This window comes from Leptidea sinapis, chromosome 5 (assembly GCF_905404315.1).
Source record: "Leptidea sinapis chromosome 5, ilLepSina1.1, whole genome shotgun sequence".
NCBI classification, from domain to species: domain Eukaryota; kingdom Metazoa; phylum Arthropoda; class Insecta; order Lepidoptera; family Pieridae; genus Leptidea; species Leptidea sinapis.
In genome coordinates, this window is record NC_066269.1 from 1,015,614 (window position 1) to 1,087,702 (window position 72,089).

General features: G+C 37.0%; 2 protein-coding genes across 2 annotated transcripts; both read left to right on the forward strand.

The window, feature by feature from the left end:
• Positions 1–31,881: 31,881 nt before the first annotated feature.
• Positions 31,882–47,571, forward strand: LOC126964681 (uncharacterized). Its single transcript, XM_050807946.1, has 6 exons — positions 31,882–32,075; positions 33,970–34,067; positions 40,407–40,614; positions 42,178–42,329; positions 43,087–43,280; positions 45,610–47,571. The coding sequence occupies exons 1-6, from the start codon at positions 31,995–31,997 to the stop codon at positions 45,747–45,749; spliced, it is 873 nt and encodes a 290-aa protein (XP_050663903.1). The 5' UTR covers positions 31,882–31,994; the 3' UTR covers positions 45,750–47,571.
• A 2,322-nt stretch (positions 47,572–49,893) lies between these two features.
• On the forward strand, positions 49,894–57,351 carry LOC126964661 (apical junction component 1 homolog). The gene is made up of 3 exons (XM_050807912.1): positions 49,894–50,043; positions 53,466–53,605; positions 53,895–57,351. The coding sequence occupies exons 2-3, from the start codon at positions 53,545–53,547 to the stop codon at positions 55,100–55,102; spliced, it is 1,269 nt and encodes a 422-aa protein (XP_050663869.1). The 5' UTR covers positions 49,894–50,043; positions 53,466–53,544; the 3' UTR covers positions 55,103–57,351.
• Positions 57,352–72,089: the final 14,738 nt, after the last annotated feature.

Sequence of the window (72,089 nt, forward strand, 5' to 3'; positions counted from 1 at the left end):
GTCGGGTAACTGGAAAGCTGCTCGCCGATTTTGACGACGTGCTTAGACTTCGCACGGGCGATTTGCCGCTTAAAAAATTTGGAGGCACGGTTATATTTCCTCTTAAGAACTTTGCAGTTCGGATCCTTTGTGCCCAGCGCCGCAACCCAAGTTCGATACGCCTGTTTTTTGCAGTCAGATGCTGCTTTAACTGACGCATCGAACCAGGGCTGTGATCTGCCACCGATCGGTACTTCAGAGCTTGGTATAAAAATATCCATGCCCTGCAGTATCACATCGGCAACTGCAATGGCGCAGGCACTAGGATCATCCGAAGGGAAACAAACCTTGCCCCAAGGGTAGGATGCAAAAAAGGAACGCATCCTATCCCAATCTGCTGACTTGTAGTGCCAAACGCGGCGGGTCGCTGGTGGTCTGCGACGTTGGCGTCGGATAGACACTACACTCCTGACCAGGCAATGGTCGGACGTTCCGAGAGGGGCGTCGACAAAGACCTGGCAACTATCAGGATGTGTAGTCAGCAGAAGATCTAATAAGGACGGCATGTGGCTATCCACATCCGGGAGCCGCGTTGGCGACTCAACCAATTGGGACAGACCATACGCCAATGCAAAATTATGCACAGATCGCCCTGCGTAGTCTGTGGTACGTGATCCAAGCCATTCGGCATTGTGCCCGTTGAAATCACCCAAGACTACGATTTCAGCGGAGGGGATCTGGCAAGCACGTCGTCAATTGCCGCTTGAACGCAGCCCATGAGATGATCGGTTTCTTCGTTACCACTATGGGACCTGTAGACACACGCATAGATACGGACGCGGTCGTCTAAATCTACGCGGAGCCAGAGAGTAGACAGGTCCCTACCCTCAAAATTGCCGAGACGGCGACAGCAGATATCCTCCCTAACGTACACACATACCCCGGCATGAGGCAAAAAGTTGTGCTCAATTTTGTACCCGGGGTACGTTAAATATGACGTATCGCTAGGTTGAGATATCTGCGTCTCCGTAAGGAAACACAAGGCCGGCTGCGCCGTCTCAAGGTGGTGGTGGACGGCGTTTAAATTGGAGTGAATTCCCCTGATATTGCAAAAGTCCTTTCTCCGGCTACCTACGTACCTACCGAGCCGGTACCCTCCTGGGGTAATATGTTTTTGTGGACCGCTCTCATACTTTCTTTGGGGGGGGGGGGGGGGGGGGTATGGCCTCCGGTCCTCGACACTAACCTATGCGAAACATAGCGGCACCAGGCCGCTACTTCACGCCGGTATTCTGTGCGAGTGTGGTAATTAACCCGGACGAGTCTGGCCCGATTGTGCTGACGTCATAAGACGGCAGCGTGACTCTCCACTTCTAAAAAGCCCTTAGTCGCCTCTTACGACACCCATGGGCCTGGGACTCCCCTATTCTTTTTACGCCCCGGGGAAAGTACAGGGCAAATCGTTTACGTGATAACCTCACTAATTCTGAATCTTTGCGTAAAAGCCACATATATACGCTATTTCTAGTAAAAGCTACTCCAGATACCGGTGTAGCCGTTTTGGAGATTGGGACCCTGACAACGATCATCAGTTAAATGAGATAACATCGTAATATGTCTCAGGAACGTTTAGAGAATATAGGGTTCAATCAGGAATCCTAATCCGATCTGTATTGGAAAGGGCAGGGCGTAACTCATCTCTTTCTTATAAAGAATAATCAGGGCACCCCTCTATATCCGTTTGTTCTATTACGTAAGAAATAGAATAGAGAAAATCTTTAACCAGTTGAACTAAGTTGAGCGTTTAATTTAATGTACTCACCACTCGACTCTCCTAATCATCTAACTGTAGATGACTCCATAACTTTGATGATGCGCCAAAGCCTGGATCGATCTTCCTTCTTCAGTGTTACCAGCTGGATGTTTCACATTTTTGAAGTGAATGCTAATTTACGTAAATGGGCACTTTATTGGGAAAACGTAGATATAGGTTATAATATATACTATACATGTTTCTTATTTTAGTTACCATACGCCTATATAGTCTTTGAATAAGTTGATAAAAAATAAGAAAATTGTTTAAATTCTGGACGAAAATAATTGTGATTATACAATTTTATAAAATTGTTTATATTTTAATCAATAATGAGGATGATTTTTCATATAAAACAGCGTAATTAATGTAAATTTTATGCATAAATGTTAAAAGTACACTTTGAGAGGGCCGACAGTACGGTTACTGTGTAATATAATTTCCAGCGAGATGAGAGCGGAAGTGGCCTACCAAATGAGATTTCCGTTCGTCGCAGACCGCCTAGCGACTAGCGACCACATGTTGTACATCAACTAATTCAGTCCTGCAACTTTGCCATGCATCTCTCTCTCTCTTTACTATAACACTAAAAAATAAGGAATTCCTTGTAACTAATTCTAGTAGGCTTCATAAGATACTTAATAGCTTTAAGGGTTAATGTATACACTTCTATAATATGGCAGTACAATATTGTATATTTTATTAAGAAGAGCGCAAAAAAGAATGCTGGGAGAATTTCTTGCGCCGATTCTTCTCTCTCAGAGCGCCATTTGTTTACGAAGTGGCGGTAGTGTTTGAAGTGACAACAAAGAGAATTCTATAGAAATTATTTTTGAGAAAATAAAGGCGATTTATGCCTTTTTACTATAAACTAATAATCATCTTGAACGGTGAGCGAAACTAACACAAAGGTCACTAACCTATTATTGATATTACGATGTATTATTATTAACGGCTCAAGAAACTCTCCCTCTCTTACACTTTTTTAGCGCTATTTATATTCAAATATACAATATTGTACTGTTATTGCTATTGCTATAAAACAATCATAATCTAATCTCAGGCTGTGCGATCTCTTAGATATTCAGCTGTTGAGTAATAGGATTTACGACAGAGCCAGAGTGGCTGGGACTTTATTATAAAAGTGTATACATTTACCCTTAAAGCTTAAATATGTATCTTATGAAGCCTACTAGAATTAGTTACAAGCAATCCCTCGTTTCTAGTGTTATAATAATGAAAATCACTATAAAGAGCAAAAAGGTGACGATTTTTATGATGTTCCAACAATAATATTACATAACACTTATTTACGAGCTTATCATATAAATGTACAAAACAAACATCGCTGCTATAGTAATATTCTGTCAACGTGTTTAGTATTCATAAAGTTCACTGAGTATGAGTAGGAGGCCGACCAATATGACTCTATATATTACTACACACTTATATGACGCATTCATTAATAATTAACTATAATACTGCACTTAAACTCATCGTAAATAGTTTTGAACTTTATCTGTGAACTTTCAAGCTTTTTATTAGAAGAGACTCAATTATCTGAGCCTCACACACGACTGACTTTTTTATTTAAACGTATTTCCTACTTTTTGGTATTTCAATAACCAATCTATAGGCCTTTTAACAATATACTAATAATATAATATATGTCAATGTTAGGATTCTTTCTATCAAAGTTAAGTAGATCCTATAGATGAAGCCACAAACTGAGAGTTGAACAAGAATACCAAGATTTACAAATCTTGCGTCAAGAGAGCTCGTACGGAACCCGAGACGCGTTTTGTATAATTAATCCCAGAAGAGAGGGCTATGACTTTAAAATTACAAATTGTTGAGATCCTTTATCTGAAAATAATTTATGTGAAAACGATCCACTCAAGTCTACAGTCTATTATAATAATGTCCATTTATAATAAAAGTTTTTTCTTTGGTTTGAATTATATGTACAGAGATTTTTAATTTGTATACCTATCCATTGTATTTGGATATTTACAATAACTTATCACGCGACGACGTAATAAAAATCATGACAATGCTATTTAATTGCCTTATGACCAATGTATTTTACACCGTCATGAACATTGTAATGTATAAATCTAAAATCTAAAAAATATAAAAGAGTAAATTTTTTCCATACTCGGGAATGATGGGGAACTTAAAAATTTGATTTATGTTCTTAAATTCTAAAAATTAAATACATTCAATTTCTCAACGACCACGTTCACAGCAGTGTTAATAGTTGCTATTTCACGAAAAACATTATTAACTTACATTTTCTGAACTACAAAGGTTTAAGTTTAATCCGCCTTCTTTTTAACAAGTACCCTCTGTACGCACGTCAGCCTCGTTTCAGTTCTTAGTAGCTTCAGAATGTAGAGTCACTTAGTAAATATCGTCCTAGTTGTGATGTAGGGCGATGCTCATCTCTGTGCCAGCTGCCTGATCAGCCTCGCGCCGCACCTGTATTGATTTACTCTCAACTAGTTTACGTCTCGTCTTTGCACGAATTTTTGCTAAATTTTCTCCCTTTTCCGTTATGTTTGATGGTTTTCTTTAATACAGCGTGCACTCTCGCCTGATAGGCCAACTTACTCGTAATTGTTTAAAGATTTACTTATTATAATTTATTTATTTTTGTGACTCTTACTACTAAGCTAGAGGTCCCGGGTTCGAATCCCGGTAGGTGCAATCATTTATATAATGAGTATGGATGTTTGTTTCCGAGTCATGAATGTTTATATGTATTTATGTATGTTTAACTAAGTATATTCTAGGTATTACATACAATAAGTACAGGCTATACCTAGTTTGGGGCAATATAATTTGTGTAAAAGTGTGTCAATATTATAATTATTTCATGGGTTACTATGCCTTTACCTTTTGACTTTTCTCCCATCTGAAAAAAAAACATTGGACCCAATTAAGTTACCCTCGTCCTCACCCGCCATGTACCAATGTGTTCTCAGTTTTCCAATTCGTTCGTTTCTTTCGGCAAAGGTCTTGTGATTCCTCTGGTGTTACAAGGAAGTATGGAGGGTGATCACCTACCATCAGATGACATTTATATTTACTCATATCTCCTCCTTATCTTTTTTAAAAATACGCTAATCGCTATCGATGGCTAGATCAAGAATGCCGAATTGACTGACTACACATTATTAGTCCGCATCACGTTATACACGAAATTACTGGGCAAATGAGACTTGACATATTATTTATCAAGGTGACGAGCGCCCTTGGAGGGCCCCTCAAAATTTTTGGGTTTTTCAATAATCATGAGTGACACTGCATTGTAATAGACGGGGCGTATGAATAATCATCAGCTGAACGTCCTGCTCGTCTCGTCCCTTACTGACATAAAAAAAAACTTAAACTTGATTGTGTTGACGTTGGACGAAAGCGAGACGTTGGTTATAACCTCTATCTCATTGAATTGTCTGCTTCAATGTAAAAAAATATTCAGATTCAAAACTTGTACAAAATTTTTGGTGAAAATTTCGTACTTAATTTAATATAAAAGTCGAAAGTCTTCAAACAGTAGCAGATAATGTGAGAGATATGATTTCAGTTCACGATTACAAACTCAAAAACTCGTTTTGATATATGATTATAGAATTATGATATAAATATAAATAAAACAATAAAGTATAGACATTATTATTGTAGTGCACCAAACAATTATTTATCTATTGTATCAAAAAAAGAATGCCATTCGTTTTTAAACGTTTTATTTTTCACATAAACAATAATTTATTTCTCGCGAAACAAGTAAATACGAAATATTCCACAAGTATGCCAAGGCTCTCGATAACTTCTAATTTCGTCGATAAAGGCATATTCACACGATATATTGTTTACGTAACGCAATAAATAAAGCCTTAGACAAACTTATCTATAAGTTTTTCATTTTTAATCATCATCAGGTTTTCCTCCAGTAGTTACTAGATGTTTGAAACAATATCGATATAAATGTAAAAGTCATTAGTTTTTTAAAATTGACTCCTTGAGATTTTTTTTTGTCGTCGAATAAACCATGTGACTTCTTTGCTGAAACAAAATAGCACTAAGAGATGTAAATATCGTTTGATTATTAATGGTAATAGCTTTTCTCACTTGCTTACTTACCAGTGGGTGGCTCCTTTGCACAGGATGCCGACTAGATTATGGGTACCACAACGGCGCCTTTTTTTGCCGTGAAGCAGTACAATAAATTATAAATCTAAATTTTCCTATTTAAGTCAAAAACTAAAATCAACAAGACGGAATAGCCAATCCAAATATGTATTATGTTTTCAGAGCACTATTGACGTGGTTTTCGCATCGACTCGTGCGTAGGCGGTCTACTCAATACAAACAATTTGATAGCTTTGCACTTAAAGCGCGTTGCCTCTCCACCGTATATCTATTGGACGTATTAAAGGTATTGGAATGCGTTATTTTTAGCAGAACTCAATGTACACCTTTAAGAGGCACTCTGCTCTCTCTTGAGGCGACTTTCGGGTTATTATTGCATTGAGGGAATTATAAGTATATTAATTGAAAGATTTTATTCAAAATAGGATTTAAAATCACTTATTGAACGTGAAAAACTACCACCCATTCGAAATAGTATGCCTCAGACCTGAGAAGAACGGGCGCGAGAAATTCTGCGGGCCTTTTTTAATATGGTTACAATATTCTATACAATAAGATTTATAATTTAATAGCCTGAGGGCGTTCGAGCCATTCCCTGTCGGTGGTATGATTAAGAAAGTCATAGTAACCTTTACCACACAAATGCTTTCAACATTTTTTTTAATTTCGGAATACATTTGTCTTGTAAATTTCAAGATTATAAGTCTCCTTAGGCTAAAATCAATTTATTAATTAATTTCACATGCACATTACCTACTGCACAGAGTAGCACAGAGCCTGGGGGCTGGCCAGCATTCTGTGACAAGAAGTCTTTCACTGGTGGCGTTGCGTGGAGACGTCGCTTCATTGTGTGTCTTCTATCGCATTTATCACGGGGAATATTCCAAAGAGCTGTTTCACCTGATTCCTGCCCCCAAAATTAGGATATCATCCCCACCATCTGGATGTATGGCGGTCCTCCACAGTGCGGTTTTCTTCCAAGTCCTACTACAAAGCTGTGGAATGAGCTTCCTTGTGCGGTGTTTCAGGGGCGATACGACATGGGTACCTTCAAAAAAGCGCGTACATCTCTGATATTCTATGGTACTCTGGTATTGCAAGAGAATGTGGGTCGTGGTGATCACTTAACACCAGGTGACCCGTACACTCGTTTGTCCTCCTTTTCCATAAAAAACGCTTATAAAACCAACTACTTTTTATTCCTCATAAAATTTATTGAATGTTCAGAAAAAGTAGATCCCGTAGTGAGAAGAATATACTTGAAACCCACAAACTACTCTTTCGAGCTAATGTCCCAATGCAATATACCTGCACTGATAAATGTAATTAAAATCAAAGATATACAAACGCGATTCAATTTAATGTTCACTTTATAACGGAACATGGCCATATTGGAAACATTAGATAACTTCTACGACGGAAATGTGTTGACGAACTGTATTTGAATGCTAATTCTATTACGTGTGGTAACTTTGGATAGCTTCGAGTGCGGGCCTCACTAGATAATGGAGGTATCTGCTACTAAAGTTTACGTAAATAGGTATTCGATAAACTCCAAACATCTCTTCAGGTGAGAGTACTTCTTTGCACAAGATACCGGCTAGATCATGGGTACCTCAACGGCGCCTTTTTCTGCCGTAAAGCAGTAATGTGTAAGCATTACTGTGTTTCGGTCCGAAGAGCGTCGTAAACAATTTTTCTCTTTTCGAAGACATCTTCAGGGTCAAGGATATTAACAAATATGTAAAACGGATATTTAAAATAACCCTAATAATTCCATGACAATATATTTTCGTAAATTTCTAATAATAAAATCGAATGATATAAAATTATAGATAATGTAATTTTATCTCATTTTGTTTTTAGCATTTACCACCCAAGTATCTATGGATATACGAATATATGTAACCATTATATCAGTAAACCAGCTTCACAAGTATTATAAGCAATTGTTTGTACCGCAATGCAGATTAAACGTGCGAGACTCTTCACACATGGACATGTCTTCCATTATCCAATTTACTCATCCGACCACAGTAGGGGCAGCATGCATTACAACTTTCTAGAATAAATATTCTAGAAATTTAAAGTTAACATAGAATTGATATATGTAGCGAATTTAATCAGAAATATTGAAACAACTGGATGTGTATTTAGACTATTGCTTGTTTAACATAATAGATAAGATAATAAGATAACTTGATAGATTCTGTTAATTTTCTCGTTCTTGGGGCCAGAAATATGTGAGGTCCAAATGTTTGGTTTCGTGAAAAGTAAATTATATTTACAGTTAATACTAAAGCTATTTTTTTAACAAATTTTTACCGTGAAGTTTTTTCAATGACAGTAAGGGACGAGACGAGCAGCACGTTCAGCTAATGGTAATTGATACGCCCTGTCCATTAAAATGCAGTGCCGTTCAGGATTCTTGTAAAACCCAAAAATTCTGAGGGACACTACAATAGCGCTCGTCACCTTGAGACAGGATGTTTAGTCTCATTTGCACAGTACTTTCACTAGCTACGGCGTCCTTCAGACGGAAACACAGTAATACTTACACATTACTGCTTCACGGCAGAAATAAGAATCTAGCCAGCATCCTTTGCACAGGAGCCTCCACTGGTGGTGGTCGCAGTCAGCGTGAGGCGCTAGCTATTTATTGTACAAACTAATAAGTTACTAAATGTCGAACACGTTGATCAATTAATTGTTTTATTATGATGCCAGAATATGACTCACTCATAATTTATTAGAATGATAGCGATATTAGTCATTTAAGTGATATTTATTTAATGTCGTAGTCAATATTTCATTTTTGAAGCCACAAATATCTGAAAAAGTAGTTTTTTTTAAATGAAAATAAGTTACCAGTAGGAGGAAGTGTACCAACATTACCGGCGGCATTTACGAGTAAGATAACTTGGCTTGCTTGGTTTCTAATTTGGTTTTTGAAAATTGAGTCTCAGAAAAAAAAACCCGGTCTGTAATATAGAAATTTCGCTAATAAAAAGTTTGGATTTCAAAAAATTTAAATCAAAGCCGTAGAAAATAAAACCTTAGATAATGAAAATATACGTCTAGAAAGACCGAGAAAACGTCGAGGTTGACAGTAAACCAAAGACAGTGAAATACAAATCGCGATTGTAAGACGTAGCTTGTCACGGACACTAAAGTTGTTAAAGTTAAAACCTGACCTGTTTTCATCGATTGTCTAGCAGCAAATTCAATCTTGATACATAGTAAATTATCTGAGATTACAACCTGAAAATCGTCTAAAACAGAGTTATTTATACGTCAACAATTGTTCCCTGTACAACGAACAGCATTTACCTGTTATTAGAATAAAAAAAAGTCAGAACTGAATAAATGAGGAATACGCGCACTCGCCAGGACCCTTAGCTCTGAGATTAAGGTGGCCATCATGCTTTCAGACCTTAAAACAAAAAATTATAATATTAAGCTTAATCATAACTGTTTCATATAAAATACATGCGCGAGGAGATGTCCGCTATGTAGAGTTTTCACAAATTTGAGATCTAGATTCGAAAAGTGTACGTTTAGATGGTTCACATCTTCGGTTTAAGGAATTATTTATACCCATTAAGACAAAAAGTCACTTACATGAGAGATAAGCTAAATAAAAAAAAGGTTGGTATTAATTGCTTATCCGGTATGAATATGTGGTTAGTATAAAGAATTAGTGGTTAATAATAGGTACAATAATATAGTGTGATGACTCAGTGATATATCACAATCAAATGACGGATATAACAAATATACTAAATATCACACCTTAGTGAAGTAAATTTTTAAGAAACAATTTGTCTACTTTATTTACAATATAAATTATTTATCGTACATTTAGTAGTCTTTTTCATATGATTTTTAAAATTCGCATAACTTAATGACCCATCCTGTACCATACGAATGAAAATTTTAAAATTTTCATAAAGTATTGATACCCTAGTAATGTATAAAATATACATTGGGGTGTATAAGCATCATGTTACGTTTATCATGGCCGGTCGCCGGTTTACAGAGAAATTTTCTCCGCGCAGGTCGACGAGTGTATTGCGTTTCTAATAGAAATATGTTATTGCTAACTTACCAGCGCGTGTTACTGACTCAACATCGATATATTGATAGCTAGGCTGGCTGATTTTTATATGTAAATACGCCCTGCCCATAGCAGTAACATTGTGTCCGACTTGTAAGTCGAAACCCACAACAGCTAAACGAACTAAGAACCAGGTCGCATCTCAGTAAACTACTGAGCTTACTGAGATGCGACCTGGGTAAAACAATGATATTTATGCAGCACTTGGATATTTAGATTAACATACTTACGTACTTGTCAATGTGTAATCAAATTGAAATCTAAATTAACTACTTCGACAGTATTTATCGCCTTTTGTGTTTCGCTAAGCGTCCAAGCGCTCTTGTCATTCAGGTAATCATTTATAGTGTAATAACACAATACAGTAATAGAACAGTACTTCAACTTCGTACTAGAGCGCCCGAATCGACGCACGCACACATACTCACGATTTATACGGCCCCTAAGTAATCTTGGGAAGACAAAGCTATTATGTGCCACGCCTACGCCTCCGAGACTGGCCGCTGTCCGAGTTAAATTAGCTGCACCGTCCCGTCCACATCGTCAATCTTCTTGTATGTACCAACCCTAGCGATCTGCTCAGACATAGGCATAAATTTCAAGGTGACCGCTGAGTTACGCTTCTGATGTATTACAGTATTGTGATAGTGGCTTACTGCGATGCGAACTAGATCTCAAGGCACACTGATAGGACTAGCGCGCACAAAAAATATAACTACTTACGATTTCGAGTAGCAGGATTACGAGAGCTTCTTCTAATCTCCGATGGCAGTGGGCATAAATGTGAGGTCTTTCTGCATCTATCATGACAGTGTTTGAAGGGTGTGTTCAGGTTATTACCAGCAGCCGAATTCGAAAACAGTACATTACAACAAAATGCGTAAAATATCTCTACGACGATTGTTCCTGCGCTGCTCTTATCCAACCTCTTCCTGTGATCTTCACCAGTTCATCGGTCTATTTTTTGGGGACCTACCAACACTGCGTCTTCCGGTACGTGGTCGCTACTCGAGGACTTTACTGCCCCAACGGTTATCAGTCCTTTGAGCTATGTGCCCTGCTCACTGCCACAGTCAGTTTCGCAATCCTCCATGCTATGTGCGTGACATTCTCCTACGTATCCCCTCATTTCTTCGACCTCGCAGGTAAACTCCGAGCATACCCCTCTCTATTGCCCTCTGAGCGACCATGGGCTTTAATAAGGCACATAGTTAGCGACCATAGGCATGGTCATAATATGTTGCTAATATCATCGATCTGCGTTTTCGTAATGTGAACTCAGCCTTATGCCGGGATAATCAAGCTCCATGTTGGAATTCTGCCAAATTCGTTGTTGCGAGCAATAATATTACTTCAGCCGTCTCTTGTGCGAAACTCGATGCAATTGACATCGTTTTTTCCACATGGAAATTCAGTTTAATTAAACTTTATTCTCTGTTGGTAATTAAATTCCGAGACGTTGATAATTAACTTTTTTTTTGTTGAATTTCATTTACCGCTGACTCGGTGCCACCAGTATGTCGGTAATGCTCTTATGATTCCTCTGGTGTTACTAGAGAAGATGGGCCGCGGTGATCATTACCTTCAGGTGGCGCGTATGTTTGTTAGTTTGTCCTCCTCTTCATTATAAATGTGTGTGTACTTATGTAGGTACCCAAGAAGTTATACTTCTTTGGGTAAAGAAAACAAAAACTTAATTTTTTTATTCCTCGTACTGTTTTACGTTTGTAGAAGGAACAAAATTGTTATAAAGAAGGAATAAATATAAAATATATATATAACGGCGGAAGAGGATCACCGTCCTTAGCAGGGTCCATAGTCCTAGACTCCTAGCATTGGGCGTCGATGGGTAAAGTCAGTGCACGGAACAAACTTATTCACACAATCAAATTATAATGTAGAATCACTTTAAATAAACACACTATGGGATATATGGAACGCGCGATGGTTCAAGTTCGACCGCTCTGGCCGACCGCTGCACAAGAAGTGAAGTGCGCTCCTCTCGGCCGGGGGAACGTTGACTCACAACCAAATGAAACACCCACGAGAATACCTGTTCACTCGGTCATTCCTGACTACAATTTACAGTTTACGGGCAAAGTAAAAAAAGTCAACTATTTTAACATGTTGACCAAACCCCACAGAAGATACAAAATTCACTATACAACAGACAGAGCCACATACCACAGTCGTTCGTCAAACCTCATATTTACTCAGTTTAACCATGCACGGCTTACTGGAATTACGATCAGATCACATAAAACTCCCGAGTAAGACATCTAACGCCACGGCTCTCCAGCCGAACAGCAATCATATTGCTCATACACAACCAGCGCGTGGTTCCAAATCAGTTCGCATATCCATCAAGTGGATCGCCCGTGTGTCACCCAGTGACCACACGATACGGTCTCTGCAGACCACGACCTCCGCCAGAACCAAACGCGCACCGCGCACCCACGGACTACCTGAGTTGCCTCAAGAGATACCGATTTCTACCGGGCTACGACTGCGAAATGGCTTCTGGTACGGTCGAACACAATACGGCGTTAGAGTCCCCTTACTCGAGTTTCCGCCACAACTTAAGCTTGATCTTCATTATTATCAACATGATCAACATTATTAACATCAACCTTGACTGGTATGTGACCTGCTGGCATTTTTCTTAGTCTATCGTGTGCGTATTTGTAAGTAGGCTTTGAATTTTAGGATTTCAACGTATAACGGTCACCATTCAACACTTCAACTACTTTAAACGGTCCTTTAAACTTCGGATCTAATTTCGTTAGATTACTCTCTTCATTCGCTAACAACACTAAGTCACCAACCGAAAATTTAATAATTTTAGCATTTGTTTTGTCAAAACGAGACTTATTATAAGCCACACACGCTTTGACATTTTCAGACGCGCTTTCGCGAATCTCTTCAATGTCATCTACGTTACTGCACATCATCGACAAAGGCCTTGCCACTTAACCTATCAAAAGCTCTAGAGGAGAAGCTTTTGTTACTCGGTTCATAGTACAATTTATCGCTAATTGAATGTCGTCTAAAGAGTCTTGCCACGATTTACTATCAATAGTCTCATTTGCGGTTAACATCGATTTTAAGACGGACATAACGCGCTCTACCGGCCCCATAGCGAGACACGAACCCGTCGCTATGAGATGCAAGTTTATGTTCTTACTCACACAAAAATCTTGAAATTCTTTACTGGTAAAACAACGACCTTGATCAGCTATTATCCGAGTAGGGGCTCCAAAAAGAGCCACGCTTTTAGTCACCGTGTGAATACTACTTTTGGAGAAGTAATTAGCACAGTGAAGCCGTGAGATTTGATCGTAGATCAAAGGAAGTGGATAACGATCAGGAACAGTGTTACTGTTAAGCTCGCGGTAATCAATACACATACGGTCTGAACCATCGTGCTTTTTGACAAGTAAAGCTGGGCTTGCAAAAGGGGAGCAGCTAGGTCTGATAATATTCGCATCTAAAAGTTCTTTTACCCGGTCACCAATAACACTACGTTCGTCAGTCGACATCCTATAAGGTCGACGCTGTACCGTGCGAGTGCTATCTATCAACCTAATTTTAAGCTCGCCTGTATTTACACGAGTCGTAGGCAGACATGTGATAAAAAATCAGAGAACCGATGTAACGTTTGCAAAAGTCTCGACTTGTCACTACCTACAACATCCGTCTCAATAGCGGTTAAATCTGGTTTACGCGCGTTATCGTTATTCACCGAATTGACAGAAACAATTTTGGACAAACGAAGATTCGTAGCCGTCATGTTCATAGCAAAACCCTGATTTAAAATCTGGCGACCTATCATGACGTCACTCTGTAGGTAATTATCGGGCAAAACGTGCAAAAAAACTTCGAGATGGTGATCTTTAATTTCTACACAAGACAAAATCTGTTCTGTACTGAACACTCGCGCTTGACCCATACCAGTCATAGAAACAACATTAGTAAAACGCTTGCCACTAAATTTGGCTGCAAAACTTTCTTTGACTAACGAGCATTCAGCACCCGAATCATAAGTTAAGCAAATCAGTGCACCTTTATGTTGTAACGTGCCCGACGGTGGTTGCACGACGCAGACATCTACGCGTCGCTCGCCTCGTGACGCGCTGGCGCCACCGTCGCTCGGCCCGCCCGCGCTGCCGCCGCCGGTACACCGAAGGGCGATGTGGCCCGGTTTGCCACATTTAAAACACACACATTGTTAACATCTTTCCAACGATTCGTCAAAGAGGCTATTAATCGACTTGCATACGCTGGTAGCGATTCTTTTTCACTTGGTTTTTGTTCATTTAATTTAATGAGGGTACCTGCCAATGTTTCCGTCGAAATAAATCTGGCGGTGAAAAGTACCTTGAATTCGGTCCACGTCATTCCTTCGTATGCAATTTGAGATAGCCACGTGGATGCTTCACCTTTGAGCGCCTTGCTGACGGCTAGCACGAGTTGACCGCCACTTGGTGGATTTTCGGAGAAACACAATTCAGATGTTGCGCACCACGACCTTGCATCCGTATCTTGCTTGTCAGGGTCGAATGTGGGTAGATTGTCACGGAAGACAGGTTTCAGCGCTTGCAGGGCTTCGATCAGCGCTCGCATGTTTTGGTTTTGTTGTTCGAACATGGCACGCCAAATACTCGCTTCGTTATTTTTCTCATTTTGCACCAACATTGATCCCACTTTTGATAAAGGCAGAAGAGGATCACCGTCCTTAGCAGGGTCCATAGTCCTAGACTCCTAGCATTGGGCGTCGATGTGTAAAGTCAGTGCACGGAACAAACTTATTCACACAATCAAATTATAATGTAGAATCACTTTAAATAAACACACTATGGGATATATGGAACGCGCGATGGTTCAAGTTCGACCGCTCTGGCCGACCGCTGCACAAGAAGTGAAGTGCGCTCCTCTCGGCCGGGGGAACGTTGACTCCATCGAACGCCAACAGATGGCGCTGGCGTTCCGTGTTACGACATATATATATATATAAACTAGCTGACCCAGCAAACGTTGTATTGCCGATATTAAAATCGCAATACAAAAGTAAAGTAAAAAGTAAGTTGAAGTTGTATGTATTTTTTAATGCTGACTCATAATCAAACAAATTAAAAAGAAAATGTCAAAAAAAATAAAAAAAAAATTGGCGTGGACCACCCTTAACATTTAGGGGGATGAAAAATAGATGTTGTCCGATTCTCAGACCTACCCAATATGCACTTAAAATTTCATGACAATCGGTCGAGCCGTTTGGAAGGAGTTTAACTACAAACACCGCAACATGAGAATTTTATATATTAGATAAATATAATTAATGAAAATTATAATATCATACCGCATAATTTAATTGAATAACGTTTATTTTAAATATCATTAAATATTTTTTTACACTTAGAAAAATGTAAATTTTTCTTACAACTTATACATATTGATATTCATTGATGTCTCGTCCATTGGTTGTGGTTCAGTAGACATATGAGTTACAAGAGGCTTGGTAGCTGAAGTTTGATACAAATGGTCTAGTTGACCAGCTAAGGTCAGGGTGTCGTATTCACGCGACGGTGTGCGCGCGCATCGTACAAATTCACTCTGATAAATCGTTAACGCGCCAAAAAAAGTATAACTTCGAAAACTATGAAATGGAACTTATTTAATTTAATGGGCGGCTTACTAAAAGTACCAGGGAAACATGAGGGCACAGCTGGCTTAAGAATATGACGCAGAGTAAATAAAATTACTAACGTCTACATATCTATGCCCAAATAAGAATCGAGAACACACGCCGTATTGGCACACAAGCTATTAGACGCATACGGTTCACATTATTCGAGTTCTAGTTTTATTTATTTATTAAAGTTCCACATCTTATTTGTAACGTTAACAATAAATTTACTTGTCCGCTAAAATACGATAATTTTGCCTTCATTTTAATTTATTCAAGTAAGTTTAAATATTTTTGTTACATGTTTTTGCGTATATATTGTATAAGTATTATGATTTGAAGGAATGGTTATATGTTTTTGCCTCTTCTTCTCATTAAAGCTAGGGCATGGGTACCTTCAAAAAAGCGCCATCACTTTCTAAAAGACTGCAACGCTCCTGTTATTCACACTATGAATAAAAAGTTGACCCTTAGCGTCTAATTCTTAAATACTACGTGGAGCAAGTTTCATAAGTAAGGAGTAAGTAACCTTCTAAAACATATGGAAAAAGAGAACAGCTATCGGCCGATGTAGTTATGTAACACCAATGTGCATTGTTAAAGTTATCTGTATTCAGATAGTTCCCAATAATCCCCTGAGGCGCATTACTTCGATATGTTTGGTTCCGTGTTCCATAAATAGTTCCACGGACTGGAACACATACAGAATTCGCTCAACAACCGCCGATGCGCGTTCCGATATCACGATATAGATATCCAAATGTTATAAGTTTTCTTCAGTGTTAATCCGCTAAGATTTGTCTTTTAACCAACTCGACACAATATGCTTCGCCTCGAACGAGGCATCCTCAGATTTCCGCAATATAACAACGAATAACTCAATTAATATTCTATGATATAGATATCCCAACAATTATCATAAAGGCTTCCATCTGAGTTGTGAACTAATACATAAACAAAAACGCATCACATACCGTCTATAAGATACCAACAATTTGTTGTGAAGATCAATTCTTCAACCGTTTGGGATTCATCAGCGCACTGTGAAAATTAACGTTAAGTTTAACGCAAAAATACAGAGTTTCGTTATAAGTGGGGACTTAGACTCCCCTAATACTGGTTCACTCCGTAGAACCTGAAGGTATAAATGAGATTCATGAAAGGAATCAATCTTAGCAGTGAGCTATAGTTAATAGTGGCCATCATAATAGATCTTATTAGTCTGAATTCAGCCAAACCAAAACTATATTTATGCAGCGTTCGATTGGGGTGGTATTACCAGTTAGGCTTAGATCTGGTTTTATTTATAGAAGAACAGGATAAACGAGCGTTAAGGATACCAGATGTTGAGTGATCACCGCCGTCCGCATTCTCTTGCAACATCTGAGGAATCACAGCATTTCCGGCCCTTTAGAAAAATGTAAATCTTGTAAATAGACTAAAGCAAAAAAGTAGGACACATAGAATTTATTTATTTATTTATTCATAAAGGCTTACCAACTAAATACAATTTATTAACTTATGCACTAAGAATTAAACAAATATAATAAAATAGTTTAAATGTACTTAAATTATAGGTAGGCACAACATTACCATAAGAAATACATGTGATACATAGAAAAAACCAAAGTAATGAAAAACGTGGAAGAAAACAATATGAAGTTAAAGATAGATGATAATATATTAGAAGAAGTAAATAAATACACATAGGTGACCGAGGTCATACAGTAGCATTCCAGGGTTGACAAGACATAGAAATAGAAAAGAGGATATAACTAGGTTGGAAAAAATTTTGGATACTGAAACATATACTCAAATACAAAGACGTTCCTATCAGCTTAAAATCAAAAACATTTAACAACTGTATCATTCCCTCGCTAACATAATTATGGCTGCCAAACATGGGCCCTCCTAAATACCAGGCCAAGAGACTAAAATTGACGAAAAGGAATATGGAAAGAATCTTATTAAATACCAGACAAAACAACTAAGAATGAAATACGGAAAAAAGCAAACTAAAAGCATACGAATTGCAGTAAGTACAAAATGGAATTGGGCAGGCTAACATAGTTCACACATCTAGGGCAAGTATCAAGAGATGGAATTTAGAGCCCATTAGATGCTCAAAGACGAAGAGGAAGACCTGGTACGAGATGGAAAGAAACGAACTATGATTACGAAGGAGTGCTATGGTCCCGCACAGCAAATAATAAGGAAGAATATCAGCATTCAGCATTCTTCTTGGTTGAAATAATAATTGTGCCAAATCTCACGCCTCTATGCGCGGTTTCAGCTTTTCGGCGCGGTCTATTTATATATAGGAATTAGCAATCAAACCAACAATTATAACATATCTAACCATATCTATTAATTACTAAAACCGAGTTTATAATAAATGGTCCGCACGTTCTTCATGACTGCCTCACTGCACTTTGAAAGCTTTCCCGCACTTTTGAACCCTTTGATCTTAATGTCTCTGACGTAAATGCCCGCATTTAATTTTGTATCCAGCAGGCTTTTGTGTTTTGTTTTCTTTCTTATAACTACGTAGGTTTAAGAGAATTATTTATACCTTTAGCAATGCATCTTTAATTGAGGCCCTCTCATCCTTGGTATTTTAACCCTTTTCAGAAATCTACCTCTGAGTCGATTTTCCAACGAAATTAGGTAAAAAAAACTAATCTGAACATCCCCTCGACCTAAGTGCCCTGCCTAATGCTACTTCAGTTTCGCAAGCATCTAGGCTATGTCGGTGACTTTGGTTCTCCACAGATCTTTTCATTTCTGATTCGATCTCGCAGGGACACTCGACGGACAGATGGCCGTTGGGGCAGCAAAATCCTCGAATGGCGACCACGTACCGGAAGACGTAGTGTTGGTAGGCCTGCCCCAGGAGGACCAACGATCGTATATCGAGGGTAGCATAGCACCGATCATCGAGGAGATCTTTGAGCTTTTAAAAACCTAAAAAATAAAAACACTATTCCGATGGTTCTTCACAATACACAAATGACTTGCTTAGGTGAAAGTAAACATGATAATGAAACGACCAGCAATTTGTCGAGTGACCACTTCGATCGGCGTCTTTGTGCTACTTAGCTGCAAGTGCAATTACATTTAATTGTATAACGGCACAACATCTGAACCTGGCCTTAATGTCCATTGATTGGATGGAACCATGAACCGACCGGCTTTCAACGCGGAATTGACTTTGTCTATTAGATTTGCAATAAAATACCAGACAGTAGGTATATATACTAGGACAAATTCAAGAAATATATTAAAGCTTCTTTGACAAAGCTTACTTATAGTAGATTTTAAAGATGATAATGATGTATAGTTCTTGTCTAGTTCTGCGCAGGCCATCTTAAATTTTATAATATATTAAATAGCCTAAGTTGTTATATGATTCAAAAGATAGGTGAATAAATCCTATGCGAATTGATCGAAACCTATTTATGTCTTTCAAAAATCCTGAGCGGCACTGCATTGTGATTGGCAGGGCGTATCACTTACTATCAGTAAAAAGTCTCGTTCATCTCACCACTTCTTTCCTTTAAAAAAACGTACTTTCAATACAACGAACGTGGTAAAACGTCTGTACGCTCGTTTATCCTCCTCTTCCAAAAGGCATAGTATTTTCGCTGTTTAATAGCGTTGACGCGAACGACGTAGCGGGCAGTAGCTATTGTATAAAATGTAAATAAGGAACTGTTCTAACTGAGAAGATCAATAATTAATATTCACAGATCGTGAGTCGCAACATGGCCACAGCACATTATCACGTTGCATACACACTACATAACATTTAAAACAATAATAAATACATTAGGTATATACCTACCACTAGAGGTACACTAAAGGCGCCCGTATGTAGAAATAAGTCGTATATAATTATTATCACGACTTTATTTATGACGGGGAGCGCTCAGCGGGTTGTTAATTGTTATGTTAACGTCTGGCAATCTACAACTTCTTGCCTCGCACACTCTGACGTACTATCAGGCCTGTCTCACTCTCCGTGTAGGTATCGAAATCGTAAGTTCTTGCGGCGGCCTCTACACAGTAGCTCAGCCAGTAGGGACTCAGGAGCGAGCGGTGACGCACGCGCGATATTTTAAAAATGGAGAAACATTTTTTTTAATGGAATAGGAGGACAAACGAGCGTACGGGTCACCTGTTGTTAAGTGATCACCGCCGCCCACAATCTCTTGCTACACCAGAGGAATCACAGGAGCGTTGCCGGCCTTAAAGGGAGGTGTACGCGCTTTTTTTGAAGGTACCCATGTCATAACATAAATAAAGCAAAGGTCATTGCGATCCAAAATTATTTTTTAAGCTTCCTAAAGACGCAGATATTATATGATCTTATTTAATGCGATTATTATTATAATGAAATTACAGTTCATGATAGCTATTTACTTATTTCCTATACTAATTAGGTTTGACTATGTCGTGGTCTTTCAACGCATTCATTACTATTTGCAACTAATGTAGGTTTTACAACGAAAGAATATTTATATAGAATATACATACCTATTTATATTATAGAAAAAACTGAGTTATTTTTATAAAATGACCCTATACTAGGAAGGTGCAGTTTTAGTCATAGAAGTCAACCCTAATGTCGACAGAAGAGGTATGAGTCACGCGATAGAAAGGGAGGCAACTTCTAGGTGTATAAAAGTCTAGATTACTAGCGCTGTGCGATCTGAATTACACCTTATTATATGACCGCGAGAGTCCCTATTTCTTTAATTGATTTTTGCGGAGTTAGACTTCCGTACTTGTACTATTATACATAATATATTCTTTAGTACTATAAACAACTAGACTCACAAACGCAGAGGTATACGTATTAACTTTTAACAATAACAAATATACAGATAACATTAAAGCATTCATTCAAATTAACACCTTAAGTTGCGGCAGTAATGTTCAAAGTCTATTGTACACGCTCATAAAAGCTCATTGATGATTTGAAAGTGATTCGAAATCGTCCGCCTATTTCACACATTTCGAAACACATTCCTCGGCGATGTATTTTGAATGTAATTATTTAGCAAAATGATTAAAAACATGAAGTTACTTTTATAATTTTGTTAATGTAAAGTGTCACTTACTTGAAATACGACACTCCATCCTTTTTTAATTTGAATATTATGCTGTTATTTGGACAGTTTTTCACAGAATAATGTCATTGCGTGGCATTGTATCCAAAGCGCGTAGAATGATTATTGAACGATCCATTGTCGAATATTTGTATTTAGTGTCTGTTGAGACGTACCTGTATGAAACAAGTAAAGTTGTTGTTATGAGTAGTATTATAAATTATACTGATTTATAAAATACCCAAGCAAACACATAGAATGTTTGTTAGTGTGGTAATTAGAGTCGCTACACACGTGTGCTTTTATTTACGGACCATGGCAACACCGGCACCGCCTCGTTCGCTTCGTATGCGGCTTCCTTTTCAACCGTGGCTGTAAACTTGAAAACGAAAGCTAGATTTTTGTATTTCGTAACATTTTAATGTTATGACGGGTACTTATGATGTATAGGTATTTTATTAATATTTCGATCCGATTGGATGAATCGTGGTCGCGCCGGAACTGTGGAGGCAGCGAAAAACTCTTGACACTTGACACTCATAGTCCTACATCAATCTGTTCACGTGGCGTCCAATTCGTTTTGGTCTTTGATTCTGAATCAAATATGGGCATCAAAATAATAAAATATATTATATTATCTTGAGTACCCGTCATAATAATTACAATGTTAAAGTTCCGCGATTATAAAAGTTTATAAGAAATATAATTTTAACCTTAATGAGGCTGACTTAGATTTTAATATACACTAGACTATGCCTAGCGTATATATGACCTGATAATGCCTAATAATGCGTGACCATTTTTGATTTGTCAATATGTGTGTTAAGAAGTGGTTTATTATTCAAAAACTTAGGAGCCAATGTCAAGCGTGGCCGACTGTTGACGAGTTGTCAATCAAATTCGTTTACAGTAATAATAGATAAGTTTTCCTTTTCTATCTTGCTGTATCTCCGTTCGATATGTTCTTCTCTCTCTCACAGTTTTTGTTAGTATATACGCTAGTATATAACATTTTATATTAATTCTTTTGTTTTGTACATATTCTGGGATAATGTTGTAAAAACATTTACAATAAGTCCAATAAGAGACTTACTAACTCTTCACCGAGTAGTTAGTAGGCATAAGAAAGTTATGTTTGTTTCTGGTGTTTACATTATGATTATCACAATTTCTATCAAATAAGCTAAAGTGCCTATGAACATAGACAACATTATCAAAAATATACATATTGAGATGCAACAGTTAAAATATTTCTCTTAATGGTTCTTTCGGGACCTATGTTATAAATAGGTCATTAGAAATAACCTCAAATTCCTCAGCTATTATGTGTTTTAGTATATAAAAACAGTGCTGAACGATAATGAATAATCAAACATTTGTAGAATGCTTAACGGAATGCAATAAGCACGCTCGAAAGTTCATTAAATTGTTTCGTAAACAATGACTTCATCTCCAGCAGTGAGGTCTCGATTTTAATTAGAGTTTTCTTTTGTCCCGGGAATGCACTGAAATTGTGGAATAAAGCTTTATAATAACTTCTTTTAAATTACAATTTTTTTTTATCGAAGAGGAGGATAAACCGAACGGGTCACCTGATGTTAAATGATCACCGCTGCGTACATTCTCTTGCAACAGAGGAATCACAGGGGCGTTGCCGGCCTTTTAGAAACATGTCCGCGATTTTTAGGGTTCCGTAGCGAAATGGCAAAAAACGGAACCCTTATAAATTCGTCATGTGAGCCTGTCTGTATGTCCGTCCGTATGTCACAGCCACTTTTTTCCGAAACTATTAGAACTATACTATTAAAACTTGGTAAGTAGATGTATTCTGTGAACCGCATTAAGATTTCCACACAATAGAGAAAAAAACAATTAATTGTGGGGATTCCCCGTACCTCGAAATGAAATTCAAAAAAATTATTAAACGACCAGAATGAATCCTCTGTTATCCTCAACTTACTGTGATACGTCCACATACTTCGCCCGCCCAGCCAAAAGCCAACAATACGTCAAAGTGACAGACCCTGCTCTGCCTAGTCTCTCCTCCATTTATTTTACTCTGTTGCCAGTCAAAACCCTTTCCTTTCAAATTATATTTATTTTTTACTTAAGCAGTCCCGCTTTTTTACGGCGCTGCAGCTGGGTTCAATTCAAGCTCTCTTGATTCTACGTTAATATATTTATTATTATTTAGTAATGATAAGGCTGATAAAAGGTATACTTAACTACGTAACTGTATTATCTTGCCACTAATTCTCATTTGAATTCAACTTTTTCGAATGTATTACGCCCTGTAGCTTTCAGTAATATATACGTCAGTATATAAATAATTAATTTGATATTATGATGTTTATAATAGTACGTTACTATATACCATTAGGCTAATTAATCATAATCTAGTCTATACTCCCAAGTACCTAAGTATAGAAATGGCGCGTAAACGCATACCGCCATTTTGTAAGCGATGACGTCATCTGACAGGAATGGAGAGTTTAATCCTTGGAATGTGTTGATAACGTGTGGGTGGTATGCGCTAAGTTTAACAAGATTATAGTCGCTCTGGGTATAGGCTTTATACGTACACGTGGGGTGAGGTAGTTTCATAACTGCATAATATTATGTAGGACACGGGAAGTGTGCTTATGCTTAAAGAAGCTCTATAAATATTTGGATTTGTGTCACCTGTATTTTTATTATAAACAATACATTTATTAAGAACGATATTTTGCTTTTCACTTTCCTTCAGACGAATATTGATTTGGCTAGATATAAATTATAACGGATTATTAAAGAAATAAGTGAATTATATGAAATGAAAATATTGTATTCAGTTAGGGTATTGATTTTGTGTATACTTAAAATGTTTTTGTTATCGTTGAAAATTTTAAAGTTTAAAACGTTTAGTATTTAAATATAAGTAGTTACTTTGTGTAGTTAATAGCTAAAGACTAGTTAACAGTTAATGTCTAGTTTTTAAGTCATTCTATTTTATAATAACAATAAAAATCCTATTATTGTCTATAATTGCAATAATAATAATAATAATTAGAGTTATAATATGATAATTGCGAAACTGAAGTGGTAGTGGAGCCTGCCCATAGCCCATTAGAGCTGTATTTTCTTAAATTGTTAAGCGAACAATTTTATTTTGGCACAGGTCAGCTGAAGAACTTTATATTATGTGTTTCCTCTTAGTGAAAACTACTTTCGCAATAGTTTAAGTTTATAGAATGACGAATTCTAGATCATTCGTTTGTGGTAAAACTTGAGTTTAACCGTTGTCAACCGTATTTAAAATAGATTACTCTATTATCTATAAAACTAACAGTACTCTATAGTACACATAAACAACGCCTGACTTTTTCTGACTGACTTAATCATTAATTAACATAACAAAAAAAAACTTTTTATTAACAGAACTAAATATATCGGGCGTTTTCGAACGCGACCACAAGGATACTGACTGACGTGACGTAAAAATGTAATGCCGATTTGACTAATTGTTCGAGCAAAGAACATAGGATTTAAAAAATATGGCAATATTTTTATATTAATTTGTTCCTACCTACCTACTTCTAGCAGAAAAAGATGGCAACCCTAACCGTACTTATGAAGAAGGAAATATGATACAATCGTAAAATTGCAGCACTAACAATGTGATTAGAAAAACACGTAAGATTAATGATGTCATATGATATTATATGTTACGATGTTACGTTACTGCGAATAATACAGTAGCTTTACAGTTGTAAATAGACTTCTAACAACGACACAAGTTGACGCATGGACCAGCCATCGTTCCCTTCGCACATATTTATGGCACACGACGCCGCCGCAACCAATGAGATAACAATGATATTTAATAATAATAAAGTCCACAATTGACTGATATATTTATTAATATTTTTTCGTTAATCGATTTTGGTAGGTTTTGAGTTACTATGACATACTTATCCCGAATACTCCCCGGCTCTCACTTAATGATCGCCGGCTTACTTCGTGTGCGCCACCGCCGATCCCCCCACCGCTTCTTCCCGTCAAGTTCTAAATACTACAGCGGGGCCTACAATGGTGACATTAAATAAACACATAGGTAGAACTACATATACGTAACTAGCTGACCCGGCAAACGTTGTTTTGCCATATACCTAAGGTAAAATTCACGCGATAGTTTTATAAGTAATAAAATATTGCCTATATTATAGCCTGCACATCATTTTGTTCTATTGTCAATAGTTTTTGCAGCGCACGCAAAAATAGGTTTTCAATATTACACCTTGTGTTACAAAATAGCAATTTTATTACGGATCCCTAATTTTGAAAAAAAAAAAAACATAGCCTATAACCTAGCCTTCCTCGATAAATGGACTACCCAACACTGAAAGAATCATTCAAATCGGACCAGTAGTACAAGAGATTAGCGCGTTCAAACAAACAAACACTGCAGCTTTATATATTAGTATAGATGATAAAAAAAAATGAAAAATTCAAAAATAAAATACATAATTTACCTAAATACATCAATTTTCCATAATATACATCTGTAAGAAATCTAGTCGCCGCGCGCTAGCGTAAGTAATGACACCTACAGTCTACATCGTGCCGTCTTATGTGACCACTTAATGATTATTTTGATTTTGTCTCCTAAATATATACTTTGTTTGAAAATATGAAAATCTCAATTATTTACTTGAAATTTTAGAATTATTTTTTTACGAATAAAGTTAAATATTTCTACCCGTGTGTTTATTTAATGTCGCCCATATAGCCTCACTCTTTATTACTTACTTTGCCAAAACTAGTGTCCTAGTTACGTGTCCTGAATCTTGCACGTACTAGGCAATCATAAAGTATAAGCGGTAGAGGTCAGTAACATCCCATAAACCGCCTCCCATTCAGACGGTATTAGGTATTCAGGAGCTCTCATTCCGGCTGGCTTTCATTTTGCACCGTGAAATATCTCTTCAACAACTTCGCCTATTCCTTGGCTACATTTTTCTTTGCTGGGCTGTCTCAAATAATCTTATAGTATTTAAGCTATAGAAATATTGTCTTATATTTTTGGATGTTTATCTAGACTCTACTGAGCTTTTTGTAAATCAATATTACTTATGGCTATTTAAAAAATATACCAATGCAAAAATACACGTTGCAAACTCTTTGTAAATAATAATTATCGACGCTGTCTGACATATGAAATATATTCTTATTTAGATTTTAACTGTTTTATTCAATAAGTTTTAACCATTACCTTTTATGTCTATATTTTTAATTTTATCTCAATTGCTATCCGTACGCAACACGTGTTATATTGCGTCCACAAAAATCAGTATTAGATGAAGACACAAAATTTATGATAAATCAAAGAGCGGATTTGTAGGCGAATTTGAGTATTTGAAACTTTTTGAAGTAAAACTTCTTTACGCACGCTTGACTTGGGGAGTAAGGTGTAATACCTGACGAGAGTGTTACAAAAAGTGTGATCGGGCGAGACGAGCGGTAGTTGAGTTTTGTTGATATGATTTTTTGAAATATATTTAAATAAAATATTTATTTTGAACCATTTTTTAAAATATTTTTGTTGAAATATTTTTTAAGTATATTTCTTTGAATATTTGTTTATATTGACAGGCGCTGAAGTTTCAATTCTACTACTATAATATGTTCCAGCACAAATTTCGATTATTTCGTAATTTCATTTCATATGTTGTTTTACTTTAGTCGTGTTTAACATACACTCGTTTTTTGCTAACTGTACTGCTGTAGTTAAAGTACAAGCTACTATTTTAGATTATTTTCTCTGAGAACCCTTTATAAACGTCTACTTCGGGAATAAGAACCATAAAACAGATTATGTAACTAATCCCATAAATTTCCCACGGGTATCATCTTGTAACAAGCGTTCTTATCCAATAGGCAGCACTCATTGCATACAATATACGGGAGCAGCTCATACATCGTCAATTTAATCCAATTTAACCCTGACCACGTTTTATTGACTGTAAAGTTCCCTGGGACGGCTCGGGATATCATTAATCAATTAACTGGACCACGATCTGGAAAGTTCCAAGCACCTGCGACAACGGAATGCGGTGAACTTTTCTAGAGTTTTTTAAACGAGTTTGTGTATGTGCGTAAGTTTTTTTTGCTATATTCAATAAGTACCAATATTGTACCGTTTGTCGTTCATTATTGTCGTTACACACGACAAATTGTCATTGGCTGATCCGTTGACCGAAATATCTGCCAGCGCTTGGGTTGCCAGTAGCCCTATTGAGGCTCGTAAATTGTACTTTGTACATTCTCCACGTCTTTGGGCTCCACGGGCCAAGTGTCTCGACACCAAACGGCACATAGATATACATCTTTGTGCCGTTTGTTTGTTTTGTTTGTGTCTTAATTATAAGTAATGTATAAAATAAAATAAAAAATATTTATAAATATATCGTTGTCTGTCACTCATGGAGATAACAATATTTTGTTAAGTGCGTCTATTAAGAGACGTGAAAAAGGTTGCTATATTCCTAGGTGGCAATAAACTCGCAATACGTTTATTTGTTTGTTGCATGCGAGCTAGGTTCCCGAGTTAATTTATGAACCCCGCGCACGTTGTTCTGATAACGCTGCAGTTACATTAATTTGTTTATGTCTATGTATATATATATATATATATTGAAAGAAATTAAAAGTTTGACAGAACATGACATTGTGACACGTCAACGTCATACATTGTTCGCAACGAGACCACACGAAACTGGCTCGAGTACGCCAACCGGCGTAGTATAAGTTGCCGCACTTAACGACTATGCCTGCGCTATCTAGTTGAAGTGCGGTGGAGCCCAATCATTAATCCAAGGTGTTTACAAAAAAAATGTATTTTATTGTAAAAAATCTTACCTTATATTATAGTCTTATATTATATTCTACTTTTTGGTATTGCTTACTGTAAGAGTCCGAATCATACTTTACTTGTTTTTTTGCCTAATTATTCCACTCCTTACGTTTGTTATGAGTCACATAGTCCTCAATATGAATATATAATTGGAGGTCAATTGAAATGGCTTTTAAATCACACAATGTAAACAAAAGCATTTGGAATGTGGGAACATTTTGTTACTGAAGCGTTGTATATATCCGATAACAAATACATAGGTCGTGAAGTGTACATTGTACGTTTTGGCCTCACATTGGTATGAAGGCTTAGCGACTGATCTTAATTTATATTTATTCTGAAATCCACGCAGACGATATTCGGGGTAGAAGGTAGTTTCCAATAAATTAAACCTAGGATTTAAATGCAAGTTGTATCTAGTATCTCACTGCCACAAGGAAATGTCTAGATAAAGTAGAGTTACGTCACGGGCGTGCACTGTACGTTATCTCATGTGGGCCACGGCAAGGGATATTTATGGCTTACGTATGGGGAACACATTAGGCTGCGTACACATTCGCGATTTTGCGTTCCTGTGGTCGTGCAGTAAAATGGTAAATATTACACTATATTTTCTGATAGGCGTAGACCAATCAAATAAAATATAATTAATTAAGTACTTACATATTTAATTTAAGTTGGCTGTAATAAGAAAACAAATTGACTAGATAGTATTTGGTCTTAAATTAATTGCGGCAGTCCAGGGAGGGTTTAAAAGTTGAATAAATATGAAAATGCTCGGAATTAAATAAAAACAACGATTTTGATTTTCCTTTGATGTGTCCCCCGTCGTTCAGAAATCATATTAAAATAATAGTTTAAAATGAATAACTCATTACAATTTTTATATCTTTCCAACTTTCTCAGGAGGTAAAAAATAAATCAAACTGAACTTCTAAACGCAAACAATTTTATTTGACAACTAACTTTAAGTAGATTGATAAATCTTAAGTTTTGTCAAAAAATAAAATTTCTGAACATAACCGCACCACAAAACAAAACAAAAAATATAGTTTATCAGAAAGTTTTAAATTGATAAACATACCGTATCTAAACTGTGTGTCAATGTCAAATTGAAACCTTATAAATTAAATATTTTAGGAAAACTCTGTTTTGTAAGTAACCAACATCATGTGTAAATAATCAAAAATAATAATAAAATTTCATTGATACCGAGCATTTTTTTTTATTTTTTTTTAATAAAAAAAAGATTCCTTTTGTTTGTTTTAAGTTTATTTTATACAAGAGTTTAGGTCTTTTATTTATCCATTGAGGCAGTACGAAGTCTGCCGGGTCAGCTAGTAAATAAATAATTACTTACGTTAAACTTAGCCGAGTTCAAGCTTAGCGCAATCTTTTATTTTGTTTTTAAACTCATTTAACAGCTTAAATTATGCTGAGCTAAAGCTAAGACAGCAACAGTCACATTCGTACTTTATCACACTTGGTTAAGTTTTACGTAAGTAAAGTCTGAGCAAAGGTTAAGTACGTTCTATATTTACACTAATACAGTGTTGATATATTGTGTATATTTATCCGTGCGTTGTTAAACTAATGTTAACCTCAAAACACTAAAAAGCGCACATTCATACGCGGCCTAAAATACAATAATAATTATAATAACACTTTTGTTCCTTCTTGGGTGGTTCGGGTTTGTTTAGATTTTATAACATGCCTATAATAACATTGTTTTCGTTTGTACTTGTATAAATATTACCACATATTTGTTAATTTGTTTTTCTACGTTGTTGTTATTGCCTAATATTTCTTAATTATTTATAGATAAAAACCCAAATGTATCGATTATTAATCAAAAATAGGGTACCGATCAATATAAGGGTACATACAGAAAGCGAAAATCATAGCAGATATCGCGCGAGTTGAATGCAGAGTTTTGGAATGTGATAGTGATGGGACCTAATTATAATTGATGACTATAATATTGAGTGTGCCGATAAATTTAAACAACAGCGTGTTTCGGAGAAGGCTTTTGTATTTTATTACTTCTCCGGAACCTAAATTACTTAGAAATACCTATACTATATTCGCAATAGAAGTAATTCAGTCAATGACATCAAATCATCAAACAAATACAATTATTTATCAACTATAACAGGTCGACCTGGAACCACAAGGAGCACTGGCTCACGATTAGACGCATAGACCAGCCATGGAGCGGCTTTTTGAAGGAAAGACAATTTCAGTCAATGTCATTTCACTACATATGACAATTCATACAATTAATGGGTATTTTATTACAATTATTTGTAAGAATGTAAGAACGCAAAAACTACTGAATGAACATTGATGAAACTATACAATAATATAGCTAACATATTAGAATTACACATAAGCTATAATTAATAAAGATATTGAATGAATCATTCAAAATAAAATCTTCCGTGAGCTATTCTGGCATGAGCCGCAGAAACCGTTGGAGTTATGTTTATCTTAATAGTCCGACACAAAGGCCCGCGACAACATATCATATCTATCTTTTATGCTTAGTAATAATTTATTTCTATCGCACATGTGGTAGTAACAAATTGAGACTTTTATCAAAATAAATACTGTAAATTTAATTCAAATTTTGCAAATTTAACAAGAGGTCGGGACAACATACATAATATAGGCTACATATTGTTACGCTAGATGCAGACATCTTTTTTTGGCTTCATAGCGTCCACGCGGACAACGACTTTGAAACGGATTTTGACATCCCTCTCAATTATCGTGAACTGTAAACTGCAGAGTACAGAGCAACGTCCATATCAGTCGTGAAATATAAAATACAAAAGAAATGTATTGGATGATTGCCAGCGCTACTCACAGAATGGTTGAATCGGATGAATACATCGATATCAGTCACAGATAAGTCTCTCGGAGAATATTTAGCATTTTCAATAAACACATCAAGGTTATTCCAACTTTCAAGTGGAAAATATTCCACTGAATAAAGTGAAAGACTATTCGATATCGACAGAGCGACGTATATGAGAGTAATGTGTTAATCATTCTTTGTATGATTTTTTTTTGTTTTCTTAAAAAGCATCAAAATCGGTGAATATTTACACTTACATAAAAAACTTGTATATTTTTCGTTGCAAGTGAAAGCCTTCGTGATAATGTAATGATGTATCTTGAACCTTAAACCATTTCCATACAAAATAAAATTTTAATTTTTTTATGATATTCCGAATGGGGCTTTTGTTATTTTCTGAACCACCCCTGAATCAAACCAACTAATAAAAGAAATATAGAACAAATCATATCCGAGTCTTATCGAGCATGCACATAACATAGAATTAAAACATTTCGTCCTCATTTCGCCGCAAACAAACAAATTCTTTAAAACTACAATAGCACTAGACTATGCAATAAACAAATACTACCCATCAACTTGTATACATATAAAAACATGTTTCGTAAGGATCGCTATAGACCGACCCACTTAAATAGTAGGAAATATAATCCAGATCAAAATAAACTTTATTGTTATAGCTAAACGGCTTAAAGTATTATGAGTAGGTATTTATAGCTAAGCATAAAAGTCCATACACATAATACCGTTGACTACAAAGTGCTAACGATTACAATTAACGTCTGCATCTTGAGTTACACCCAATTAGCACTATTTCTCATCTTCTCAGCGTAAATGAGATCCAATTCGAGAACGTTATATAAGACCGTAGGGTGTAAGTGTAGACTATATGTGTTCTTTGGCTGGCTCAAGCTAAGTATACATAGCTCTTCGTTAGAAAATTCAAAGGTTCACAAAGTGCAGCTTTTAATTGAAAAGTCGACATTATACCAAGTCAGAACAATAGTGAACAGTTCTAGACAAAGATCGGGATTGTCAATTCTGATTATTTCCACCCCGTCGAGAAAGATAAGGTTCCAGTCTTCCCTATCTATTGTGAGCTCAAGTTAAAAACGAAAAAAAATACAAAAGGAATGTCTACTATAGAACCTATACTGAAATACTCAATAGATAACATAGGACGTTTCTACGATAGCATTGTTGGAGGCACTAGAAACTCACAAGAGTGCGCGAAGTACGCATGCGCGGATTGCCAAGGACACGTACTGTAGATCAGTCGGTCGTGAAGCATCGCCGCGACTGTCTGTCGTGTCCAAGACTACCTACCGACAGCGGTGATGCGCGGTGAGGCAGATATCGGCGTGTAGAAGTATCCGAGGACCGCATGCCTGGTCCACCCACTTCAGCATCAGGCCGCCGAGCGACCTTAAGTACCGAAGCCCCGCGGGCGCTGCGATTCAGCCTCGTAATTGGATTTTAACGTTCGATAAGCTGACGTCCACGTTCTGCTGATTTGATTGGCAAGCGCTTTACGCTTCGATCTCGCTTGCTTTCTTTTCGCTTTGTGTAAACGCTTTGAATGTTTCAAGGTTCAAATAACGACTCTTACGTAACATGCTAATGTGCGTGACCTGTAAACATAAAAAGCACGTACCCTGGAAATGACCTGTTGGGAAACCGTTGGACTTCTTGGTCCATGCGCGCTTCTTGCGTCATCTGATTTTAGGGTAAGTTTACTAAATTCACAGAAGTGTTGAAAGTGTTTTTTTTTATTTTGCACAAGAGCAATTAACAGAATCAATGAGCCATTTACGCGCGCAGTAATAATAACAGATAAGTTGACATCGAACCAAAACACATTACTACTTTTTGATGAGATAAGGCTTAAATCGTATTCGAATAATATTGTTGCATTGTAAATTCGAGGATAGATTTTCATAAACAAGTCAATTAGGTAATGAACAACCCTTTTGAAAAACATGTATTTGAGCAAACATTTGTTTCTTATATCAATACAGAATCATTGTTCTTCGTTATTAGTTCTTGATCAAAATCCGTTGTGACAACATGGTATCTGTAGTTTTACTTACAACAGAAGAGGTGCTGCAGAGAAATTCCTTCTGGAATGGCTTGGATGCTGAATGGGTGACTGAAGACATGGAACCGTTTGAAGACGTACAACTAGAGCACTCATTTTCAAAGCCTATTTCGCGAGATATATACTATGCAAAGTATCCTGATATACCTCGAAGTGACTCTGAAGAGGAGAACTCTCTCAGTGTCAGTGGTTTTATAAGAAAACATCAAGAATGGAGGTGTAGACTACGCATCAGAAAGATGGAAGCTCGAAGGCATTCTACTCAGGCAACTTTTTGCTACAGTAGTAAAATCAACTCTCAGTTAGAAATTTCTAAAAGACCGAAGTCGCTTGAATATTTAAATAATCGAAGCAGTCAAAGTAAACCCACAATATACAATTGTGATGATGAAAGAGTCAAAGCGTTCATGGACCGATTACTAGAAAACGTACCACCTCCCCCGGTGGAAGGTCAGGAGAATGTAAAGGGTTCTATACTTAAGACCGCTAAAATAAGTGCAGAAGGCAGTGAAATTGAACTTCCTAATTACTCTGATTTTGTTAATCATAAAGTACAAAGTACCTCAGAGAATGGCCCAATATCGTCAACTCTGAAACGATCAAAACGCAAAGTCAGTTTTAGTACAGAATCTTTGAAAACTGACCCCGATTGTCTTGCTTCTTGGTACGAGAGCATCTATGGTATTTCCGACTTTATTGACAGATTTGGAAGTCCACAAAGAATAACTAGCAGCTTGGAAGGCATTTCATGGAGCGACCTCACTTCCAGTAGTTTCAACAACAGTATTTTACGCACAGATTCTTTGAGCTCTGAAATGCTTATAAGCCAGTCTCATAAAATGGACACTGAAATATCTGACCTGAAAATGAGTACAAATGAAGACTCATACGAAAAATTTGTTGTGGACAAGCTAAAAAGATCTTTTAAATTATTGATCCCGGATTCCTCTTCTATGGACAAGTTATGTGACGAGAGTAATAATTACATTTCTGTCGGTCAAATTAATAACTCATTACATGCGACGTTTTATCGCTTAGCCCCGAGTGATGATGAAGAATCGGTAAATGAAGCTTGAAATTGGTTGCGCTATTAAATGTTAAATAAGTTTTTAATAAATTATTTCATGCATATCATTAGTTTTTTGTGGGGAATAACGACCGAGTGTATTAAAATTGTAAATTATAAGGTAGTTGCTTTGTTCCATGAGTTTTTATTGAAATGTCATTGGTTTTATTATAATTTCTTTTCTTTTTGTTGCAGCCACCTGAAAATGAGTTGCAGAAGAATTCTGACCGTGTTTTGTCTGAACACGAACTGAGGGTCCAGAGATCGTTGCAGAAGCTAAATGTTCCAGAATGGTAAGCATTGCTCCTTGCAATTTTAATTTTTACTTTATCTTGGAGACTTGATCATTTATACGTCTAGACAGCAATACCAGCTGTGAAAACGTCGAAAAAAAATCAGGTTGACTGTTAACCTTTATTATGAGCATGGCACGCCCACTAACACAAAGTGTCATACAAATTGCGAGTGTAAGGCGTAGCTTATCACGCACACTAAAGTAACAAACCTGGCCTGTTTTAATCGGTTGTCTAGAAGCAAGAGACTACCTAGACGTATAACTTTTGTCGGGCTGTTAGTCGGTTTGAATAGGCTATCGAGCTTGGTGTAGCGGGTTCGATTCCCGCATTGATCATTACATACTTTCATAGTTTAGATATATTTATTGTTATTATTCGAGTATATTCGACGACCTGTATAGCCGAGTGGCTAGCGACCCTACCTACTAAGCTAGAGGTCCCGGGTTCGAATCCTGGTTGGTGCAAGAATTTATATGATGAATATGGATGTTTGTTTCCGAGTCATGGATGTTTAAATGTATTATGTATGTTTAAGTAAGTATATTGTATTAAATATATCGTTGTCTTGCAACCCATAACACAGGCTATATATGCTAATTTGAGTAAAAAGTTTGTCAATATTATATATATATATATATATATAAGAATGTATTATATTGTAGCGGGAATGTTAATTTGGTCGTTCACAACTATAAGACCGTGGTGGCCGATGCCTTAGTTTGTGCAGCTAAAAAAACTATCGGTGACGAAATAATATTGTAATGTTTGGGGGTGATTACCTACCGACAAGTATTGTCAAGTGGTTTTGGTTACGGTGATGATCTTTATTGACTCTCGCGAGACTCAGGATGATATTTATAGCGCGTACTTATAGTTACATAAACATTGCATACGTGATATTTAGGTGAGTGTAAGCTTAGCATAATCTTTATTGTAATTTGACAGCTTAAATTATACTGACTATGCTTTATCACACTCAGCTAAGTTTTTCGTAAGTAAAGACTGAGCAATATTTAAGTACGCTCTACGATTGACCTATGAGTTCAAAAAAGTTACAAACTTATTAAACATTTGGGTAGATAACTGTAATACACGAGCCTTTATTAAGGCTAATTCCATTAAAGGTCTCCGATTTTAAACACAACTCACATAACACATAGACATGTCTTTTAACTCTTTATATAGAAGCCATACAAATGGAACACCAACAGCTTTATTCGTTGGAAATATTTTAAAAAGGGAAGAGCGCACTGCTTACGGCTGGAAAACTCTGAAAATAAACATAAGCGGTACACTGACAGTTGAAGATAATGCTTGCATACAAATACTGGGCTTATGTCTCACATTGCGTTCGTCGAATGAACAGCTATAGGAATTTACACCTTAATGGAGAATACTTTCAGGATTGAAAACTTAATTGATTTTTTTATTAGCGCATTTTATTGCTGAGGTGATTGGAAAAAAGTAAAGGGCGTCATTCGTTTACTGGTCCCTCATTTAAGTAGTTAAAAAAACTAAAAAGCACGCCATAGAAAACCGAAATAAAAAATAGAGAAGAAATTTAAAATGACATCAATTCCTTATTATATAAAATAACAAAAATCTTATTTTACAAATTGAAAAATAGAATAATTTCATCAAATTAATGTAATATCAATTTTATTTTATTTTTTATTATGTGTTGTCATCGGTCCTCAATTAATCTACGAATTTTGAATGAAATCTGGCCGTTTAAAGTGGGTCAAAATAGCGAACAATTGAGTCGGTTACAAAACAATCATACATACAGTTGAATGCAGAATTGAGGAATGCGATGATTATAATAATAATTATAATAATAATTATAATAATAACATTGTTTTCGTGTTCTATATAATACACACATTTTTGTTAATTTGTTTTCCTTCATTGTTATTATTCCCTAATATTTCTAAATTACTTCTGTGAAACCTGCGTAGTATACGGATAGTTATTGATGAAAGTATAGATATTAACCAATCAATATAAGCTTAAGTACAGAAAGCTTAAATCATAACAGAAATCGCGTGAGTTGATTGCAGAGTTCCGGAATGCGATAGTGATGTTACCGAAATATAAACATTGATGACCATTATAATTAGTTTTTTTTATGAAAATAAGGTACGAGATGAGCAGGACGTTCAGCTGATGGCAATTGATACGCCCTGCCCATTACAATACAGTGCCGCTCAGGATTCTTGAAAAATCCCAAAAATTCTGAGCGGCACTACAACTGCAGTCGTCACCTTGAGACATAAGATGTTAAATCTCATTTGCCCAGTAATTTCACTAGCTACGGTGCTCTTAAGACCGAAACACAGCAATGTTTACAAATAACTGCTTCACGGCAGAAATAGGCGCCGTTGTGGTACCCATAATCTAGCCGGCATCAAAGGCGGTATCAGAGGCAAAGGAGTGTGTCGATAAATTTAAACAATGCAACCTTACTAATTTACACTAGGTTAATATGAGGAAAAAATATTATATTAATATTTCCTAATTTTAATCTGACAGTTAATTTTCAAATTTTGTGTTCTGCTTTTGTTCAACAGACATGTCTAAAACATTTTTACCATATCTCGTGCTTGGCGTTGAATAAAAAACCCGTTTTTTGAAGTTATACTTCTTTATGCGTTATGAAAAAATGACGAGAGTCAAATTTTAAGGAGCGCGCGCATCACTGTAACACAAAAGTAACAGGGTGAAGTTGGTTCCTAAAATTTTCTCACGTTTGCGTCATTCGTTATTTTTTTGGTTTCTTCGCCCATTATTAGGACAGGCAAAGGGTTCAAGCCGTATTCGTTAATATTCAATAATTAATTTCACGATTTTTACAATATTTTTCTTTCTACAAATGTAGAAAAGCACGACGAATAAATAATTTTAAGCATTTGTTTTGTTACGCCAGAGAAGTATAACTTGTTGCGTGCGTACATACCTGCTGGACTCGGATCAGTCATTATTAACATTAAAAAATACCACTGGATTGTAACTTTAGTATTAACGTGATAACACGGTAAGGGTACGATAACTGACAAGTACGGCACATCACTACACGGCAGGCGCGCGAGGCGAGGCGTGGCAGCGGGGGGAGAGGCTCCCTTAAGTCAAGTGTTTTATCTATATACTAGTATATGACCCGGCAAAAATTGTTTTGCCATGTACATTAAGTTCTTCGCGCCCGATCATTGTATGAATTGTCTTTGACTGAATTACTTGTATTGCATATATATGTATATACATAGGTATTTCTTAGTCATAAATTACTTATTATGAAAAAAATATCCGGAATTGCCTTAAATTCTATTCAAATTTAAATGTTTTAATTCAAAATTAGATTTAATAACACTTATTGAACGTCAAAAACTAGCATGCAGATAGTCCACAGTTTATATGAATACTAATAAGAGGTCAAGACAACGTACATATATCTTCATAGCATCTTACAAGACACAAGCTGGGTTTTTTTTGCTGTTAATATCGTTCACACTAACGATGCAGCAGCAGCTACTAATTAAATAAATTATATTATTTCGTATTTTTAGTTTTAAATTCGATCTATGGTTCAAAAGATAAAAATCACTGCCACCAGCGTCACCTATCCAACACTAACGTCAATAATAGTCATGTCGCCATTATAATAATATAATATCTGTGCAATGTTTAATTTCAATTCTGCATGCATTCTCTTTATATTCGTATGAACAAAGAAAAAGCGTGCTTTCTTTGTCTATACAAATAGAACGAATAGACGAATAGAATTTTAGACGCACGCGAGAGAGAAGAATATCTCCAACGGAGATACAGCAATATAGAAAAAGAAAGCGAATATTTTGTTACTGTAACCGATTTTAACTGCCAAGTCGTAAACAGTCAGCCACGCTTGGAATTATTTCCTTAGTGCTCAGAATATTAAAGTAGGTAACGCACACATACATATTTCAAAATTGGTCGTCCATAATCGAACTGTCAGGTCGTGTATACGCTAGTATATACATAACAGTGAGTGGTGATGCATTAAATTGGTTTCGGTTTTATTAAGTGGACATGCACTTAGTGAATTATCTGATATTATATTTTATAGGGTTAAAGGTTTGTGCCCTGATTGATCACATTACGCCAGGCAGTTCGGCAAGGCTAATACACATATTATAAAACTAGTTCTTGTCAGCGACGTTGAGAAGATATTCTTTTAAACAAAATTAAACGAACAGTATTTATACGATTTTATTATAGTAATAGAATTTTTATCTTGACTTATAGTTTTTACAAGCCACTATGCTTGATGTTCGTGGACTATGAGAAAGCTTATGATTCGATCGAGACCTGGGCGGTACTTCAGAAGTACCAAAGGTGCCACATTGATTACCGATATATCGAAGCGTTGAAGTGTTTGTATAGAAACGCCACCATGTCAGTTCGTCTCCAGGATCAGATCACAAAGCCTATCCGACTGCAGTGGGGAGTCAGACAGGGCGATGTCATATCGCCTAAGCTGTTCACCGCTGCGTTGGAAGATGTCTTTAAGTTTCTGGACTGGAACCGACTGGGCATCAATATCAACGGCGAATACATCACTCACCTTCGATTCGCAGACGATATCGTAATCATGGCATGACTTAAGCCATATGTTCGATGGCCTCATTACAGCTTCCCAAGGTAGTAGGTCTCAAAATGAACATGGACAAGACGAACATCATACCAAATGTCCATTTCGCACTTACTCCCATAACAATAATTGGGAACTGTACTCTCGAAACTGTTGACGAGTAAGTCTACCCTAGACAAACAATCCAGTTAGGCAGGTCCAATTTCGTGAAAAAGGTCACTCGTCGAATCCAACTCGGATGGGCAGGGTTCGGGAAGCTCCGTAAAATCTTCTCGTCCTAAATACCACAGTATCTGAAGACGAAGGTTTTCAATCAGTGTGTGTAGCAAGTGATGACTTACGGTACGCAGACGTAACTATGGCCCGGATGAGGAAGCTCATAATCGCTCAGAGGGAAATGGAGAGGGCTATTCTCAGAGTTTCCCTGCGAGATCGAGTCAGAAATGAGGACATTCGTAGGAGAACGAATGTCACCAACATACCCCCAAATGATTGCGAAACTGAAGTGGCAGTGGGCAGGGCACAGAGTTCAAAGTACAGATGCCCTTGAGGCAGTAAGGTCCTCGAATGGCGACCACGTACCGGAAGACGCAATGCTGGTAAGCCCCCCATAAGATGGACCGACGATCTGGTCAAGATCGCCGGAATACGTGGGATAAGGGCAGCGCAGGACCGATCGTAGTAGAAATCTTTAAGGGTATCCTTTGTCCAGCAGTGAACATCTTCCGGCTGATGATGATGATGATAGTTTTTGTAGTTTCTCTATGTTTCGATTTGGTTTAAGTAAAGCGTTGTAATCGCATGGGCTTACATAATAATATTTATCATTAATTACTTCCATATCTCTTTATAAATTTAATGATGACTTTAAAACGGAAAATCGTTGTATTACGTATTATAAATCTCGCTTTGATAAATTGATATTCACTTATGATGTATCGTTTTAAGAACACACCGTTTTTTAGGGTTCCGTAGCCAAATGGCAACAAACGGAACCCTTATAGATTCTTCATGTCTGTCTGTCTGTCCGTGTATGTCGCAGCCACTTTTTTCCGAAACTATAAAAACTATACTGTTGAAACTTGGTAAGTAGATGTATTCTGTGAACCGCATTAAGATTTTCACACAAAAATAGAAAAGACTATAAATTTTGGGGGTAGTATTCTTAGAAAATCATTTTTTTTCATTTCTGTTTCTGATATAAATTTTTTTCTAAACTGAATAGTTTGCGCGAGAGACACTTCCAAAGTGGTAAAATTTGTCCTGTAACTTCTAAAATAAGAGAATGATAAAACTATAAAATATATGATGTATATTGATGCAAAATTCCACCGAAAATTGGTGTGAACAAGATTTAGGAAGTTTTTTTATTACTTCATAAATCGTTAACCGCAATTTAAAAATAAAATACATAAATCATATTAATAAAATACACTATAAAACATCGATCATAGTAACAACGAACTACAATAACTTTTATATTATGTTACTTGCTGCTACGGAACCCTTCATGGGCGAGTCCGACTCGCACTTGGCCGCTTTTTATACTTACATCATTTCTTCGTCTATATAGACAGGGACAGCTGTGATAACGTCAAAAAAACTTTGAGGTTAACTCTCTATTTGGAGCAATTCACGCACACTAACACAAAGTGTCATACAAATCGCGAGTGTGAGACGTAGCTTGTTACCGTGATGTTTGTCTCCAGGTACAAAAACGCGGCTGCCCCGAGAGAGGGGTTCCTGCTCCGCAAGCGCCTGTCTGACGCGTCATCAGCGACGCGCTGGGGCGGCCTCAACTCCAAGACCACGTCGCTGGGCAGCCTGGGCGCCAGTCCTCAGCCGCCGCTGCCCCAACTGTCCCCGCACACCACCAGCTTCGGCAGGTGGTCCACCAGCCGCCTTAACTCTAACCAGGTTACTACTCTAAACATTTTGTTATTTTAAATTGACAAACCTCACTTCTGGGATTAATTATACAAATAAACTTTGTAACCAAAATTTATGAATTATACGGGACTCGAACCCGCCCCGCCACCTAGCCCACTACAGCACAACAAATTTGATTTGACATTATTTTCTATTAATTAATTTAAATAATTGTACACAATTAATTAATAAATTTACACATTTCTATACCGCTTTTCGTTCTAATAAGAAGGAACTATTAATATTGTATTTTACATATTAACCGATTAATTACAATTGTGAATTTATGTGACCCACGGAACGTGTGTCGTAAATAAATAAATTTAAAGTTTAGTGAGCGCATTTGGCGGCAAATCAGAATAAAAAAGGACGCTTTGCCAACTGGGAACAATTTTATTTAAAAACTCGTCATTATAACATTCCTTGATAATTAGCTTTCATTGCTTGCTCATAAGTGAGTCTTTGTTCAATTCCCACAACCAACTCGCCGTGGTACGAGAAATTTTATATTCTCTCTTTATGTGCGGTAGTCAACAATTAACCTAATTCTCTGACAGACACGCCCTTTGATGTACAGTGTTGCCAGAGTTTACGTCTATTTAAAGGGTTGTTTTTACATTATGTTATACCTACTTTTGTAATAGTAAAGTAAAAATGATATGTTGAGCTAAACTTGACATATATTTATACTTTCAGTAGGAATGTAAACAAATCAGTTATAAAAATAACGTAAAAAAATTTTAAGGGATACCAATTTAAATGACAATAAAAGGTTGCATTTTCAAACGGACAGGGGGTTCCCCTTATGTACACAGTAGGACTCAAATTCGTCTTGAATTTTTTTTTGAGAGGAGGAAATTAAACGTATTGAAGAACGGGGCCCATATGTCGGGCTCGGGTGTTAATACCCTCTACCGACTAAAAACTACTCTGTGCTGATAGCCCTGAAGGCTTTTACAGCAAAGCCGGCACAGGCATAAGCCTGTATAACCCTGTATATATATAAGCATGTATATAAATACAGGGTGGTTTTTTGAGAAGGGCGGTGATGGCCAAGATGGAAACTACGACACTAAGAGAAAATATTTAGTATTAAACATACAAGATATACGATCGATGCGTCACTAGGACGGTTGGCTCTGTTGGTAGAGCGCTCGGACGGATAAATTACACTAGTAACAGCGCCCTTCAATTCGAAACTCTATAATGCTTGCACATTACTACTTGGTCGCAGAAGAAGGTGCCGCTGGGGTGTCCCTTCCAGCTGCCATCCAGTGATAAGAGCTGAAGAGCCACCAGTGAGGGTAAATGCCAATTAATCGAGTAAAAGTTAAAAACAGAAAAGAGTTACTTACATATTTCCTTTTAATACTATCATATTCAGTCTTATGTCTCAAAGTGACAAGTGCAATCGCAGTAATGGACAGGCCGTATCAATTACCATCAGCTGAACCTCCTGCTCGTCTCGTCCCTTGTTGTTGTAAAGGAAGTCTAAACGTAATCTGGTTGTTGGTAACTGGTTGTTTGAAACATGATCGTGGAACATTCCAGACGTCTCCGTGTTCTTCCACTCGCAGCAGTATCCGCGGCGCCAGTCCACTCTGCTCGCCTTCCACCCGGTCCTCGTTCAGCGCCCGGCAGCCGTACCTCGGCTGGCGCAGCCAGGAGCGACTCAACACCACCCCCAGGACGCCGCACGAAAGGTTCGAACAAATATATTCGACCACTTAAATCATTTATACGTCTAGATATACTATGACAGCTATTAAAATGTCGAAAGAAATTGAGTTTCGAACAGCTACCCTCTATTTGGAGCGATTCACGCAACTAACACAAAAATACAAATCGCGAGTGTAAGACGTAGCTTATCACGCACACTAAAGTATGAAACCTTGCTTGATTTTATCGGATGTCTAACAGCAAGAGACTATCTAAAATTAAAAATTATCGTCGTTCGTTTTAGTTATTATTATTAAGTTCGTCCAATTCGCGTTTCAATACGATTTCAAAAGTCAAAACTGGTAACCCAAGCGCTGGCAGCTATTTCGGTCAATGGATCAGCCTAGCTATCCAATGTAGAAATGCTACCAGTATTCCTGGTAGAGGGGAGGAGAGGGTCCCCGTAATGATAGTTTTAATTTAACGTAATCATAGTATTGTAAATATAGTTAAAAGATTTAAGTTTTTGGGATAATAAATTATTTATTTTTATACATTCGTTAATCAGGGCTATTCGCGCTATTTATAACCTAAAGTATAACTAACTTACGTAAGTCCTAAAGAATCATTTGTTTCTCTCTTTTCACTTTTTGTCAAAAACGTTTTAATTCAGTTCGGTCACGAGAACCTCCTTACTTAATAAGCGTAATATTTAGAGATGTATTATTAATATATTGTAATTTAAACTTTGTTTGTCTGTTGTCACATTTTTAAACTTATAAATATAAATTATAATTTCAGACTAGCGTCCTCTCTACTCCAGCAAGCAGCATCTAGTAAAGCCTCCGAAGAGATACAGACCTCCATAAAGGAAGTGACGTCAGCGATAGTGCACTATGTTTCCGGTCTGGAACCGGCAAACGGCGACCTTGATGATAGACATCCTTCGCCCAGGTCCAGTCAGAAGTTGTGCTGGGTGGAAAGCTCCTTTGTTGGTGAGGATTTTTATCTTACTAATATTAAAAATGTATGGATGTATGTGTGTTACTCTTTCATGCAAAAACTACTGAATGGATTTTTATGAAACTTTACGAAAGAATCTCGTAACTGTTTTTTTTTATACTTTTTACTGCCTGAAATAGGTTGTTCTATAAACTACTGTAGGATTCGTTGTTTTTTATTGTCATATATCATTAAATAGTCGTTATTAATGTAGCTATATACGTGCGCCTTAAACAATATAGACCCCAGAAACGGAAACGGAAAAAGAATCGACTCCGAAAAAATGATGGTCGATACTCTATTTCACGTTTTTGTTCGAAACTGAAATATCGTGAATAATGGGCCAAACTACTTTTTATGTTAATTTTTAATGAGACCAAATGCTAACTATTCTACATCAAATCAAAGAAGAATCACGTAAACCGGATCACTAATCTCAGCGTAATTGATGTACATACATATAAAAATACCAATCGATTTGAGAACCTCCTCCTTTTTGAAGTTGGTTAAAAATATACCTTACACATCAGAATAACACATAGGCTATAATTTAAGATATTATAAAAATACTTTTCATTTTTTATAATCGCATCTGGTATTTATAGTAGATAAACTTTGTCTATATATGTATATATATATATATATAGACAAATATTTGAATAGATATCACGATGACGATAAACAGTCGAATGCGCGATACTATGGTGCGGTCCGGCAGCCGACGAACTGCTGAATATATTTAATTCAAATTTGCAATTTAAACAAGAGGTTGGGGATATATAGTTCTGTCAATAGAAAAAAAAAATTGTACCTTAGTTTTCGGGAATAATGTAACATAAAGCCACCGGGAATTATGTGTTTATAGGTATTAATTTACTTTTTTTTCTTTTTTCGACTTAGTCGTGTGCCTTTCAGTTTTTGACATTTGAGTATTTTTGTTGCGTCACTTTGCATATATTGTAATTGAAATGGTTTGTAAAACAATTCAAATGTAAATCTTGACTTAAAAGAGTGGCAATGAGTTTATTGCTACTTCTTCTCATTAGCTCAACCCTTTACGAAGTAGCAGTAAATTCAATAAGAAACAATATTTATTTTTTTTTGACATTCATAAGTGTCATTTCCGTGACCTACATGAATAAAGTGTTTTTGAATTTTAATTTTAATTTATGACTTTATAATGTGTAGTAAACTAATAAGGATTAATATCCTACTTGTGTAAACAGGTCTAACATTACCGCTTTATTATTGATAATTTTTAAAGTTTTAAAATGGATATAATAGGTTATCCTTAAGAGATAGACATATACCATCATAGACTTTTCTGTAGACCTATATAAGATACACAATTCCACGATACATTATTTTGTTATATCTCAATGGATTTAGACAGAGTTTTCGTTTAACAACAAATATTGTTAATGTATACAAAATATATACTTACCCCCTTATTCATAATGGTCCGCTAACTTAAAACAGCCGCTAAGGAGTGTTTTTTCTCATTCTGACTTAGGTCAATAGAAGAAGACAGAGTGAGAATTAGCAATGCTTTAAGTTAGCATACTATTATGAATAAGGGGGAAAAACTAAACAAATTATATCCTAAAACCTTCCTCGACAATCACGTTATCCATTGGTATAACTACTAACTAGCTTGTAACAGCATGACAATCGGTGCAGAAGTTTTTGAGTTTATTACGAATAGACAGACAGACGCGGCGGAGGATTTTCGTCGTCCACGCGGACGACGGAGCTTGTTTTATAAATTTTGGTGTAAATATAAACTTGAATATTATGCAGAAGCGATCTAAATCAGTTAATAATTTGTTTTATTCTCCAAAGAATATCTTAACTAATATTAAAGAGGTAAAGTTTATGAGGTAATCTCTGAATGTACTGAACCGATATTGAAAATTTTGCTACCAATAGAAAGGCACATTATTTGCAAGTGTCACTGGCTATGGCTAATATACCTGAAAAATTAAAACACTTTTCGTGGGTGTCTGATTTAAAAAGCGGTTCAACGAAAATGTTTATTACGAACATTACCGAGAGATATATGATTGTTTTGTATATAGGATGTAATGTAATTAAATCGATAAGTGGAGCCAGTCGATAATCTGTAACTTTGAACTGATATCGAAAGTACGTTACCTAATCAGTAAAATGACACAATTACCTTTTAAAAATCAAACGAGAAGTATCCAAAATGTTGATATTAAAATCCTGTATATCCATGTGTCAGTATAGGAACAACCAACTAGTATGGTTACACTGGTAAATGTGGACGAAGTCATATCGAAGTTTCTTATATATTTACAGGAACGAAGCCTTTAGAGTCGCCTCAGACGCCGCTCGTAGTGGATTCGTTGCCGCCCCCGCACCCTCGACCGCCCTCCTCCCTGCGACTTGAGAACCGTGCCGCGCCTGGTGAGCGACACACTTCGCATTGCAGGCTCTGATACACACATTCCGACAGCAAATGAGAGTTCACAATCTGTTTTAACGGTTAAACTGTCTGTTGACGATCGCTTTGTAATTGGACAGTCTGTGGGGCCCATAAATCGCAGTCTGTAGTGGGCTTAAAACGGATAGTCTGTGGTGTCTTTATTTGTACAGTCAAGTACAAAAATATGGAGAGTAATTACTTTTTAATCATATAAATATTTAGCTAAAGTTGTCATGGGTAGCTTTAATCTGTATAAAATGCACATTTTATTCGTACCTTAAAATTATGAAGTAATATGACTGCCCATAAGGCAATATAAATGTTAATGCAAGAAACCCACGATTTTATTGATTTTTTGAAAATCCATGCTTGAAATGTTTATGTTATTGTAATTTTATATATCAGTGGAAAAATATCCATTCACTGTTGGCCTCCCCGGCCGCAAAGTTTAATAGTCTTAATATTAACATTTAATAAGGCTATAGTGTGAAAATGTTTATGGCCTTGACTGTACCAAAATGTTTAGTTACCCCCTTGCTTTTAAGTAATTGTTATATTCATTGATAAAGTTTGTCATGGTGTTTGCCATAGACCAAAGATCGAGTAGTAAAAAAGTTATAGGTAACTTTTTCATATTTTTAAATTTTGGGTGCATAAATTTAGTAAGATAATCGAACTGACAAAGCGATCTTTAATGGATTTGTTTACGTTAGATGCATAATAGTACCTGAATAAAATTTAAATGCATTTAGCGAGCAACCTTCAGAGCTGCAATGTTTGCGTTTATTTTTGTGCTGTCATTTAGTTAACTGTCAAATGTCATTTAGTTTTGTACGTGTAATTGCTTTTATAAATGTTTAGGACTCAGGACCATTTGTTTCACAGATCTTGTATTTTGTCACATTATGCACAATCATTTTGTTCAAGTGTTTGCTTTGTTAAGCACTAGCTTATAGAAACGCTATTTAACTTGTCTTAGCAGTATATTTTGTATCTGACAGTTTTGTTACATTACATATAAAATTCACATTTTATTTTTATTGTCATTCATAGATTTTGATATATTTAGTTATAGAAGTCTAAATAATGATTGCCATATGATTTTGAAGTAATTTGATACAAACCGGTTATGACTAGCTATTCGTTGTACATATAAATTATTATGTTTGTGTGTTAGTTTTGCAATCTTTAATTTAGACTTAATGCATAAGAATATGCAGTATAGTGTACATAAGTGTTGCTATGACGTAAAAGATTTATTTTAGGTGCTAATTTACTGTTACCTACTTATATTATATTGAGAGTAACTTTATAAAGACTTGAAAGGTCACAAATAACATTTAAAATATGACTTAGGATATCAGAACCATTGTTTTGAATGGTGGTGAAAAGTAACATCCAGGCTTTCCTTCTACTTAAATCACCTCATAATTTATGTTGGAGCGACTAGCTCCTGTTAAATTATACAGGTTCTGATTGTGATAGACTTTCGCGTCGAAAAATTCGCACCGCCGAGAAGAACCCGAATGAAGCGTCCCGATTTTTATCGACAGAAACTCCGAACTTTTTAATCTGTATCAATTCATTGTCTATGGTGGTTTTTTGTTTTTATCTATCCATTACAAAATGGCGCCGGCTTGTTAATGCTAACCGCTCTCTAGATGTATAACAAAATTTAAATTAATATCTTATTGTGTATTATAGCGAATCTCGACGTTTATTCGTAGAAAGTTATTTGTTCATCCATTTTATTCATGTACGTTTGAATCATTGTACGTACCTTTTATTTTATTTTAATTATGGTTAATTGATTGAATATATTCAGTTTTATTTTATAGTTTGTTTTATTTTTTATTTAAGTGCCGTCTATCATTTTTATTGTTATTTACACTGAGATTGGAAGGTAAGTGACCAGAACCATAAAATCTGTCAATGCACCTTTGCACATTCAATTATCACAATGCAATTATGTGTATGTTCAAAAAACTCATTACACACTTTACTTAAAACTTATTAACTTTTGTAAACTATTAATATCTCAAAGTACAGTAGAACCTCTGTTATACGAGCTTCTGGAGGACGGGAAATAATTCATGTTATAAACTTTTACACTTATGAACGACTCTAGCAGGTTTTATTTATAATTATACCATATTATTTAAACAATAAAAGTATTACGCCTATGCACCGAAGAATTACGATTCATTATTATTATTTTTCACCATTCGGACGACACGCCACTAATTAGGAAATCAGTCCCACCATCTGGATGTGTGGCGGTCATCCACAGTGAGGAGCTTTTTTCCACGTACTAGTACAAAGCTTTGGAATGAGCTTCCGTCTGCGGTGTTTCTGGGACGATACGACATGGATACCTACCAAAAAGGGCGTACACCTTCCTTAAAGGCCGGCAAAGCTCCTGTTATTCCTCTGGTGTTGCAAGAGAATGTGGGCGGCGGTCATCACTTAACACCAGGTGACCCGTACGCTCGTTTGTTCTCCTTTTCCATAAAAAAATTCGAACTGTAAATCAGGAAGTTAAAATAGTTACCTCATTTTGTTTATCGAATTGTTTATGGTTAATACTAGATATGTCTTAAGTCTATGGAGCTATGGAGGTTTTCGACTTACTGTTGAAGACAGTTAAAGAGGTTCTACTGTAATATGAATCGATGTTATTTTCGACTTACTTTTGGGTGTTTTCTAAAAACTATATTTTGAGATTATGAGACTAATATAAAAAAATCCAATTGAATATGGACGGCTTATACAGGGTTACTGGTAAATAATGCAAACCCCCTCCTAAGCAACCTTGGTACACGACTAACAACTTATGTTCTTCTTTTTCGTTTTCGATATATAATTTTTTTCAGTTAAATCATTCTAACTCAAACCATCCGTTTGTGAGCGCGCGTCGGAGATGCGCACTTTTGAACTGATTACGTCTTATAAATCGATGCACGCCGGTTGCACGCCCGAACAAGTGTCACGTTACATCTGAGGCGAGTGTGCAAGCGAGAGAGTTGACCAAGCGATAGAGAAGCACGACCAACCTAAGGTGTGGCTTAGTGTGAAAAAATTTTTGAATTAAACGAGTGCAAATAAATCGAAAACAATTTATTCTCAATTAACTCCCCCTTAAATGTATTATACAAAATAATTATTCACAAATTCAATTTGGAAACAATATTTAATTATATCTATACGAAGTACTTTGCAGTGCCGTATTAACCACGTAGCAAATGCTAGGGGCCCCGCCCGTAAGGGGGCCTCACATATTTAAACCTACTCATCTTTTCCTGAGCTTATTTTTTAAGTGAAACTTATTAAGATGATTTAATTTACTTGATCTCAGAAAAACGTGAAACGTTACAACTTTTCCTACTAAGACTATCAAATCAAATCAAAATCACTTTATTCGTGTAGGACAAGGAATAGACACTTATGAATGTGAAGAGTTTTCTTTTCGTTTTATATTTTCTGCCACTTTGGAAAGGGTTGAGCTTTATTATATTATTTATACAAAAGTTCTATAAAAACGTAGTACTAGTCTTGTAGTACCTAAGTTGCCCATAAGCTGTCTTAAACGGAGTGTAAAGTTACTCCAAGTTGAAAATTACTTCTGCACGTCATGTAATTCTGTAGTGACAAATGTATGATAAAGACAAACGGCCTTACAAATAAACTTGGTATTAAGTTATACCTGAGAATAGACAAATAATATGTAAAATGTTTAAAAATAGAAATTTTGCGATTGGTTGATTTGGACGTATAACGTTTTCCGCGTTTATTTTTGACATTCGGAAAAAATCAGAATTATATTTTTTTTAAATATATTTAGAGGCATGGGATGCAAGCCCATAGGCCAAATATCATTGTATTGACAGTGTTGTCAGCGATATAGTCGACATTTTGCATATTCTTGGTTTATTCGCAGATATATCTTTGTACCAAGTTTATTGGTAAGGCCGAAAAAGTTTTAAACTTGAAATAACTTCGCGTTTATTAATAACACAAAAAAGGACTTGCGTAAGTTGCTAGTAACCCTGAATATACCAACTAAAAAGGCGATATACGTTTGTACATATTGTAGATATTGCACTTATATAAGGCCCACGCATTTTGCAGACTGGCAAGATTCTCAGCGTTCTTTAAATGTGGGAATAACAAAACCTTCGCCGGGATCGACCACATTGGAGGATGTATTGGATTCACTATTAGGGCTCCCTTCCCACACCACTAGGATTCACACACCCCAACCAAGCCCTAGAAAGTCTTCAAGTCCTTACTACATGCTCAGTGGAAAGGTAGGATGTTCATGCTCATTTCTTATTTTACGCTATCTCCCCTTTTGAAAAATACTGGAAATAATACTAATATATATTTATTCAAACAAAACAATCTTTTAGCTATATTTTTTATTTAAAGAGTAAGTGTGCATCGTAAATAGAATACAAAAATCGAGCAAATGATGAAATTGTAAACATATAATAAAGGCATAAAAGGCATTTATTTTCTCAAAATTGATTCCTTTAGAATTCTTTTTGATGTCATTTCTTATACTACTAGATACTACTACCGCTTCGGAAACAAATGGCGCTCTGAGAGAGAAGAAGCGGCGCAAGAAACTCTCCCAGCATTCTTTTTTTTGCGCTCTTTTCAATAAAAATATACAATATTGTACAGTCGCTATAAAATAATCACAATCTAGTCCCAGGCTGTCCGATCATTTAGATATTCAGCAGTGGAGTAATAGGATTTACGACAGAGCCATTTTTTTATAAAACATTTAAATTTATTTATAGATAATGCCTGAACAGTGGCTGGGACTTTATTGTAGAAGTGTATACATTTACCCTTAAAGCTATTATGTATCTTATGAAGCCTACTAGAATTAGTTACAAGCAATCCCTTATTTCTAGTGTTATAATAATGAAAATCACTATTAAGAGCAAAAAGGTGGCGATTTTTGTGAACATATATTAAATTTTCATAAATGTACTGACAATAAACAGTCATAATATTTATTTCTTTAAATTTTTCTTTGAGATACTGTCTATAACCAAGCTGATATATAGCACGAACAGCTCTCTTTTGCAGTGCAAACACTATATCATGATGCTGTGAAAATAACTAAAGTACACTAATCTAGCGGTCGCAACATTCGTGTACTCTCTAATCTTTCTAACTGCATATGCCGCAGAGCTGAGTCTATCTGCTAGATGGGTAATATGTGGACCCCACTGAAGCTTTTTATCTAACGTGATACCCAAGAAGACCGTAGTGTCCACAAGTTCCAAGCTCTGGTCATTTATAAGTACGTTGGTTTGTACCTCCGCTGTGTTTGGTGTAATGAACCGTAAACACTTTGTTTTTTTACTGTTTAAGTGCAGATTATTCGTCTCAAACCAACGCACTATCTTTGAGAGTGCATTGCTTACCTCGTCATCAATATCCGCACGTCGCTTCACTTTAAAAATAAGTAAAGTATCATCAGCAAACAATACAATCTCATGGCTATCATCTACCACAAACGGTAGATCGTTAATATATATAAGAAACAAGAAAGGACCGAGAATAGAACCCTGTGGAACACCTATTCCCACAGGTTTACCGTTTGCCACTTACATCGACTATCTGAACTCTTTCGCTTAAATATGATTTTAACAGATTTAGGGCTCTATTTTTCACTCCATAATGCTTTAGTTTTAGGAGTAAAGTTTCATGGTGGACGCAGTCAAATGCTTTTGACAAATCACAAAAAATGCCCAATGCATCCTGTGAATCTTCCCAGGCGTCAAAGATGTGCTCAATGAGTCTAGTACCCGCATTAATTGTTGATAAGCCCCTAGTGAAACCAAACTGATTTTTGTTTATTAATTTACAAAAATGCATTTGTAGCTGTTGAAGCAAGAGTTTTTCAAAAATTTTACTAAAAACAGGCAGCACTGATATAGGTCTGAAATTAGCAGGGTTAAAAGAACTGCCCGATTTAAACAAAGGTATAACTTTGCTGTATTTCATGAGGTCAGGGAAAACACCCTCATCGATGCATTCATTAAATATTATTGCTAATTCAGGTGCTATAATGTCAAGTATGTATTTAACAATATTAGTCGAATGGCCCCATAGGTCTTTTGTATTTTTTAGGTTAATTAATTTGAAGATTTTTAATATATCGCTACCTGTAACATACTTAAATTTCAAGTCAGTAGTACTGGTACGTGTAATTTAAGCATATCATATGCTGCTTTTGGCGAAGAGTTAAGGTATTTGGTCGTGAGAATCGGGATTTCGGAGAAGTATTTATCAAATTCATTTGCAATTTCTATTTCCGAATTTATAACGCGATTATTAATATTTAAACAGATAGAGGTGTTACGGCAATTCGATCTACCAGTTTCATTGTTAATTACACTCCAAGTCGCTTTTACTTTATTATTACTGTTTTTAATTTTATCTGCAATGAAACGTGTTTTCGCTTCATGACAAACTATTTTAAAGAGTTTGGAGTATTTTTTTACATATATTTTAAATTTTTCACTATTATTGTAATGTTTCTCATAATAAAGGTCATATAAGCGTTTACGACTTTTGTGGATACCCATTGTTGCCCAATCATTAAAACTATGTTTGTTGTTTACTGTCACCGTTACTGGAGTAAAAATCCTGTCAAATTCCTCACAGAAGGAATTGAAGACTAAGTTGTAGTGAAAATTAGCAGTTTCGCCACAGTGTAAAAATGGTATTGTATTTACCAAATTATTTTTAAAACTTTCAAGACGGCTACCCGTAACTGGTATAATCGTCACCTTTTTTGGTCTGACATTGTCCAATCTTGTATTTACTTTTATAAGTTGCCCAATATGGTCGGACTGAAGATTATTAATTATGAGTTTACTAGTAATAGTAACATCTGTAAAAATATTATCTAAACAGGTTGCTGTTGTAGAAGTGATTCTAGTAGGTTCCCAAAATACATTGAACAAATTAAAACTTTGAAATAAATTTTTAAGGCTAGTACAATTGGCCGAAGGTTCAAGCAAGTTTATATTAAAATCTCCACACACTATAATTGACTTGCTAGTTTTGCTAAATTTTGATAGTACCTCCTCCATTCTATGTTGGAATTGTTCATATGATGCAGTGGGGGGGCGGTATACACTTAGTTGCTCTAGTTCTATACAAGCTATCTCAATTAGTTGTTCTATAGAGAGATTAACAATATCTCTTCTATTTTTACATTTTAATCTATTATTAATAATAATTAGGGAACCTCCATGTATTGCCCTACTTCTACAAAACGAACTGACTACTTTATGTTCTCTAAAACTAAACTGGAGCTGATGACTCTTACGCCAATGTTCTGTAATACATAATATATCTATATTACAGCAGCTCAAAAACAGTTCAATTTCTAATTCCTTACTTGAGATACCTTGTATATTCTGGTGAACAATATTTATGAGCTTTATATTATGATTATCTATAGCAGTAACATTTATATTTCGTACAAGGTTGGAATGCCAGGGTTGCCAACCTAGCCTTGCAATATATATAGATTTTCTTTGACGATATAGAAAGTCAGGTATTTTTTCATTTATTTACAAGAAATACAGTTGTAATTGCAGTAGGCTGTAAGTAATAGAGACCTGTATGTATTCGAGTTCCTTAAATCTCTATCTACGAGTCAATCTAGAACTTGACTGCTTTTCTTATTCATCTGTAGAGTCCGAGGTACGAACAGCTAGCGAGTAGTGGGCACAGCAGTGCCTCTCAGGCTTCCCGCTTCATGAACACACCTAGTGATGTCCCGAGCTCGTTCACGGACCCCAGCCCAGATCAGGACCGACCAGGTAGGAACGATATGTAAGTCCAAACCGTTCCAATTTTTATACTTACTTCTCTGCTATACCTCATTTTATCTGACTTTTCAGTCTCGCCGATCTACCCGCGTCTTCGTGCCTGATACTTCCACTCTAATACCCTCGTAATGCTATTTTATTCTGTCTGAAACCTGATACAACACACACTTGCATGTAACAGCCTAGATGCGCCACAGCATGATTGTCATGTCTCAGTTTTGGTCTTGCCTGCACTGGTCCTGGGTCATTTCATGTCCAAACGATAATAGACTTTAATATTTATGTGGTTTCAGGCAAGGATACAGTTGATATGCCCGTGATGCAAGAATCGAGGCGATCGAGGTCAGTCACGGGTGACCACTCCCGGCGGAGAAGTGAACCGTTTGCCAATCACAGCGCCTCTGCAGATCGCCGCACCAGCCTCGACGCAACAGCCTTCCGATCTGATAACCTCGTCCGCCACGAATCCAAAAGCTCCCTAGTTTCCCTCCTAACTGAAAACAGCACTGACGAGGCCTTCGTCAAGTGCAAATACCCAAAATGCTCATCACGCACACCCTTACCCGAAGCGAAACGGCATTACAAAACATGCCACAACTGCACCACAATGTACTGCTCAAAGGAATGCCGGAGAGCTCATTGGGAGAAGCACAGAAAGGTATGTCTTCATTCGCGTGCTAGTGCACTCTGTAGACAGATAATAGCGGCAGCCAAGGAGGACGCTGATTCCTTGCATCAGATTAGTACGGCAGCCTATCAAGGGTATCTAGCTCAGGGTCGCGGCGTGGTTAAAGTATACTTTACAAGCCCAGAAGCGGCGGAAAAGTTTACAACCCACGGATACCAGAATCTAAGTGAACCAGAATTTGTAAAGTGGTCAGCTCTTCAGCCAAATGAAATGGGAGTGGAATTGTATACGGAAGTTATCAAACTCTGCAAGAGTTACAATCCAGAAACGAGAGTAATATTGTTCGTGGCCGTTTGCATATTAAGCGAAGTGCCGACAAAGGGGGCTGTGAAGTGGGAGAGGCAAATGGTTTCTAGATGCGCCAAGCTGAGACTGAGCAAAACTGTTTCGATTGCGATACAAGAGCAAAACAAACGACGGCAAAGAAGGGACAGCAAAGAGACGCCCGAAGACAGAGACACATTGATACTGACTTCGAAATTGTGTAACACGGGAGAAAAGCATGCGGTGAGTGCACACAAATTTAGAGAAGTGTGTTTTAAAAATATATGCTATGAATTGGAAAATAGAGGAGTTGTGCTGAAGAAACATTTCCCTGAAGTGTATCATAGGCTGGTCGCTTACGTGGATGGGACCAGCGAGAGATTCATCCCAATGACAATATACCCAAGGGACGTGAATAGTGGGAAATCATTCATGTGTGTGATTATGCCTGATACCGACCTGGATAGCGGTACGCCAGTTGATGGTAATGTTATGACAATTGACGTCGGAGTTGATAGTTCTAAGCATCAGCTATCGACGCCAATGTAGGATTTATACACACACTATTGTAATAGCGTAGACGTAATATTATCCGGTATGTACCTTCATGGTCGATAATCGATGACAGTGTCAACAACTAACACCAGGCGGTAGCTTCCAGACACCACGGTTGCGCGATTGGTTGCGCCGCCATGGTGAAATATAGCTCTTTCATTGAGATCTAGAGATTAACAAAAAGATCAACTGCTTCTGCTATCTCGATAGTGTGTTATGATTCACGAATAAACGACATACTAGGTAAGGCTGTGTTTGTAATAATTATATTAAAATTATGCATTTATAAATTTGTAATCGCGCAAATTTTCTATTCTTATGATAGATCGATAATCTATTCGATAATTGTAATTCGCATCCCTTTCATTAAGTAAATAAAGACTTGAATTTGAATGTCATCCCAATAAAAAAAATGTATTTTTGTACATACCTATTATAATAAATATGGGAACTGTTGCGTTAAAATGAGATTATTGCTGGATTTAGTTTCGTTAACTCTTAATTATTTCAACAACTACTAAAATCTTCATTCAAGTTATGATAATATGATTATTGCTTTATATTTCTTAGACTTTAGTAAATTCATCTCTGTTAGAAAATCTTTATAGTTAGTAATTAACGCATTTTAGATAGATATTATAATACTTTATCTTTCGCTGTGAACCTTTTTTGCCTTTTTCCTATTGTAGTGTGATGAAGGATCGCATTGCTGTTGACAGGTATGTAAGGTGTTGCTATATTATGGCTATATTATATAGTATTGTATTTGGCTTCAAAAGGAAAGAACTCATTATAAAACATTTGGTGCCAAATATCAAGCAAAATTTTATAGTGCATACAGTTCAAATTTCGAAATTTTAAATAACATGTATACATACAAAACTATAGATTTTCTAAATAAAACGTACCAAGTATTTGAATTAAATAAAGTATTTAATGTGTTAATTTTCCATGAAATAGACAATATTTCGAATAGGTTAATCTGTTAGAAATAGATTGTTAAAAAGACTTTTATTGCTAATTATTTTCTTGTACCAATTAATTGTACTTACGGTGAAAATGTAGCTATTGACTCTGAAGTGATTACAAACGGCTATGTTAAGTCTGTATTTAGCCTATTGCTTATAGACATTAAATCCAGGGTTCAGGAATTTAAATATAATCCATGGGGGCTCTGTGGACTATTACAATTTTGAAGTTAAACCTATGAAATATTTTCTCTACATTAATTGCCTACCTAATTTTTGCATTTTACATTTACTAACACTTAAAACTGGACTAATTAAAAATTATATAATTAACCATTTAATTTTTTATTGCAACAATGACGGATGTAATATTAATGTCTGACTGAAGGACTAGCATCCATGGTCATAAAATAAATAAAAAAATATATTATTGTCCATTTTATAGAGACATGTCACAATGGCAATATAATGTCAATGTTAAAGAGGTAAATAATATATAATGAGTAAAATACAATGTTTATATTTCAAACGCGAACTTATCAGAATAAACTCGCTTAGATAATATAAACGTTTAGATAGACTGTGACATTTGTGAATACGCCGAAAATAGCGAAAAAATGTGCTTGCGTTGCTGATAATAACCTCTACTTTCAGCAACGCAAGCACACTAAACACTAAGTGCCTAACAAATTGCGACTGTAAGTCACGCACACTAACGTAATAAAGCTGACCAGTTGTCATGCGTTGCCTAAAAGCAAGAGGCTCTATCTAGACATAATTACAAATTATTTAAGTAAACTGGCATTATTATTGGTGTCACAGAAACAGCTACATTTTCACTAATTAAATAGGTACTCAACAGTTACCTACGTTTTATACATTGTTGTGTTTGTAATTAATACTACCGACTTGTTACTGTTAGTATTATTCTACTAAATTTTCTATTCTAATTATATACATGCATTATTAAATTATAGTGCATTCTTTTCAGAATTTTAATACTATAATATATTCGAGTTAGTATCTATGTTATTTTGTTGTATTCATAACTATACAAATTACCCGCGCGGTTTTATCGCGCACCTAGTTAAATAAATGTAGGTAAACAGCTTTTGATATTTTGCATTCCAAAGCGTATTTGTGTTCAAGTTGTGTTCATAGGTGTCGACGAGATGTTAACATTTTGTATTTATCCATGATATTACCATATCTATCATTGTTTCATAGTGGAAATAATTTTTTATCTAGTTGTCCTAAAATATACGGTCCACCAAATTTAATGTTTTTATTTTATTCGTATGGTAGTAGGTACCTAAATCCTAATTATAATATATTTTAAAAATAGGATTTAAAATCACTTATTTAATTGAATGTTGAAAACTACCACCTTTGACTTGGATATTCGATACAGTTCAAATTCAAATTCAAATATTTTTATTCAAAATAGGATGTGAAATCACTTATTGAAAGTCAAAAAAAACTACCACCCATTCCAAAATGAATGCCTCAGGCCTGAGAAGAATGGCCGCAACAAACTCGGCGGGCTTTTTTTTAATTAAAAATATGTTTTACAATTAAATTAACATTTACTTACTTTGTAATTTACAATTAAACTTATAATTTAATAGCCTGATGATGGCGGTCGCTCCATTCCCAATCTGTGGTATCATAAAGAAAGTAATTTATTTATTTATTTATTATCAAGGAAACATAACAAACACATCACAAGAACTGAACAATATAGGAAAGAGATACAAAATATAAATATAGATGCATCCTAACACATGTTTCACAATTACAATAATAACAAAAAGAAAAATCAAAGGTATACAGTCACAAACGCAAACATTCACAGAAGTAACTAATTTGATTATGCGCATTGATACAAAAGATGTAACAAATGAAATTAATTAAACTTGGGGCAATGATAACAACGAATTTAATTTTAATTCTAAACTGTGTCTGAACACAGCAGGGGAGCACAAAAATATGTCGATGTCAAGGAAACTATTGTTGTAAGATTTACACATTCTGTGTAATGGCGCGCAAAACCCAATGTTTGTTTTTGGGGACGATAGCTCAAAAGTAATGCATGAGCGGAGAGACCTGGCTGGGACGTGAAAGCCTACGAGACTGAGGAGCTCAGAAGATGTCAGCTCACCAGTACATATTTTCTTGAAAGTTACACAGTCTGTTATAGTGCGGCGCTGACATAGCTGAAGAAAGTTGTATTCAAGCAACAAATCATTATAGTGGGCTCGGTTTCCTTTTACACGATAATTTAATGTGCGTAAGAACTTTTTTTGAACAGTCTCGACTCTTTTTTCGTGGATCGAGTAAAAAGGATTCCATATTGGGCTTGCATATTCTAGTTGGGGTCGCACGAGGGACTTATAAAGATATGTGTAAGTACACTTGTCCTTAAATTGCTTGGATACACGTGTTATGAAGCATAGAGCTATTTAGAATATGGTCTATATGGGTGCCGAGGGTTAGTGTGCGGTCTAAATGAATACCCACATCTTTGATGGTAGAAACTGACGTCAGCTGCTGATTGCCGAGCTTAAAATTAGTCGTGATTATATTTTTATTTCTGGTGAACACTATAATTATGTTTACACTGGTACTGGTTTATTCGCGCTGCAAACTCAGTGCGCGAGTGACTCACGAATTCCACCTTCTAACCATGCGGAGCGCGGAATGTGTTTCCATTGCAATTGACAACAACGGTGAAACTATTTATCCATTTACAGACCACCTAAAATTAATAAAAAAGACTTAACAATGCAATTCCTAAATGAACTAAAAGATCTTACTAACAGTCTACCAAGGAATTCCTAAGTTATAATTTGTGGAGATATCAATATTAATATGTATTTTAAATAAACAAAATAATATAGTAATAAAATATGAAAACATATTAGCAGAAAACGGTTTTTCTAAATGTATAAATGAAATTTTAAACGGGAAAAAAGTTGAATCTTGCCTTGACCACATATATATCAGAGATGCATTAGCAAACATTCATTCAGCCGTTATAAAACACAAAACTTCTGATCACTATTACATAGCATCGGCAATACAATGGAAACCCAGTTCGCGGGATGAGTTGCGGGGCGCGGCCCGGGGTGGGGGACGTGCGCTCGGGGCCAGCGCCCGATCGGATGCGCACACTCCACGCCGCGACTGGCGGCGTGCTCGTCGCGCGTTTTGACAACAAAAAAGCTTTTGACACGCTTGAAAGAGCAACACTGCTCAAGGCGATGGACGAATGCGGAGTACGAAGACCGCTTAAAGAATAGTTTGGGGAGTACCTGACGGCACGCTCGTACCGCGTACAGGTGAGCGACGCACGCAGCGAAGAGACCCCAGTGCAGAGCGGCGGGGCGTCCCACAAGGGGTGGGCTGTGGACCCGTGTGCTATCTCATGCACGTTAAAAGCTTGTGCGGGGTGTTGCAGCACTGCACCGCACACATGTTCGCCGATGATCTGTGCATACTACGCGCCGGCACCGACCTCGCCGAGACAACTCGACTCGTGCAGCAAGACGTGGACGCAGTGGTCAAGTGGAATCAAAACAATGGCATCGTCGTCAACGCTGGCAAAACTAAACAGCTAATCATACACTCTCCTTACCTGTGTCCGACTGAATGTCTACCGCCAATTTATGCTCATAAATATACTTGCTTTCACAACAACTTAAATAACTGTACTTGTACACAAATTGAAAATGTAAAAAGTTGTACTTACTTAGGAATAAAATTAGATAATAATTTTTCATGTTCTCCTCATGTCGATTATCTTTGTGAGAAATTAAGAATACTCCTAGGCAAATTCTACCACCTTAGTTTTAAAGTTACTCTAAGCACATTAAAATGCCTGTATATATCGATTGTGGATTCCATAATGAGTTATGATCTTGATTGCTATGGGTTAACTTTTAAAACAAACATAAACGAATTAGAATTGTTTCAGATAAGATTTTTAAAACTACTTGTAGACAACAAAACAAAAGAGATGTGTAAAGATAACTATAAAAAATTATTTAAGGTATGTAGAATACTACCAATTACCTTAAAAATTAAATATTTACTTGCACTACACCACCGTGGCAATCAAGAGCGTAGTCCAACGCTGGTATGTCATGCTCACCAGACAAGGTCTACATCTGATGGCTAATATGAAGTACCTAGAGTTAATAATTATTACGGAGATAGAACATTAAAAAAGAGAATCCCATATATATTAAATAGTTTACCAGCAGATATAAGACACGAACCTAATAAAATAAAGTTTAAAATGTCAAAGCTGTAATAAATAAATAAAATAAATAATGTCATTGAGAAAAAAAGTGAAGAGCAAAGGTCCAAAAATAGAGCCCTGCGGTACACCGGATGTCACGCGAACTGGAGAGGAACGATATCCATTGACAATTACCGACTGAATGCGGTCCCGCAGATAGGCCGCAAACCACCTCAAGAGGTTACCTTTAATGCCATTGAAAGGTAGCTTCTGTAAGAGTAATACATAGTCAACCTTGTCGAAAGCCTTCTGGAAGTCTATGTATATAGTGTCTATTTGTGTTTTACAATCTAAGTCGATAAAAATGTAGTTGGTAAAAACAAGAAGATTGGTGAGAGTTGATCTGCCGCAACAAAACCGTGCTGTTGATCAATAAAAACATTTTTTTAACTGGAGCGGACATGACGGTGCAATAGTCTTTCTAGTAATTTGGGAATTGTAGAGAGGATAGCAATGGGACGATAGTTTTCTATGTCATTTCTTGCTCCAGATTTAAAAATGGGTGTAATGTAGGCCGATTTCCAGAGTCTCACCAACTGCACTGGAATCAGAGAGAACCTCGTTTGCTGAAGGCTCGAAAACTGATTGAAAGTACTGAGAGAACATTTCAACAATGGCGTTTGGGTCACTAGACAAAGTATTTCCGTACTTCATGATATGTGGATATCCTGAGTTAGATTGCTTTAGCGATGAATTATATTTCCAAAAATTTTTATTGTTGCTTTTTAGGGAATCTTCAACACATTCAATATACCGATTATGACATATCTTAAGAAGCATTTTCACTCACGCTTTTAACAGAGAAAATCTTGATAATCGCGAGGATTTTTATAGGTTTTCCAACGACCCCACAGCTTTTGTTTTCGTCTGAGAGTGCGTATTAACCCTCTACTGAACCAAATGGGGTATATATGTGATTTAGGCTTCATCAAGGGCGCGCATGTATCAACGATATTGTTTATTTCCGTGTAAAACACACTTACAGCCTCATCGCATGGCAGTGGTGACAAGAGTGACTTCCATTCAACCTGTTTGATTACAGTATTTATAGTTTGATAGTCTGCCTAAAGAAATTTCTTTTGCGAGTACGAATATGGGGCATTGGATTTAATATCTGTATGTGGCAAAATATTTCCAAGGCCGGGTGATGGGGAACAACCTTCAGCAAGGGATCAACAGAGGATTCTATAGAATTTTGAAGAGTGGTCAGGACTAGGTCCAAAATCCTTTCGTTTCCATTAAATATATAATTAGATTGTTCTAAGTTCATGTATGACATAGTGTACAGAAGAAGTTTTGACTGTTCTGTAATAGCAGATTCTAACAGGGCGTCAGGACCGGATGTCCAGTTAAGCTGAGGTAAGTTAAAATCACTGGTAATTAAATAGTTATTAAAACGCGAATGAAAACAATGGAATAAATATCATGAAGTGTATGAAAATACGAGCTATATGCTGTGGAGGGAGTAGAAGGAGGAAAATAGCATGCGTTTAACAAGAGATCTGACAAGGAAGGCAAACGAATATATATTTCCTCAAAGTTTAGTGCTTCAAATTCAGGTAACCTTATGGCCTTAATAGAGTTCTTAACTAGTACTAAGATCCCACCGCCCCCCTTTTTACCGAATATTGAAAGATTTCTATCACGCCTAAATATTGAATAATTGCCCTTGCAGACCTCTCCGTCAAAACAAGACTGTAACAACCAGGTCTCCACCAATACAAGAATATCATAGCTGCTCTATGCAATATTCGTCGAGTTTACTTTGCATGCCTAATTAATCTGAATTATAAAAATCTTCGTGCTCCCAACAGCAATGATCAAATACAAAAAGAAAGAAACAAATAAAAGTGATAATAACAAAGACTGGAGAAAAGTCATAGTTTTAACAAGTCATACTATTTTACCCACATCGTTTCCGGATCGCAGTTGTATAACTTTTGACTCGTCCGTTTTCCTGACAAAGATACTATTGTTTTTTACCCACACATATTTGTAGCCCTTCTCTTTTGCGATCTGTCGAGCTTTGCTGAAGTTGATTTTATTTTTCAAAGTCAGGTGTTCAGCGATGAAAAAACGGGAGCCACTGCCAGACACCAAATAATTGTTCAGACGTCAGCGATCGCCGCGCCCGCGCTGCAGCAATCAGCTCATCTCGCTGTCGTCGAGTTGTCAGCTGTAATATGATGTTTTTTGGCCGGTCCGTTGCCAATCCGGGAGCAATGCGGTGAACGCTCTTTATGTCGCTATCTTTCAGATCGACAAATAACAATTTGCCAATCGCCAGCGAAAGTTTAACGAGATTTTCACCTTTCTTTTCCGGTATATTTTGTATTTCAACGTTACAACTCCTTGAGGCTTGATCCAGATCGTAAAATTTTGAGGTCAACGTTTCCAGCTGAGTGTGGCATTCTCCTCTGACAAATTGGTGGGTGAGGATTCAATACTGGCCATCCGATCTTCCGCTTGCGAAAGTCTGTTTTCAAAGAGACTCATACGCGATTCAAGGGCCAGTATATCGTCACTAAGCTTTCGCGTCACCTCCGAAATGGCCGTGTTTAGGTCGTCTCGCCACTGCTCCCTCAGGTCTGCGAGTTTTGAATCCATGTATTTGGTCAGGATCTCTGGATCAACGTTTAATGAGGATGCTAAGCCTGATTTTTATTTAATTATAGGAAGCATTCTTTTAAAATATTCTGTTATACAGGGTGGGCCAAAAGAAATCATCCGATGTTGTTTGGCTCTCTTTTATTTCTAAATGAAAAACTTCGATTCCGTTTTTTGATTATGTTTATTTGAACCTTTAGAATTGTAGTGGTCAAGTCGAGAAGATGATATCGGCCAAATAGGCGCCGTCACAATTGATTGCCAAACGGGCTCGTTTTATGGCATTTTTCACTATTTCAGCGAGAACTTCGGGCGACAGAATCTCGCACTCGTGTCAAATGTTGTCCTTGAGGGCTTCCAGAGTATCGGGCTTGTTTACGATAACACGGGACTTCAAAAAACCTCACAAAAAAAGTCTGAAACGGTTAAATCGGGCGATCTTGCGGGCCAGTGCAAATCGCCAAAACGAGAGATGAGGCGACTCGGGAACGCCGCCTTCAAAATATCGGTTGTGGCTCGCACAGTGTGTGCCGTTGCTCCGTTCTGATGAAACCACATGTCCTGCAGTCCTAATTCGTCCAATTGCGGCAGAAAAAACTCGGTCAACATGGCTCTATAGCGCGCACCGTCCACTGTTGTCGTTTGGCTAGCGGCGTTCTCGAAAAAAATGGCCCTATGACTCCTCCAGCGTGCACAGCGCACCATGCAGTCACTTTGAGCGGGTGTAATGGCTCCTCGTGCATCACTCGGCAGAACAGGCGCTCCGGGGCCGCCCACTCTTGGCAACGTTTCGTGTGGTCCCATACTCTTCAAGGTTGGTGGCCAAACGGCGCAGTGTGGCGGCGGCGGCCATTTGCAAAAATGAGAGCATCTTCCAATAGGGTGATTTCTTTTGGCCCACCTTGTAGTAACCTTTACCACACAAATGTTTTTTAACAATTATTTTGAATAACGTAATACTTTTGCTTTGAATATTTTCTGGGATCCTGTTGTAAAAGCATATACATCGCCCCACAAAAGACTTGCTAACTCGACTAAGACGAGTAGTAGGCATTATAAGCTTATATGTGTTCCTGGTGTTAACATTATGGTTATGACAGTTTCTGGCAAATTCACTTATGTGCCTATGAACATATATTACATTATCAAGAATATATTGAGAAGCAACAGTCAAGATGTTAATTTCTTTGAATTTTGCTCTCAATGATGCCTTAGGGCCTAGGTTATAAATAGCGCGAATAGGCCTCTTCTGCAGCACAAATATTATATTAATGTTGGCAGCGCTGCCCCACAGCAATATATCATAGGACATAATACAATGGAAGTAACTAAAGTATACAAGTCGCGCCGTATCTATGTCAGTTAATTGTCTAATCTTTTTAACCGCGTATGCTGCAGAACTAAGTTTATTCGCCAATCCTTTAATATGGGGGCCCCATTGCAATTTGGAATCCAGAGTAATGCCAAGAAATTTAGCAGATTCCACCGATTTTATCACCTCTCCGTTTAACAAAACACTTGCATCAACATTTTTACATTTGGTACGGTAAATTTTATACATATCGTTTTCTTGCTATTTAACAATAGGTTATTAGCGCTAAACCAGTACACGATGTCAGATAGAATATCGTTCACTTCGTCATACATAGCTTGGTTTCTTTTCACTTTGGAAATCAGTGAAGTGTCGTCCGCAAACAATACTACCGTATGTTTTTTCTCTATAAGATTAGGAAGATCATTTATATAGATAAGGAAGAGGAACGGTCCGAGAATAGACCCTTGTGGTACCCCCATACTGAGAGGAGTCCCAGGAGATCTCCTGCCATTCACGTCGACCTTCTGAATTCTATTGTTTAGATATGAAATCAGAAGATCGAGTGCCATAGTGACATAGCTTCCTGACCAGCGTTGAATGTTGAACACAATCAAAAGCCTTAGATAAATCACAGAAGATGCCAAGTGCATTCTGTGATTCCTCCCAGGCATCAAAAATATTCTTGATAAGCTCAACACCTGCATCCGTTGTTGAACATCCCCTAGTAAAGCCAAATTATTTCTAATGAAGTAACTTATCAGAGTTAAAGTAAGTAAGCATTTGGCTTAAAATTATTTTTTCAAAAATTTTACTAAGGGTCGGCAAAACCGACACAGGACGATAGTTATTCGGGTCAGAAGAGCATCCCGATTTAATTATTGTAACAATTATTAAAGACTATTGCAAGATATGGTGCTATGACATCAATTATTGAACTTATTATTTTAACGGAAATGCCCTATATATCAGCAGTTTTTTTCTTGTCTAGAGATCTAAAAGTTTTAATTATTTCTCCAGGGCTAACAAACTAAAATTGAAACTTTGTTGACATCCTATAACATTTTCCAGAAGAAGTGACTCAGCAACACTGGTGGAGAAGACAAGAGTGTTTGTGATAGAAACTGGAAAAATCCCAAAAATTCTGAGCGGCACTACAATAGCGCTCATCTCCTTTTTTTTAAGGTGTGTGTGTCAGCTCCGACGCACGACTGGAGTTTACTCCTCAAGAACGATTGTCTTTGAACTGGTACTAAACAAAATCAAGTTCAATGGAGTCGGTTACAAACAGACATACAGCAAAGCTAATAAAAGCATTTAGAGACTGAGCGCTTGGAGATTAAATAAAACAACTGCTTGACTGTGAGGAATATGTGGAAGATGACATTTAATTCAGTTACATGAAATATATACCAAATCCTTAAAACTTGTTAACCAATTAAAATTGTTACTTAAAAAATATTTACAAGTTTAGAAAATACACACCAATACTAAAGCTTACATTTTGACCAATAGTAAAACGTTTCATTCAATAAGAATTGAGAATAATATTATGTGTTCTATCTCGCTCTAAAACTAATGTTATCGCAGTAAACCGGCGCGCTTGTGTAAACTCGCGTCGAACCTCGATCATCCGATGTCAATGAGCATTTAGCACCTACTCTGTCGCTCATTGATTAAAATTGCATGAATAGTGATCGACGCCCCGACGCATCAGTCGAGTACGCTCGGCCTTGCTGTGAGGTTGTGTAACGCGGAGGATATGACTGATCACGTGAGTATATCTGTGGTCGTCGCGAGAACGTGACGATGCTTGTACTTCGATGAGATGACTATTGGTGATCTGTATGATTCTATAAGTTGATGTATAGCATTATGAAATGGTTCTTATCAGACCTAAATATTACGTTATATAAAATAAAATGTTCGGCATACGCTTATTACAGTTATTATGCACGATTAATATTTCTACGATCTATAATGCTACGAAGGTATTACGTTACAAGTTAGATATTAGACATTTGTATTAATTGATATGATTGGTTGTAGGTACAGCTACAGGAGTCCCCTTCAAGTGAAACGCACCGGCAACTTGATGTGTCGGCCTGTCCTTGACATTTTGATAGGCTGGTAACTTAATCTTGGGTATTGGTGGTATGTTTGTCAGGTATGGTATCGGTAAGGTTATTGGTAATTTGTACAGGTAAAGGTAATGCATATAATGTATTGTTTTCTTCGGTTTCATTTAATAAATATGCAGGTTTTAAACGGTCGATCGATATGTTTGTTTGACGACCTCTTAACTGAATGGTAAAAACTTTACCGCTTCGTTTGATAACACGGTACGGTCCTTCATATGTTTGTAATGGTGGTTTTACTGAATCTATTCTAATAAACACATGACTGCATGTATGTAAGTCTTGATGAACAAATATGTGTTTGTTATTACAATGTGGAGTAGGTGAGTGTGGTTTATTAGCTGTAATATGGGTATCTAATTTATCAACGTAGGTATGATCCAATGAGGTAGATAATGTTGGTGTGCTTATGTGGAAGAAATCACTTGGTAGACGAAGGTTATAGCCGTATGTTAGTTCGGCGGCGCTAACGCCTGTGTCCGATCGTAGAACTGCGCGTAGGCCTAATAATACGGTTGGTAGTTCATTGACCCATGAACAGGTGTTTGTTAACCTTGAACGAAGGGCTCTCTTCAAGCAACGATGAAAGCGTTCTACCTTTCCGTTACTCTTTGGGTTATAGGTAGTACTTCGTATCCGTTAGCTCCCATAGTTTTCATGAGGTTGGTAAACAGAGTGCTTTCGAATTGTCGACCTTGATCACTAGTTAGTGTCGCTGGGCATCCAAATCTTGAGATCCAGTGATTGTAGATGATATCTGCAATTGTCTCGGCTGTAATATTTTCGCTAGGGATTGCCTCAGGCCAACCAGTATGTCTGTCGATCATTGTTATCAGATAACGATGTCCTTGAGCAGAGGTAGGTAGAGGTCCAAAAATATCTATGTGTATATGCTGAAAACGATCGCTTGCGTCAAAACATTGAATTTTGCTGACTGTGTGGCGTTGTATTTTACTTTTCTGACAATTTATACAAGTTTTACTCCACTTCCCGATGTCGATATTCATTGAAGGCCAAAATAATTTTTGAGATATTAATTTACGTGATGTTCGTATTCCTGGGTGAGTAATATTATGTACACTATTAAAATTTTTGTTTGCGGAATTCTGTAGGTATGTAAGGACGTACATGACTTGTTGATGTTTCGCAATATAATTCTAGGTTCGTGTTAGGTACATTTATTTTCTTGAAGGTTAAGTTTGGTTGTTGAATGAGTTGTGTTATGCTGCTGTCTCTCTCTTGTGCGATTGATAATTCGCTGTAGTCGATCGTAGGTGACACTGTTATTGTTTCTATTCGACTTAATGCGTCGGCAATAATATTGTTTTTTCCACTGATGTGTCGAATATCGGTTGTGAATTCACTGATGAATAATAATTGGCGCGTTCGGCGTGGCGTTTCGTTTGCAGTATGTGTTTTATTCATAGCGAATGTGAGGGGTTTGTGGTCTGTGAATATAATTAATTCACGTCCTTCAAACATCTTACGGAAATGTTTCACTGACTTATAGACGGCTGAGAGTTCTCTGTCATACGCTGAGTATTTCTTCTCCGCCTCCGAGAATTTCTTTAAGAAGTAACCGAGTGGTTGCCAATTTTTTTCGATGTTTTGTTGTAGGACGGCACCGACTGCATTGTCAGACGCATCGCAGAATATTGCGATAGGGGCATCATGTGATGGGTGAACGAGTAAGGTAGCTTTAGATATGCTATTCTTGCACTCTTCGAATGCTTGCCATGCTTCGTCGGTCCATTCAATTATTGTTTTATCACGTTTCTTGACATGGTGTAGGTAAGCGTTTAGCGGAGCTTGCAGCATTCGGTATGTGGTCACGATAGAAATTTAACATGCGTAGAAATCGTCTTAAACCTTCTATAGTTTTCGGTTTTGAATATTCGGTAATGGCTTTAATCTTCTCTTCTGGTGGCTGTATACCGTTTTTTGATACGATGTATCCAAGAAATTTGACTTCCGTTTGGCCTAAGTTACACGGTATCACTATCAACCCCGGGGGTTTGATTTTTTCTTCCAATCTTGTAAGAACTGTTCTTAGGTGATCGCGATGCTCAGTCTCGTTTGCTGTGGCTATAAGAAAATCGTCGATAAATGGGAAAACGTAGTCTTATCCACGGAGCACTTCGTGAATAAATCGCTGAAATGTTTGTCCCGCATTCTTCAGACCAGGACACATGCGAGGATATTTGAATAAAATCATTGGTGTGATGATAGCTGTTTTCTCCAAGTCCTTTTCCCTGGTCTTCAATTGTTGGTAAGCGCGGTTGAGGTCGATTGTGGAGAATATTGTTTTGCCAGACATATGATGGGTGAAGTCCTTGACTCTCGGCACTGGATAACGATCGGGTTTGGTTATGCTGTTCAATCGTCTATAATCACCGCATACCCGTACATCGCCATTCTTCTTAGGTACCATATGGAGTGGTGAAGACCATGGACTTTTACTCGGTCTGCAGAGTCCTTGTTGCATCATGTTTTCGAATTCTTTCTTCACTATTTCATAACGATGAGGTGGAATGGGACGAGCACGGCAATGTAATGGAGGTCCTTGTGTTTCAATATAATGTTCCACGTAAATTTTTGGCGATAATTGCATCGAAGTTAATCTCGTGGTACCGGGGAATTCGGCGAGTATCGCATGGTACGGGGCCTGTATATCGATACTTCGTACTGTGGGTAAGATCGTTGACATTATCGGCGCGTTGATTTTAAGATTTGTGACGGCATCAATCAATCTTCGATTTTTTTAATCTACGGTGAGATGATGGTGGTTGAGAAAACCGGCACCTAATATTGGTTTCGTGACGTCAGCTACAATAAACTTCCACTTGTATGGTCGACGGAGGTTGAGATCGAGTTTGTAATGTTTTTTCGCCATAAGTAGAAATTATTGTGTTGTTTGCAGCGTACAATTTAAATGGTAGAGGCATTGCTTTCAGGCCTAGTTTTCTTGGTAGGACGGATATATTAGCACCGGTATCTACTAAGAATGACATCTTTGTTTTCTTGTCTGTGACAAAAAGGCGGTATGATGTGTGAAGGACGCTGGGTTCCGCCGCAGCTAACGTCCGTTCTAGTTTCCCGATGGCTCCTTCCTGATGTTGCAGGGCGTAGTACAACGTCGTGCTTCACTACCAAATCGGCGATGGTAATAGCAGTAAAGTGTTGGTGAGCTATTGAATGTGCGGGAACGGTGTTATTACGAGCTTCTATTGCCAGATGACGAGCGAAATCGGTGGCAATGATAGTGTTGAGATGGCCTTGACTTGAGTTCGGCGACTTCTAGTGATAGTTTTCGTATCTCGTTAATAAGGAATTGTGTGTGATCTACCTGATTTGACGTCGATGATTCTGGAACTGATGCTGGTGGCTGGCTGGAGACGGCTGGAGGCTGGCTGGAGACGGCTGGTGGCTGGCTGGCGACGTCTGCTACCTCCTGGATTTGCTCCATCATCGTGTCAGCAAGCAACGCTCCAGCGTGGACTTCGCGCTGAATGACTCGCTGACGGCGAGCACGGAGCGGACGTGGGCTGGCAGCAGCTTACTCCACATCATGCGGAGGGTGGAGTCGGTAACCTTTTCCCTTTCAAGGTTACGCATGCGTCGCAGTAGCTGTGAAGGCTTCTGGTCTCCAAGCTCCATCTCGGCGAGTAGCTTCTGGAACTTGCAGCTGTCGGATTCTTCATACACACCGATATGAGACGTTCCTTGATTGCTGAATATTGTTTGTCTCTCGGTATGTTGAATAGGATGTCGGAGACTTGTTCGATGTCAGCCTTTTCTAATTTGACGAACACCATCTGTTTCAGCTGGGCTTGACTCCTCTTGAGGTCATCGGTGGCGGCTTCAAAGCTGTGATACCACAATCGCGGATTTTCCTGCCAAAATGGTGGTATGCGCATCGACAGTGAAATGCTGGAGATTTCTGTCGCGGTGGGCTCTGGGAGTGGCTGAGACTAGTTTGTGTCTTCCATTTCTTCGTCGGGTAGATATTCCTCGAGCAGAGATTCGTCGAACAGGAATTCGTCGATTCGGAGAGCTGATGAAGCTGTGATTCGATGTGTAGCCGGGCAGAGGTTCGGTGATCTTCTGTTCAGGAATCCCTCCGTCGGTGTTCTTATGCGTGCTTCCTTCCGTCGGTGTTCTTGTTCGGGCTTCCTGGCTTCCTTCCGTCGGTGTTCTTGTTCGGGGTCACCACTTTAGAGACTGAGCGCTTGGAGATTAAATAAAACAACTGCTTGACTGTGAGGAATATGTGGAAGGTGACATTTAATTCAGTTGCATGATATATATACAAAATCCTTAAAACCAGTTAACCAATTACAATTGTTACTTAAAAAATATTTACCAGTTTAGAAAATACACACCAATACTAAAGCTTACATTTTGACCAATAGTAAAACGTTTCATTCAATAAGAATTGAGAATAATATTATGTGTTCTATCTCGCTCTAAAACTAATGTTATCGCAGTAAACCGGCGCGCTTGTGTAAACTCGCGTCGAACCTCGATCATCCGATGTCAATGAGCATTTAGCACCTACTCTGTCGCTCATTGATTAAAATTGCATGAATAGTGATCGACGCCCCGACGCATCAGTCGAGTACGCTCGGCCTTGCTGTGAGGTTGTGTAACGCGGAGGATATGACTGATCACGTGAGTATATCTGCGGTCGTCGCGAGAACGTGACAATGCTTGTACTTCGATGAGATGACTACTGGTGATCTGTATGATTCTATAAGTTGATGTATAGCATTATGAAATGGTTCTTATCAGACCTAAATATTACGTTATATAAAATAAAATGTTCGGCATACGCTTATTACAGTTATTATGCACGATTAATATTTCTACGATCTATAATGCTACGAAGGTATTACGTTACAAGTTAGATATTAGACATTTGTATTAATTGATATGATTGGTTGTAGGTACAGCTACAGGAGTCCCCTTCAAGTGAAACGCACCGGCAACTTGATGTGTCGGCCTGTCCTTGACATTTTGATAGGCTGGTAACTTAATCTTGGGTATTGGTGGTATGTTTGTCAGGTATGGTATCGGTAAGGTTATTGGTAATTTGTACAGGTAAAGGTAATGCATATAATGTATTGTTTTCTTCGGTTTCATTTAATAAATATGCAGGTTTTAAACGGTCGATCGATATGTTTGTTTGACGACCTCTTAACTGAATGGTAAAAACTTTACCGCTTCGTTTGATAACACGGTACGGTCCTTCATATGTTTGTAATGGTGGTTTTACTGAATCTATTCTAATAAACACATGACTGCATGTATGTAAGTCTTGATGAACAAATATGTGTTTGTTATTACAATGTGGAATAGGTGAGTGTGGTTTATTAGCTGTAATATGGGTATCTAATTTATCAACGTAGGTATGATCCAATGAGGTAGATAATGTTGGTGTGCTTATGTGGAAGAAATCACTTGGTAGACGAAGGTTATAGCCGTATGTTAGTTCGGCGGCGCTAACGCCTGTGTCCGATCGTAGAACTGCGCGTAGGCCTAATAATACGGTTGGTAGTTCATTGACCCATGAACAGGTGTTTGTTAACCTTGAACGAAGGGCTCTCTTCAAGCAACGATGAAAGCGTTCTACCTTTCCGTTACTCTTTGGGTT

What these genes read in the sequence shown, in the direction of transcription:
- LOC126964681 (XM_050807946.1), top strand. Translation starts at nt 31,995, where the DNA reads ATGCCTGGTCCACCCACTTCAGCATCAGGCCGCCGAGCGACCTTAAGT. An exon ending in GGGCGCTGCGATTCAGCCTC is followed by an intron (nt 32,076 to 33,969) that starts GTAATTGGATTT and finishes TTTTTGTTGCAG; the next exon opens with CCACCTGAAAATGAGTTGCA. An exon ending in AAGCTAAATGTTCCAGAATG is followed by an intron (nt 34,068 to 40,406) that starts GTAAGCATTGCT and finishes GTTTGTCTCCAG; the next exon opens with GTACAAAAACGCGGCTGCCC.
- LOC126964661 (XM_050807912.1), top strand. Translation starts at nt 53,545, where the DNA reads ATGTCCCGAGCTCGTTCACGGACCCCAGCCCAGATCAGGACCGACCAG. An exon ending in CGACCAGGTAGGAACGATAT is followed by an intron (nt 53,606 to 53,894) that starts GTAAGTCCAAAC and finishes ATGTGGTTTCAG; the next exon opens with GCAAGGATACAGTTGATATG.